We start from the raw sequence: 54,036 nt of genomic DNA on the forward strand, positions 1-54,036 counted from the left end.
CGAACTGGGCCCGCCGGAGCGCTTGATAGTGCGACAGTCCACACATCTATCTGGATAAAGGGTACGGCCCCTCCCCCCCAATCTATAGGTAGTCAAAACGGGCATCTGCCCTCGAAGACCTGGCCAGGGTAGCGCCGGATGCTTCTTCCGCTCATTTCCAACATATATTGTCCATAGTTGCTGCTCCAAACCTGTATCTAGCTAGTTTTAGGGAGTTCTATTTAGACAGCACGTCCAGATGCCCCCTGGGAGGCCGCAGATCACGTGGGCCCCGTGATCCGCCGAGTGACGTTAAATAATAAAATCAAATCAAATCAAATCAAATATGAATAAGGGGTTCAAGTTGAGAATATCAATAAGTAAATAAGAGGATATTTATATGGATGATTTTGTAGTACTGCAAGCGGAAGGTGAAGAGATGGATCTTCTGCCATAGGCAAGAAGGAATCGTTGAACAGATCAAGAGAGGCCGACAGATAATAGAGCGCCAATCTCACGTGACCACAAACCGTGTACGCTCTGCGGTGCGTATTAAGAACCTTGTATTAAGGGGCCATTTCCTAAAAATCCAGGTGAAAGTTATCGTACCTAGGAACATGAATATTCTAGACCATGAAGACCTATTAGAAAAAATTCTTCATATATTTACGGCCTAGATGTCGGCATTCAGAGCCTACGTACAAGTATCTGTTGACTTGTTACATTTTCTTAGAGTTTTATTAATACTTAGTAAAGATAGGTATACATCCACAATATACATAATAAAACACGGGTGGACGGCCTGGTTGAGAGTTACCTCAATGTTGGCGAGTTCGCATCTCTGTGACGGCCAGGATGGAATATCGTTAGTCCACATTTCCGATACGGGAGGTACGGTGCCGTAAAGCGGCACTGGCCGATAGCCTAACTCAGAATATTAGATTTTTGCTCCGCCGATCCCAAATTATCTGGACTGGTTAAGCCATATCAGTTTATCGCATTTTCAAGTTCACAATGTCTAATAATGATGATGGGTTCCATACTGCTAAGCGAAGGAAGATTGACACCTCGCAAGATGCTGCAGACTCCCCTGCCATAACGTCACATACGCAGCTACGATCGCTTCTAGTCTTCCAACAAAACGTTGTAGAATCAAAGCAAGGTGAATATACCTTCGAGTTTTTTATGGGATGGTAGACCAGACTGACCGTCTTAAATATAGGCATAAGGCGATTCAAAGAGTTTCTCACGTCAATAGGACAGACTAACCATGAAGGCGAGAAAGCCAAAAAGTTCCGCATACTTAAGGCGTACTGCGACACGCAAACCACCCGCAACACAGAAGAAGCAATCTGCTTTCCGGAGATCATCCAGACGTGGAACTTCGCAGACAGCAGTAATAATGAATCATTACTTACTTCTGTGCCCTCTGTTCTCGCAATCTTCCTGAAGACTGTTTCCAGCAATCTGGATTTTCGGGAATTTGGTATTGCTCTGTGCAAGTATTTGCTGCAGAAGGACCAGCTGCGGCTTTTCAACCGTGGCCTCACTGCGAACAAATCTAAAGAGCATCTGATCTCCCCTTGTCTCCGACTCTTGACGGAGATCGTCAGTTTCGACGGCGGTGCTGTCGCCCGGCAGCTCTATACCGCGCGTCACATTACTTTTAAGCGCATGGACGTGTTTCTGACACCGAACAAAGCGCAACTGGAAGAAAACGCTGATGATCCTAATGCGTCTACTCTGAGGCGGAACGCTCAGCGATATGTTCTTGCAAACTTGAAATTTCAGAACACTGCCAACAAGACCGATATCATTGAGCAGCAGAAGGTTGTAAGAGCTTTTCTTGAACATCTAAGAAAGGACCCGCGTGAAATTGTCATCGACATCGTCAAGGCGATTGAAAGAGATGTAATCCAAGATAGCTCCCTCTCCCGCAACACCAAGACCAAATTCTTCAGTCGATGGAACCTTGAGAGACTGGTCACCCTTTACGGTTATGACCGTGAATCCGAGCAGGAAAACACGACCGGCTTGTCTCTCGCCGATGAGGCGCATAAGATCTTGTTGACTGTTTGCACCAAGACTGAGCATGGCGTTTTGCTGCCTCAAACAGGATGGTACCCCGTCAACAGTGATCCAGAATCGCTCCCAATTGAAGACGATGCTTCAATTGATTTAGGGCTTGACTCCGCAGTCTACGTGGACAAGTACCGGGAATCAGTACCTGTCCGCAATGGCACGCTGTCTTACCTCATTCAGGTCCTCCGTCCGGAATCCGATAGTCTCCAGATTGCGCTTTTGCTAGCTGTCTTCAAAGCAGCGCCGGAGCTGATTGCTGATTACTATACCAAGAAAGCGCTCTTTATGGCGGATCCAAAACCAACACCTTCGTGGATGGCAGAGTCAACCGTTCTCTTCTCTACAGTCAGCTTACCGGTTCCTGCCAATTGTGGTTGGAAGGATAAGCTGCCCGCCATGCCTCCACCTGTTTCAGTGGTCATCGAGAATATTCTCCCCCGGCCACTTACACAGAAAGTGCTGACACGCTGCTTTAACTTGAATGCTGAGATTGTCACTCTCTTTGCGGTTAGAGTCCTGACGATGTCTTTCAATAAGTTGCGCGACACCCTGAAGATCTTCCGTGCCGATCATGGCGCCGGCCAGCATTTGTGGACCCAAGCCGCAGACAAGTTAATTGTCGAGTTTGGTCATAGGTGTCCTCAGATGAAGGACGTTGTAACTTTGTTTCGAAGAACAGCTAAAGATGACTTGCAGCAGCAGGAGGCGGTCTCCGAGCTACTTGCTTGCTTCTATGAGGTTCTGACAAATGCGGCTCTGGAAGAGGGTTTTGACGTTTCCCTAGTTCTCGTTGATATCCTAAAACGACTAGAAGAAGGAGATTTCGACGCGGATAGCACAGAGCTCTTGATAAGTCAATTACAAAACATTCTCAAAATTGCTCAGCAATCGGCATCCCTACGCTGGTGGAATCAGCCAGGTAATGTCCCTGGTGTCAAGTTATCATCATTTATCTCTAACATCATAACAGGATCCATGCAATTTTCTGCGTTTACGTCCATCTTGAAAGTCTTGATAAACACGTCCTCTGAAGGTTCTTTCAAAGAGATCCACTTGCTCCTCGCAAATGTGCTGATAGAATACTCGGTCATTCGCTCCTCCAGCTTCTCGGCTGTCCTGTCTAGCTTTGGGTCATCCGACTCCGAATCTCAACACCAGTTGGCCTTCTTCGATAATTGTGCGTGCCGAGTGACCAAGAAGCCTGTTCACTATCAAGATCTACTCGGATCTTTGGTCCAAACGCCCGAGCTACTGAGTCCTCTAGTGGCTGCTGTTATTGAGCAATGGCCTTTCGTACTCAAAGCTGGAAATGATAGCGCCAAGACAGACGTGAGCGAATTCATCGTTAAATTGCTCAGGAACCTTCATTCAACCGGGGAGAGTCTAGAAGGGCTGAAAGCGGCTCGGGACGAATTAGTCAACGCTACGGAGGATCGGAAGCTGAAATCACGCTTCAAAAAGGCCTTGAAAGGATGTGAAGAGGATGAAAAAGAGGAGCAGAACCCAGGCTCTGAACCAAGAAAACAACCCTCGTCAGCCCCGAAAAAAGAATGGCAAAACATGGATTTAGAAGAAATCTTTGGCTCTTTACCGGCCGAGGGGACTACTCATAATGAGCTGTACAGATGGGACCAACAAGAGGTAGCGGAGTCGCTGGAGGAGGGTCGAATAGCAGAGCTTTTACTATGCCTGTGTTCTGAGCATGAAGAGGTTCGGAGACAGGCGCTTCCGAACATTTCACGATTCATGATGAAGCTCAAGGTAATAACCCCGTTGTCTGTATGTCTCAGCGTTATTAGACTAATTAATGAATGCAGGAATCCAAGTATGCCGAATGGCGCGGCGCCTACATCCTAACTGGAGAATTCCTCGAGACTGTCAAACAAATCGGGGTTGAATCACCCGTGCCGTGGATTGTGGGAGAATGTGCTGCCAGCTGTCTTTCAGTTCTCGTGGACCCGATGCATAAACTCTATGGAAAGGTAAATAAGTTCCTTCAGAAAGCCCCTTCTTGGGAGGTGGAAAAAATACCGTCTTATTGGATTGACAAAATCCTGCTGCACGAGCCTGAGTTGGATGATGGCTACTTTGAAGAAACCGCATGGTTATTGGATCTGCTTGTCAAGGGTCTTCGAACGGAACAGGTATGCTCTATGGCCCTCCTTAGATTGTCCCGCTTGTCTAACATTTATCAGGATATGGAGATATATCGCCGGGCGAACGTTTTTGAGAGAGTCCTGTCGTTCTACGATTCACCAGGGGCTGGCTTCTCTGCGAAGAAGAAGATTTTGCACTTGGTGTACCGCTCAACACAGGTCCAGGGCAGTACAACTTTAATTACAAGAGCAGGCATTATTAGTTGGATACAGAGCCAAATCCCATCAGTCACTGGCAGGTATGCGTCCACCCTTACAGCTATGGCGCAGTCATTACTTCAATCGTCGGACCATGATCGGACCGCGAAGTGGAGTGGAGGCGCTGTACCACGAGCGGTTGAACAGATTACTGCGTAGAATTGGACGAGGTGGAGGATAACTTTGGACCATATACCCATATATAGCACTGGAATAGAGTTGTGTTTTATTACGTATTCGGCCTTCTGCCTGGTTTGCGTTGAAACCGTGAAATATGTTGGTGCGTCTGTGAAAGGAAGAGAAAACAGTGTGATAACCACATAGAGATAATCGATCAGGTACGCGGCGAGAAGTCAAGTAGCAGCAATCCCCAGCGTTGTGGGTGCAAATACGTGGACCAGCTGCAGAGTAGTGTGTTGTTCCAGCGAGCTGGCCGTTTCCTTTCCCTTTTGGGCGGCGCGAAACTTCAGACTCCGACCTTGGGCTCATCACCTCGACTCCCCTTAACCTTTTCTTCTTCCGCCTGATCACGCTCTGCGAAGCTCCAAAGTCATATATCTCTTTGGCCATCCAGTACCAATATCCCAACTATTAGTTACCCCAATTTCTCTCGGTCACGCTCGCTCCTGCTGATTCGGCAAATCTGCCCCTCCTCATCCGCACCTCAACCTCAACCTGACCGATACCGATTACCCGACCATCAACGCCCACATTCATATCTTCAATTGACCTGCACTTATAACCCGCGTTACGTCTGTGTCTTCTCCTATAGCCTTCCGACGCCAAATCTTGCTTTCCGTTCAATCGTCCTCTCCGCCTTTCGCCGCAAGTTCTAGCACACAGAAACTCGACGAGGACCTTTTCTTTACACCCCTGTCTTTTGATCGATCGGAACACATGAGAACTACGTAGGGATTGCGACGAACACAACATAACAAGCCGTCGCAATGGCGCGACGTTACCAAATCGATGAGTTGATATGGCTGCGCGAGTCACCGCTGGTCACGCGGCCAGCCAATCTACCTCCGGTGGAAGAATGGATGGGGTATGGAATTCTCCTCTTTTTATCCACTTCGATGTGTTATGTCTCTTTATTCTACTTGTACTGACTGATGGGATTTACGTAGGCCGCTGCCTGATCGTACGGCTCAACGAAACCCTAGCAACAACCATAACGAAACGTCAGGTCGCCGGCCAAGCATTTTCGAGACCCGTCACATATCTCGCAATTCAAATTCAGGTGAGACGAGATTCTATCGAGCGCTCTTATGCGTCCGAGACGGAAGCTACGAGCCTAGCCTAGATGATTATTCTGACCCTGTGTAGAGGAAATTGTCCTCGGACCCCCAAAAACCGCCTTTGCTTCTGCATCCCGTCTACCCGGTAAAGGCTCAATAGACGCCTCGGAACGTTCACCAGCCTCAGATGAAACAAAGAATGACCGGTTCAAGTTTTTCAGAGACCGAGAAGCCGGCGAAAGAGACTTCGCTGGGCGTGAGGGTAAGATGGGGACATTCAATAATCGGAGGGGAGAGAAGGAGGACTGGAATAATGGCCGCACGCGTCGTACTCTCGGTCAAGATGAACAAGACAAAAGGTCCAAGCGCAACGGAGATTTCGACAGGTGGGAATCCCGCGATTCCCAAGACCATAACGCAGCGAAAGACAAGGACGGACGCTTCTTCCCTCGCCGGGAAGCGCTAGCTGGGCGTGCTAGACATGAGGGCAGTTGGTTCCGTGACGATAAAGGACAAGAAGCTCCCGATGCGGAAGAAGAGAAAGCCTCACTTCGCAGCCGAGATTGGCGCCGTGACAGACATGGCGCTGACCGTGAGTGGACTCGTGGAGCAAAGCTGGAGCAAGAGCCTGAGTGGCTGGATGCGACAGACCGAGACGGACCTCGGAGAGTCCACACACAAGAGGATTTTGAGCGCTGGAAAGAGAAGATGAAGGCTGGTTCTTCCCAAGCTCCACCCGAAGAGAGGAAGGAATCTCCCAGTGAGCAGGTCCCGGAACCTGTACAGAGATCAGAGCCCAGGCCTACCGATGGCGAGGTCTTTAGCCCGAGCGGCGCTGCTCTTCACGACACTACAATGGAGCGCTTCTTCGGCCTGCTGGGTGACACGAAGCCTGCTCAGGACATGGGATCGCCTCTCCCTTCAGAATCGATTGTGAAGAAGGAATCGACTGTGGGAAAGCCTGTAAAGTCCTCTCGCTTTGCAGGTCTATTCAGCCCTCCTCTCGGCAGCCCTGCAAAGGAGCCCGAGTCGCCAATTAGCTCCAGATCTCCTGCACCAATGAATTCCGCGACCGATGCTGATCAAGAAGGCTTTCAGCGTATCTTACAAATGCTCGGTGGTGGGAAATCCCGTAACACCACGCCTCATAATGATCCTACACAAAACAATGCTCAACCAAACCGTCCTTCTTCTTTGGTCCATGCAGAGCAAGCTCGCAGCCCGATATCTCCTTCTCGCGAGCAGGGCCAACGCCTAGAGCAAATAGCCACACAAGGTACTCCTGCACGGGCGGTGGACGCCCCACTCAAGGAGAATGTGTTTGGCCAGGAATCTCAAGGACGAGACAGCCAATATCTGCTTCGGCTGATGCAACAAGTGAGAGTCAGTCCCGGTGCTGGCCCCAATCAAGGCCCTCAGAATCAGCCACAGAGTGCTGGTCCACCCCCTGGGCTAATGAATATTCCTGACGGCATGCCTCATCCCCATGGAGTTGAGCCTTCTATGAAAGGTCCCAGCTTTTTGAATGACCCGGCAATCGCGACGATGCAGAGATCGGATGTTGATCAGCTGCGACGACGGCCTACTAATGGGCCGCCAATGGGCTACTTTGACGACGTTCCCTTGGCGCAGGGTCCCATTACACCTGGTGGCAGCCGTGTTCCTCAGGGCCATGCGCCACCCATGGGCATCCAGCGCCCTCCAGGTTTTGAGCACATGCCACCTCCCGGTTGGGCTGGTCACCATATGCCCCCGCAACAAACTGGCCCTCCAGCTCCTTTGGCCCCTCCCCCCGGCATTCCAACCCCGAACAGGGGCGTCAATCCCAATTATATCTCCAACGTGATGCCAATGCCTGGAAACATGCCGCTTAATGAGCGTCAGCCTTTCCCACGTGGACCCATTCCGCCTGGAATGATGCCGCCCCCAGGTTACATGAACGGTCTGCCCCCCGGCGGCTTTCCGCCCGTTCCGCACAACGGAGAGAATGTGATGGGACCATTTGATGGAAATCCCGGTCTTCAGGGCCCACCGCCGTCTTCCAGACACTTGCTAGACATGTTCGGACAGGTGGGAGCTGATGCCAGAGGTGGTATGGTGGGTCCCAGACAGTTTAGATAATCAGGTACGCAGAGCAAGGTGATATGCGCAGTTGTTCGAGTGCGATGGAGTTTGCATGCTTTCTCGTCAGTAACAATCCTGCCCTGCGGAAGCGTATCCAAGTCTGTATATCTTTATCGCCACCCTCACTGAGGGCAGGATATCCGCATCTAAACAGTCACTACCTTGACTTGACTTGACTTCAGAAGCGAGCCTGTGAGAGTAATACCGATCGTTGATATTTCGGATCATGTACGCGATCTATGCGCTGCTCGTCTTTATCTAGGACAGGATAGTCTCAATCCAGCTATGCGGATTATTTTGTAGTTGTTTTTCGAGTATAGTGTAGCAGCTCTGGTTGAGCAGACTCCTGTGAAATCCCCTCAATTTTGCTTACCATTTCTTCCATCCTCCGCATCACATCAACCACCCTGCATCTATCCTTCTTCGACTTGAGACACCTTCTCGCTGCAATTCATGTTCTTCACTTGCCGCAGTGTGGCTACTTAATGAGCACCAGTTCCATGAAAGCAAGTGACTCCGCCTGAACTGCCAGGATCGATCAATTACGCTCCCTCTACCTGAAATCATTCATCCTCTTCTTCTTTACCCATATCATCCATGCACTACCCTACGATTCAGCCCTCACTTCCACATTAGCCCATCGCCTGTCAACAAGCACCTCCGTCCAGAAACACAGCAACAAGAACAGGACATCAACATGATGGATGAAATCGAACTCCAGCTTTGTCTAAGCATCGATCCGACCCCAATCTCGAATCCAACTGTGAGTCACCTACGCCGCGAATATTCGAGCTATCTCTCTATAATCAACTAACACGTGCAACCCAACCGGCAGAAAGAGACTGATCAACAGAAGGAAAAGCAGAAAAGGTCTTCACAGCAAGGTCAGACCCAGCAGCTTCAGATCCTAGGGGCGAAACGTCTGGCGGAGAACTTGGGGGATCACAGTGAAAGTGGCACTGAAGAAGCGGGAAGAGGGTCAACCCATCGGGACATCTCACCAAACTTCGGAGATGGAGATGGAGATGGAGATAATAACAGGATACCAAACGGACTATGGAGTGAAGAAAGCAATGACCACCTAGGCTACCTACAGCTCCCGCCGCGGAAGAAAGTCCGGACTTCATTCGACTGGGACCTGGAATCAACATGTCGAACCATGTCCGAAGGTAGTGCCAGCGCTGAATCTGATACGGACAAGGATAAGAACCAAAAACCAAACAATGCAGCACATAGCGTGGACAGATTTGACCCTATGCCTTTATGCCACCCTCTCAACGACCCTCAACCTCCATCAAGCGAGGAACCGGGGGAATACATGCAGGCCTTGATAGCCAGCCTTCAGCTATTTAGCCACCCGCATCCACATCCAGACCCACCGGATATCCCGCGGCGGCCTCGACGGTTCGAGATCTACGAAGATCCAGACGACATGGAGACTGATGGGGTGGGGTTTTTCAATGTCGATCTCAACACTGCATGGTATCTATCGCCGGATGAGAATAAAGAGAATGCCGAGGAAGATGCTAATGGCAATCGCCAGCACAATCACGGGAATCTCAGTCAGGTTCAAAGTCAGAGACATCGTCAGATTACATAAGTTCAAGAGTGCCGCAGGCCATGATCATTGTCGGGTGCAGTGTCTTAGTATCATGTTTGTAGTCCAAGGCGGTTCTTACTGTGTAGACATGAAAGAGTCAATGGTTAATGACCAGCTTGATTGATGGATGTAGGTTCTTAAAGCACAGTAAGGCTATAATACGCGTTGCTGAAATCCAAGAATGATATAATTACTTTCTCCTGTTATTGTGGCATGGCGCTTTCCATAGCATACCTACACCTTACCTCCTCCGCCCTAACTTCCTCTCTCTTCCTTTTCTTTTCTTTTCTTTGGTTTCTTTTCCTGCCTATGAAATTTCCAAACAAGTCTATTATGAGAGCGAACAATCCTACAATGACTGGATGGGGACGACAATTGAGATTATTGAGTCCTTGTCACCATTCATATCCACCTGCATACTGGACAAATAAACATGCCGCGAAAAAAGACCAGAAGATTGTAGCATCCACTCGCGCGGACCGTGATTGCCGCACGACGAAATGGATGCTGTAGCTTTTAAATTGCTATTAAGAAACTTGGTCAACGCCGAGGAAGTCCTCAATAGACCCTTCCCTATCTCATGACTGCGGCTGAAGAATCTCATCTTCATTGGTTATGTTATGGAACGGACGACGTTCAAGACAGAAGCCAGGCGGGTATATTCACTGTAACAATAGATGGATATGGAAGTTCGTTGAAAAACAGGTAGCTTGATCACAACCACGGAGGCCTTCTGAATCCTTGTCAATACGTCCGGTCAACCAGCGCTACGAGAGTACATTACGATGGTTTATGGTTAGCTGGGTTAGTGGCAACTGAACTTAGAAATAACAGACCGTTTCATTGCACTAACTGGATCTATCTTTCATGCAACTAATTAAGGATCGCCTAAGACGTTCGGCAGTCTTTTTACTCTCAGCCGACTTGACTCTATTTCACTTTAAGCCTCGCTGCTGAACATCGTCCTCGGTCTGCTACGTTACAAATGTTCAATACATATATTTCATATTCAATATATCTGACCCAGTACGCAACAGCCTACTCCAACGGCGTAAAATATCTCTTGAACCGATCCGTCCTCGTCAATCCCAATTCAACAATCACCCAATGACAACTCATCAGCAGACTCGGGAAACGCACGGTCCAGAAATTCAGATAACCCTCCGGCAGCCCACCAATATGAACTTTCAGATGCTCCGGCATATCATTGTAGTGGTTGCGCTTGTTCCGCAGCGCTCGCATCAGGTCCAGCATTTTGGAGCCGGTGTATTTGCGCTGCTTCCCGAGACTGTCTTTGAAGTCCTTTGGTAGGAGTTTAAGGAAGTCCATCTCAGGGCCAATGACATCGGGTGCTACAGACTCTAGACATAGAAGAGCGTCAGATGGAGGATCCCTCGGTTCGAACTCGAAGTGGTCCGAAACGTCACAGAGAAAGCTAAGGCGGTCGGACGGATTCCAGAAGAAGGGGTGGGTTAACACGGCGCTTGCGTCGGGGCTGTGGAGATTAGTACGCTACGCCACAAGGAAAGGGAAGATGTTGTTGAGACATACCGTTGACGAGGATCAAGTGCCAACATTGATCGGATAAGATCGTCTGCTTCAAACGCATACTCTCCAAGACGCTGTAGCTCATCGAGATTGAAATTTCCCTTAACGATGTTTGCTTCGCGCATGAACTTGCCATTCTTGTCAAAAGGGTGACATCCTCGAGTAAGGACGTAGTAGAAGACACATCCCAGAGAGAAGATATCGATGGCTCGGGTGGCTCGTCGATTCGTCTGGGGATCGACGACCGCCGGCTCAGATGACTCCGTATGTTGAGACTCTGAACCCTGGATTACCGGGCTCTTGTCGTCATCCACAAGCAGTTCGGGAGCCCTCCACCCGGACGTACCAGCAGCATGGGCCGTTGTTGCCCTGAATGAACTCTGGTTATCCTCAAGTTTCTTGCACAAGCCAAAGTCCGAAATCAGGAGCCGGATAGCCCGAGAACCGATACGGCCTCGAGGAGCGGCGACCAGGATATTTTGGGGCTTCAAATCGCGGTGCACGATTTTGAGAGAGTGTAGGTACCGGACACCGGCGACAATTTGACGCAAGACGTCCGGCATATCCAAGCCACCATTGACTAGTTGGGGGAACGCGTCTGGCCGTTCTACCACATCCTGCAACGAAGCCGGACACAGTTCAAGGGCGATGTAGAAGAAACCCTTGGCTTGCTCACGGCAATAATATCGGATAACGTTGTTATGATCATCGCTTTCCTGCAGCAATCCCACTTCGTGCGATGCAATATCATAGAACTCCACCAGCATACGTTTGACCGCGACGTCTCGGCCATCAAACGACCCGCGGTAAACAACTGTCCCGTGGCTTCCATGACCCAGAACGTCGGCCGTAAAGACCTTCAAACGGCCGATCTGGATGACACCGTCCGCTTCAAACACCTCATTAGACGCAGTGCGGGTCAGAGCTAAGCCAGCATCGGGCCCAGCCGGGGGTTGCAAGGTACCAGGAGCGTGATCAGATTCCTCTTTCTCACTCTCAATTTTCTTCTTCCCGCGTCTATGACTCTTGCCTCCGCGGCTGCCGCGTTTGCGCGTCTTCTTCTTCTTCTCCCCATCCTGCAATGAGAGCTCTTCAATGTCTTTGTGGTCATCTGGGCCGCGTGACGGTTCACGGATACGGACTCGCGGGGTGGCATCAGGCTCGAGGGAGTCTCGTGTCTTGTCTGGCTTCGGTGTCATCTCACCGTCAACTGGCGGCCCATCTACTTTGATGTCGACTGTCACATCGTTGACTGCACGGACAGTGCTAGACTCTCGTTTCATAGATCCGCTAACAATTGGCGTTGACGGAGTAGACAAGGGCGCTTGTTCGTAAGCTGATATAATGTTCTTTATATCGAGCTTTTGTTTTGCGAGTTCTTGGATGTTATGTGAGTTGAAATAGATGAATGTACCGAAGAAGAGTAAGATAAGCATAACGACAATATCAGCGGCATTATCCCAGCTTTTGCGGATAATGGTACTATGACGAAGAGCCGGTGGTAGAGCTAGCTCGGATGGGCTACGAATAATCTCCCTAGGGGTATCGTTTGAGAACTCTGCGGACGATGATCCAGATATGCTTGGAATCTGACGGCGAGGGATACGAGGGGAGTTTAGAGCGTGAACACCAGCAAGTGCGTCCCGCTGTTGATCTGGTGTCAGGCTCATGAGCGGCTGTCCATGGCGGAAGTAGTCTTTCTCATAGTACTGGGCCATCTTGGCGCGGCCAGTAACGAGTGGATAGGTCTCCTCGGACATGGCATACCAACCACCGCCTTCAGTGTAATCGATGAAGACAAGATCATTGCGGTCATCGAGAGAGCCGTAATCTGGATCAGGAGGCTGTAAAGGCTGAGAGAGAAGGATAAGCGGTTTCGGGGCTTCCGGGTTGTCAATGTTGACCGGGCGAGCAACATCAAACACCCGCACCACAGGAGAGGAAAACCGCTGCGTGTAGCGAGGCCGCTCGATGTGGGAATGATCGAATCCCAAAACGACCCCATCGTGCATACTATAGATATGACTCTGATCCATTGTACGAAAGTACTGACTCTGTAGATCAACGTCACGGTTATTGGTGGTCCACTCGGAGTATTTCAGAGTACAAATTGGATCACCGGTTTCAGTGTTTTGAATGGCCACAGCGTACTCAACACGACCCAGCACTAAAGTCCCAGACGGAGACTCGCATTCCTCATCCACATCCGCATCGAAGTCATCGACTTTGCGGCACTCCGGTGCGGAGGGCATCGGACCCCTAGAGCTAAACACCCGCAGTATCGAACCAGTCCTCGCATCGACAGTATAAAGAGTCGTCTCCTTTCGGGCGGTATATGTAACTGCCGGCTCGGTCCCAGAATACGGCGTCTCATCAACAAGCTCCTTCACAGTCAGCCCAAGCTGCTGCAACCCGGAATTCGGGTCCGGACTGAATATATAGAGACTGCCATCCTGGCTCGGTTCGACGATCCAGATGAAGTCATCCTCTGGCTTGGCCTCGTCGAAGCTCGAGCGATTCACTCGATGGTAATAACTCTCGACCATCGGGCTACTCGGGACCTCGAGGGCCCAGCGGGGAGCTCCGGTCTTGCGGTCTCGAGCGTGAATGGTACCATCGACGGTCGCCAGCAGAACAAAGTCCTCAACCTCCCAATCCTGCAAGGACCGCGCATGCAGCTGCGGAGCCAGACCAGCAGAGGCACTGCTGCTGCTGGCCTGGATGGGAGGGGCTCGAACGGCGCGGCCAGAGCCCGCCAGAGCCAGGGTTGCTAGGGCGCTCGCATCGTTGGATTTCACGTTCAACGCGGAAGGGGAAGGGTTAGCGTTTGCATTTGCGGGAACGTGAGCCGTCGGCCTTAGAGGGACGGATACGGCGGACGGAAGGGGGACATCGTGAAGAGGCTGTTCCTGCAGCTGCTGCGGAGCAACAAGAACTGGGAGGAGGAGGAGTGCGACGCTGGCGGGTAGGGTCGACCGGGCACCAGGCAGCCGCCACCGCATGCTGAACGGTTACAAGGTGGGATCAGGTCGAGCGACAGCGTTGGGGGGAATATCGTCTCATCGGTAGGCTGGTAAAGGGAGACAGAGCTGGGTATACTGTGTCGACAGGGGAAAACGGTTGCCTGTGGACGGGGAATAGACGGAGGAAATGTCCACAAAGCGTGAGAAATGTGGTGCTCGCAGCCGTGGGCGGAGAGACTCGGTGCCAGTGGAACCAAAGTGATTGTCCAATAGATATGGACCGGTCGAGAACAACGAGATGTGGAGCTATGATTTGGAACAGTTTTGCCGACTGAGGATGATAGTGACCTGAAAGACAAACAGAAATCGATAAAAAGGAAAGGAAAGGTGAGACGCTGCTGCAAAGTGTGAAATGGGATTGTGTGCCTCCTGGCCAAGGGGTCGATCAGGCTCCGTCTTTTGAATGGTCCAGAAGCACCGAGAAGCGCTGACCACAGCCTAGCCTATTTGGGACTAGTGGGCTGTCATAGATTAAAGCCCGGAGCCAGCCACTATACACTGCTTCGGGAGTACGTACTCCGTCTCTGCGTCGCACAATCACAGGAATTTATTGCTTTTAGACTATTTCTGTACCCATTTTTTATTGTCTGAGATAGGGCAAATCGCCTTCTCCAATCTCCATTATGTGCATTCAGTTTTATGAAAGATACCCCTCAAAGAACTCCGCAAGCTGCTCGTACCTACAAATGATCAGCATCAACTAACCCACATCATACCAGAGCCAAGCATACCCACGAACATAGTTCTTCAGACTCCCTTCCTTCCCAAAGTCCGCTCTAGCTCCCATCCATCCATGCCACATCTCGCCATACGTCTCGACAAAGCCCCCACGACCCTTGTCCTCGATAATCCGCTTATACGCCGCGACCTCATCCGCAGGCTCATCCTTCGACGCCAGAACAGCATGTGGGACCGTCAGCGTCTGCGCATCAGCCCTATCCATCCGACTACCAAGCAATAAATTATTAGCATATAAACAAAGGAACAAGTAATTGAGGATGGACTCACCCAGGATGAACCTGCACCGTCGCCGCAAAGGGTGTCCCGTCCCCCGACGATAGCGCCAGCACTTTACCCCCCCAACAAAGTCCATAAGCGCCCCATTTCTGCACGGACGGGAAAATGCCCTTGTAAGTGTCGACCAAGCTGGGGAGACTCTTCGCAGCCTCGGCGAAAGACGCCTTGGTGGTCACGAACTCCATAAGCGCGGCGGTTTTCTCATCAGTGTCGGGCGGAACCCACTCATGCTTCGCTCCATCGCCGCAGAAGAAGTCAGGAATCAGTACGAGGGCGTTGAGGCGTTTTGCGAGGATGTCGGCGCCTTGGGTGGTTTGGGGGGAGTTACCAAAGATGTCGTAGATTGCTAGAATAGCGAACTGGGATGTCGAGGGGCCGGTGACGTCTATTTATTAGGTAATCTGGTCAAACGCATTTTTCGAGATGAAAGAGGAAGGGTAGATACAAGTGCTGAATCCGAGATCCCCAATCACCGATGAGGTTCCTTTCGGAGTGTAGCCCTCGGAGATAACAGGTGGGATGGTGCGGCAGGCTTCGCAGGTCATTGCTGCTGCTGTGCAACATTGAAACGAGACGGTCAAAGCTGGGTGAAGAGGCTCTCAGACAGATATGATCCAGGTGTAACATTGTGCTTCATATAGGGTATACTGTCTGGAAATAACGGTGTTATCAGGAGATATTGGACATAACGGTGGGTCTGAAGATCCAATCGGTTCGAACTTGCGTATATGCAGAGGGTCGCATATCTGTCGCAAACGATTACCGTGCCGTTAGCCGGACGTGACTGGGATTCCTGCGTTCTGCTTATCATGGACAGCCTGAGTATAAACTAGATGCAGTTCAGGGCCACACCGACTGAGTTCAGATTCTTACAGACATCATAAGCATTTACACTGCAGTTCCCAGCACGAATACCATCACATTGACAAGACCAATCAACTAATCACAGACTAGCCCTACTACACCTTCTCGCGAATCTCAGTTGTCACACCCTTGTGCTCCGTCTCGTCAATCTGCTTATGCACGGCAGCAGCAACCTCGTCTGCTTTCTCTCTGCCCTCGAACACTACGCCATTGTTAGTATTGAATATCTAAAGAGCATCAACGGGAAGACTTACTGAAAGACAATTCCTCGAGCGTACGTCCTGATGTCTCTGGGAAGAAGAAGTATATAAAGACGACTTCAAACGCCAGCCAGCAGCAGTACACAATCAGCCATCTCCACTGAATGCGGTCAAGTCCAATCGGATTGACATAAGTCGCAAAGAAAGTGGCTCCACGGCCGTAGAACTGGAACCACGAGATGCCGCGGGATCGGTTGAAGTACGGGAAGATCTCGATGAGATATGCTGTTTAGAGTTAGCAAAGAGGCGCCCTTCCGAGAGAAGTGAGGGGCATACTGTAGGTTAAAGCGTTGTAACCCAGGTTATATGCGGGCGAGTAAAGGAAGATGAAAAGGATGGTTAGAACGGCAGCGGCTTTAGTCTCGGTAGTCATGGCCCTCTCCATCGAGATGGTCCAGGCAATGTACACGCTGAGCAGGGAACAGGCGGTGGTAAGGTACATTGTTCTTCGTTTGAAACGCGGAGCTGTCAAGGCCAGGGCTGTTCCGCATACAAGACCCCAGCAGGCAATACCGACGTTGATCTTCGATTTGACGACTGAGTCCTTGATGTCCACCATATCGAGCAAGTCGCTCAAATAATACCTGAGGAGATCAGCATCTCGCTGAAGACTAGTTTGGAGGAACTTACGAGATCAGAGTGTTTCCAGACCACTGTGTGAACAGGCCGAGGAAAGCAGTGATAAAGAGGCGACGGCGCATACCCGCGGTCCGGAACAGATCTCCCCAAGATTGTTTGGCTTCTTCTCGCTCGAGCAGGATCGTTCTCTCAATCTGGGCAATTTCTGCTTTCACAATAACGGAGTCACGGTCGCCCTCGGCGTGGTACTTGGTGAGGATCTCGACTGCTTCATCGGTGCGGTCCTTACTGACCAGGTAACGCGGGCTCTCGGGGAGGAACCTAACAGCATATCCATCAGCGTGACCATATCAAGCGATATGAAGAAACATACATAACCGTCACGATCTGCACCATAGCGGGTGCAATCTGGAGCAAAGAGGGTACTCTCCATGCCCAGTCTGACGGAATCGTAACCGTCCCCAACCCTACGGCAGCGGCGGTGATTTGGCCGATGAAGTAGGACGAATTGAACAGCGACGTGAGGATTGGACGTTCCTTTGGATAACCCAGCTCTCCGAGCATAGAGGAACCGGCAACAATGCAAAAAGGGATACCGAAACCGAGGACGATACGGGCGATGCAGTACATGGCAGCTAATCCAATTAGCTTTCACGGTAGCGATGTGATTCATGCCACCCTACCTCCATTGGAGAGACCTTGAAGAATGGCTCCCACCAGACTGATGCACGATCCGAACATGATGGTCCACCGCCGGCCAACTCTCTGATTGATCCATGGCACAACGGGGAGCGCCAGAACAGCCCCGAGAGAGTACGCTGCGGCGAGGAAGCCCTTCAATTCACTTACAATCTCATATTCCGGCAGACCATCGTCAGTTAGTTCCCCAGTCAACTCCCCAAAATCTGCCAATTTTAGCCTCGCCCAAGAAAATACAAGTCAGAGCGACAAACATTTGTTCCAGGGATACGCGATCTGAACGGTGTTGATGATTTGCGAATCGAATCCAGAGGTGATCTCAATACCCATACAGGCAGGGAAAAGAATCAGATACAGGTTCCTCAGGTTCGGCTTCTTGTACCACGGGGTACGGTCGTTTTGGATCAGAGTCTCCAAGATGGGCTCCGAGACATCCTCCTCACGCTGCTTCCCTATGGCAACCATACTGATGAGGGAACAGATAAAAGAAGCTTTTCAATATGCGGCTTCGATACCGGACTGAGATTTAAAGATCGCCACGCCCCAGCTGGGAGAGCCTGGCGGATCCCCGGGTTATATATTTGAGGAGCTGTAGGGACCGACATGGTTAATCTCCAAAAATGCCTAGGAATGCGCACTGCATTGGCGCAACAATGTTTAACCAGCATCGAATCGAATGCACAAACGGGTAAAATCCCCGTCCAGGACATGCCTGATCCCAGGATACCGGCATTCCTCCTTGATGGATACGGCAGCTTCAGCTTCCCCGTGGGGTTGGCTACCTGCTCAGAATCCATCAGCTGGCCAACCAAGCACCGCCAACGTTAGGGTCTGAGACCGCGAGGCCGCCACAGCGGCATAAAGGGGTTGCATTTGGCTTAGATGCCGAGCTTTTCGCTCGTGTGAGGACTGGATAAAGTCCGTTTTAGCCTCGGTCGGGGAGACACCCCGAGGTTGGATGGGGGCTGAAAAGCCATTTGTTGCTCGCTTAATGTCTGCACGGGCTTTGGTCTGAGTTTATGACAACGTCGACTTTGGAAGCATGGTTATTGTATAGGATGATAGAATCCTCTGACACTTAATGATGATGGGAAGCTGAGAGGATCTGGGATGGAAAGTTGGCGCAACGGAAGGCTCCGATGGAGACAGTTCCTGTCAGTGTCAATGGAAGCTGGAGCGGGGCAGAAGCTAAGGGCCGGACAACAAACCCCTCACTGCCAGTGACCACACCACACTTCTCAACCAAGCACCGCCCTAGGATAAAGAAAAAAAAAAGAGATCATGGCACACTCCCACTCGCACTCTCATGACAATATAGCCGACCATGGCCACTCCCACGAGATCCTTGATGGCCCAGGCTCCTACCTCAACCGCGAACAACCGCTGATTGAGGACCGCGACTGGAGTGACCGGGCCTTTACCATTGGCATTGGAGGGTAAACACCAGTGCCCTTTATTCCTCAAGGCTGAATTTGTACCTGATTAACTTGGACAGACCCGTCGGATCAGGCAAAACGGCTCTCATGCTCGCACTCTGCCGAGCCCTTCGAGATGAGTACAACATTGCAGCCGTCACTAACGACATCTTCACTCGGTCCGTCACGTTCCCCAGCACCAGTCCCGCCTCCTTCACAAGTCCGTTCTGACATAGAGAATTCTGTAAAAACAGCGAGGACGCCGAATTCCTCACGCGCAATAAAGCTCTCTCACCGGACCGGATCCGCGCCATCGAAACAGGCGGATGCCCGCACGCCGCCGTTCGTGAAGACATCAGTGCCAACCTCCTTGCCCTCCAGAACTTGCACCGCCAGTTCCAGACAGATCTTCTCCTCATTGAGTCCGGCGGCGACAACCTGGCCGCCAACTACTCGCGCGAACTCGCCGACTTCATCATCTATGTGATTGACGTTGCGGGCGGCGACAAGGTGCCGCGCAAAGGCGGACCGGGAATTACAGGGTCAGATTTGCTGGTGGTTAACAAGATTGATCTTGCGGAGGCGGTCGGCGCCGATATCTCGGTAATGGAGCGGGATGCAGCAAAGATGCGGGAGGGGGGTCCGACGGTGTTTGCAGTTGTCAAGAAGGACCAGGGGGTGGATCATATTGTGAATTTGATTCTGAGTGCCTGGAAGGCGAGTGGAGCATACAAACTTAGTTTGCAGAGGTGGAAGAACGGGGCGCCGAGGGGGTCTGGGAGTGTTGAGCCTTAGATTGGAACAGCCTGATGCGTTGATTATTAGACATTACTATCAGTATTCACGACATGTCATCTGTATACACATTCCATCTGTCCCGCCGGCGTAAGAGGAACAGACTACTCATACCGGTAACAATACTCGCCTCCCCGAACATCCATGACCTCACCTATCTTCTTCGGACTCCCCAAGACCCCAAACTCCATCACGGTATCTAGCGTCGCCTCCTCTGACCCGGGAGGATTCGAATACATCGTTGTACCATTCAATGCCCTCATTCTATCAGCTCCTTCCCCAGCATCAGACCCAGATCTCTGCCACGCATCCCAAAGCAGGTCAATAAACCCATGATGCAACATGAAGACCGGATCCTGCGGCGAGGCAAAAACATCAGCCAACGTCGGTCCCACAGAGATGTGCCCACCCCCATGCGCGCCAATCGTCTGTTGCCAAGTCCCAGGAATCGTGCGATCCAGAATATCCTGGAAAACGGCGATACTGGGCGCAGAGAGCAAGGACTCCACGACAGAGGGGTTGTTGTAGTACTGTATCCGCTCGACATCGAGGTTGCGCTGCAGACACCGCGGGTTATGCGCGAAGGCGTTTTCAGGAACTGGTGCGTACGCGTATGCCTGCGCAATTGAGAATGGACCCATGCGTACCGGCCAGTCCTTGAAGGGACCGTTGAGGACGCACCCGCCGCCGCGGCCGGGCGCGAAGTCGAGGCCTGGGTCTGGATCTGGGTCTGTAGGGCTGGGGGCGACGTAGGCACCGTCGCCAGAGAGGGAGAGAGAAGTTTCTGGGGACTGCGTGGTGTCGAAGACGGGGTTTGTGTAGAGATCGGAGTTCTTGGACCAGTTCCAGTAGCTGGCCATCATCGTTAGTATCTGATTATGGGATGATTGACGGGGTGGGGGAAGTAGGACGTATAGGACGTACGGGACAGTTCCGTTATAGCCGCATTCCTCACGAAGAGCTGTTTCCCAGAGGTGGATGTACTGGCGGTGCCAGGGGAGAAAGGGAGCATTGCGATGGATGACCATAGTGAGGTTGATGTGCGTTCTGGATGGGTTAGCTGTGGTTCCAGTGAAGAAGAAGGGCGGATCTCACGCAACAAAGTCATCCACGCGGTCCTGGATACCGGGATACTGCTCGGTAGGGAGGCGAGAAGGAAGGCTGCGCAGACACCAGACGGCATCAATATAGCCCAGCTGTTCGTCGGGGGTGAGAGAGCCCCTGTAGCTGTCAGAAACATTCCGACTCAGAGAGAATCGGTAGAGTAGGAACAGACCATTCTTTGCGAACAGAGGCATTTTCTGCATCACACTGCTGAACATCCGCAAAGGCCACTGTGATAGCAGCCGCCAGGGCGGCGAGCGAAGAGAGGAGATGCATTTCTGGGACGTCCTCGATCTACTCGACAAGAGTGTTGATCCTGGGCAAGACAGAAACAAAGGCAGAGTCCAGCTCTGGCTTATATAGACCAGACAAGCGCCCGCATGATTCTGGAATCATGACCGCTAAGAGAGAGTACAGGCAAATATCGGACGGATACTAAAACGGCAAATACGGGGTCGATCGATCAATGGAGTCCAACGCCTTGCTTACGCTGAGGAGGTACCCCAGACCGCAGCGCGCTGATAGCACAGATGGCGGCTGAGGGGCTATACCGTGGGCTCACATCTAGACCCCTGAAGCTCAGGTTACGAGTCGATCTTCGTCTTGCATGACTAACTAACCCTGCTCGGCTGCGAGATACTAAAAGGGACTGGGCAGGCTAAGGTTTGGGACCAGGATGGAATGCGCAGTGCCGATCAGTCGATAGGCCGGAGAATAAAAGGATCAATACTCCTAACATACTTCTAACCAGCAATATTGACTCTCATATGAATCCCTTACAGCATATACAACACACATCCATGCAAATACCCGTTCGACCTGTCTGCGTAGCAGGGATGATACTGCATGACACGAACTGACACTTAGGGCAAGTGCCATCAATTGCTCAAAAATCGGGTAGGCACCGAGAACAACCCTTCCAGCAGTTGTGACTAGAATCCCCTTAGAGCAGACTTGCGGGTAAGAGCTAGACGGAATCACAGCTCGGTTGGAAACACCTCTGGCTCTTCGCAGAGAATGCTTCCTACCATGACAGGTTGCGGGGATGAATGTTCACCAGGCTCGAGGAGGGTCGTTCGTCCAGTGCACATTGGGCCTCTGTATGTTCGATATCTCATTAGCACGTGGTTGACTATGAATGAAGGTAAAACAGAGGCAGGACTGGTAAACTGACGTGAAAACGCGACATTTTTTCGTGATTGCTAAAGTTGTGACATCCCTGGATGAATACGTTAGCTTGCTGGTCGCTCTACTCGTCTCGACTGGCGGACGCAGGGCAGGAAGACATGTAATATGTGACTTACTCGACATCGATATCGAAGCAGTCATCCATCGGGACCGAAACACCGCGGCTCTCTGTCTCCGTCTCCAGACCGACCTGTCACCATATGACTGGCATTAGCAGGAGTCGATGAAAAGATCGCAGGATGTGATGGATCATGCCGGTAGTCGTACCGTTGTCGTTTTGGCGATTGTGGAGGAAATCAACAAGACGAGGTTGAGGCCGAAGAGGGAGAAACCGGCGGTGCGCATGGTAGTTGGATATCAGATCGAGTATTGACAGGACTTATAGATTATTAGACTTGGAATCCGACGAAAAGCGCTCTGGGGCAAAGGAGAAGAAGAAAGAAGAACGACCTGAAAAAGGCTGCGAAGTGTTGTTGCGGCCATCCCTTGCATTCCAATCCTTCTTGAAGATCACCAACATTCGCATCCAGAACCCAGAAGTTGACTGCAAGGGAGAGCCCTAGCGACGGCTATCACTGGCTCTCTTGGAATAAGCTTGAGCTTCAAGCTGCACTCCGTTCATAGACAACTGTATCCCTGATGGGCATCATGTACCAATTCCTGACATTGGGGGGCGTCATGCACTGTAACCGACTCAACCACAACCCTCTAGTTTTCACGAACAACACCAACACCAGAACATAGAGTCCGAGATATTAATTTTATGCAGGTGAGAGACCCAGCAGTGAAGCATACGCCATCTTCGTACCTTGCTCATATCACAGCAATCTCCTCCATAATATCTAGGACCACTTTCCTTGTTGCAGAAGTAACCTGCTCGTCATATCTGAACTGGCCGTCTGCTGTTGGGCGCACGTAAGCGTAATACACCTTGTCGTTGGAACCTCTCTCATGCGTGATAACACCGACAAGGCGATAGAGACTCGGCTCCAACCTGTCCGCTCGGGAGGGTTGAAAGGGCTCTAAAATCAATCTCTTCGGGGAACTCTAGGGTATCCGTCGCTTTTGCCATCCTGTGTAGTCTTACGTTATAGCAGTCCTGCTTCAGGCAAAGCTGCAGAACTGGAGGGAGGCTGTCAATGGGATGGGCTAGAGCAATCTCCTCCCCTTGCTGTCAAACAAATTGAATCCGGAGTCTCGATCCAGGTTGGGCTCGTTATAGTCCCAGAAGCTTCCCACTAATATCAATACCCAACAATATCCGCTGATATTCCAGAATGACTCGCTTCCCAAGTATCTTGGTCTGGGTGAAGGACTCAAGGTATGTGCTTGTCTGGCCCGCGAACAGAGCATTCAGGCTACCTTTCGCTAGATCCCCTTCCGATTGCTGGTCAAGAATTCAAAAGAATCCCGTTGCTAAATCATGTACGTCACGCGGTTGGCCTGTGGGCCAACCAACTGCAGATATGGGTTCATGCGGCGATACAGAGACGGTGGAGGCGTGAAGGCGATAGAAAGACGTTTAAAAACCCATGCAATATCTGTGGCAGGACCTTGGCGCGTTGAAATGTCGTACGGAGCTAAAACAGTGAACAAAAGAAAAATCACGGTGTCCATGTAGGCGAGAAACTTACCTTGCGAACGATTTGGATATGGTAGATTACCTACAATAACACATCCAGCCATCCTGTTCTGGCTCGGTTGTTGAGGTCGACAGGGAGCCTTCCCGGCCCGAGGTCGTAACTACTAGCAAATATACATCTCAATCTAATAGATAAAATTGGTAATATGCTTAGGTGACGTTATGAGACTCATCTGTGTGGTTATGGAGAGGTTGAATTAAGGATTGATCCACCGGCACTTCAAATGCTCACAAAAACCAAGGACCTGATCCAAACTGGTAGAACAGCCAGCCGAACCCCCAACTGATTTTCCAGGAAATTAAAGTAGTGTACAAAAGTCTGGTGATAGGTGTTTAGCCTTCAGTGTCGGCGTACTTGTTCGTTGGAGTACCATGACCTGCTGTGAGTGATATATCTGGAGCATCGCCATGTTTTGAAACGACTATGACATACTAGTCCATGCCGGTTGCTTCTGTGTCATTACATTTGGCACGTCTTACATAGAGACATGCTCCGCCTCTGCCCAGGCATAGCTATAACAGTGCTTCCCTGCATAGAAACATCAAGTCAATGTCATTGTCAATATAGGAGATCGTAATGTCCGAACATTTACTAGAGAACCTGTTCATTTCCTTGTGTGCTGTCCATAGAAAATGGGGACTGACTTGCTACTTTAACATGTCAATTGCCAAATATAACAAGCTCGGCCTGACTCTTTCAGGTAGGACTCAGGAGGAGCCAGGGCAGATAAGACAGCTTCGTCTAGAATAAGTAATAGCCGTTAGCACAAAGAATAAGGGTCACCATTGAACGCCTGTGTGGTATGGGCTCACGAAATCTCAGAAGTTTTCTCCATTTGCGTTTTAGCCTGGTGCTTCGAATAAGTACGTCTGTCGACAATCGGTGACTCCAACATGTGGCAGGTCTGCATTCCCAACCGCCTCAGTTTCGAATTTGGAAAGCAGTAACCGCTCAATCGCACCATTGCCTACTTGATGGGCAACACGAAGAGCATAAATGGATCATATGAATCCCTCAGGGCGCCGGCAGCGAGCAGGGTTCTTACAACCCCCCTCATATTCTCCGAAGCAGGCTGCGCCCAACGCATCGCCATAGCCGCCATCCTTGGGTGTTAACACCTCCGCCTCCTTAAAAAGTACCCGCACAACCTCGGCTTGCCTTTCTATAGAAGAGCGTGAAGCGCGTTTCCGTTCACTCGATATTTCTCGATGATCTGGCTCCATTTCCAGGAGCAGCTCCATAGTGCACGCGAGTCTGGCAATACCGCATGGTACAGTTTTCTTCCCCTACGCCGAGCCGGTGCGGGTCCGGCTGCCAGGGCTCGTCAGGATCGAATAAATAGCCCCATACTTCGTATGCTTGCACCTGTATCAGGAAATATATTTATCATTTGGAGGCTACCCGGCTCGCATTCGCCGTGCTTTTGCATGTCTCATTTAACGTGTTGCAGCGTAGTGGTCAGCGGGGAGGATTTGCGGATTGCTTCAGTTGCTTTCGAGGATTAAGATGGCTATATTGCGCTGGGAGGTTTAGAGGAGTTCTCAACACAGAACGCACCTGTCACATGACCTTTGTTGCAATGAGGGTTGGTAGACAAAAGTGCCAAGAGGATATATTTCCCTATCATCTGTGAATAATGGAAGCCAACCACTCTTGTCCTAATTAATGATACTATAAACTGCCAAGTATAGCTAATGCTGAGTGGCTATGCCAAAGATATAAATCGAAGAATGCCAAATTACTGCCAAGTGAATAAGGGTGCATCTTCGCTATCTTCGCATTGTTCAGAACCTGTTCCAATAGATCATCAGGCCGCGCCGATCTTTAAGGTTGTAGCTTTGATGTTGGTTTCCACTTCGATGCTCATTACTTCCTGAAGCCCAGGCCGCAAGCTAAAACATCAATAGAGGTGCAGGCAGCTCAGACCAGTAACACTTGATACAACCTCGTCATGAGATCCCGCTCAGGCGAATATGAGCGGCTAAATTTCCCAACCATTTCGCGGTGGATGTTTCGTTCATAGCCTATCCAGATGGGACTACGTGCCTTTCTCTCTTTTGCCGTGATTTCTCGGCGCCCCCCGCTCTGAGGGATAGCGACTAATCCTGGACAATACTCCTAATGAGATGAAGGAGATGAATAGCCTTGGCGTTCAAGGCAACTTGGGAGCTCTCTACTGCACAGCTCTCTGAAGGCAACCGAGGGTAATCAGGTGTTCAGCAGCGCCACAATGTGGCTGTGTGTGGGTCAACTTGGAACTGGGAAATGGCAGCCGAGCATCTTGGCAACTGCAAGTTTAGGATTCGCGCCCGTATCGGTAAAATTGTGGTCCGATCCAGGGAGGTGGCTCATGTCTTTGTTGTCCGCGACGTCCTGGTGTAACATATACTGCATACTGGCTCAATAGGGCCCAATGGGATGAGATGCATTGCGTTAAAGACATAAGTGAATCTCCGGCCACTCCACTGATAGTGTGGTCCAGGAATCATGGTTGGGGTGATCGTGATCAGCGCGATAAAGTATGAAAAATAATCCAGCGTTCAGTCAATCCGAACCAAGAAAAAAACCCCAGCAGAACCGTGTGGACTTGGCGATCAGGATCATAAACGCATTCGTCGTCTTCTGGATTCTGAGCCGTACTTTGTACTTTGCAACAGTAAGCTTGATTTCAACCTTGCTGATAATCGAGTGTCTTATATCATGTACCGCCGATCATGACGACTGAGACTCGCATCATCAAATCAATCTCAATGCTGAGCATTGAGCAGCCACGACCATTTTGATCTTCGACGGCGTTTGACTGGAGCCATCTATTTTAGCCTCGACTCTGCATCCAGGGGTCTTGACGAGTCAAGAACTACGTAATTCTTTGCACCTTGGGCGTATCGCCGGGCAAAGCCCGGTCGAGTCATGTGACTCGAACCCGGTTCCCCCTTGAAACGTCGTATCCAGGTCCACTCGATCAAATAATGGCCCCAGAATCAAATGGTGCAACGCTATGCTGTAATATTTGCTTGAGCAGTGGAATCATCAGAAAAATGGTCGAGAGCAGACCATGGAAAGTTGACGCAAAGAGCTGCGCAGTGATTCGAGCCATTGGTGATATCAGCTGCCCTACGAGACTCGCCACATGGATGCCGAATAACAGCTGAACTAGAGCACTAGCCTGGCGCTAAACCGATCTATTGGCAACTCTGATTCCGATCTCAAAATCTCGTTTTTGCGCAGAGTTTGATGAGAAAATCCTGGTACCATGGCGATAATTATGACGCTTGAGATGAGACTGCAGCAGAGTGTGCTTTTAATTTCCTCTGGCCAGGTTCAGGAACAGCCAGGAACATCCTCAGAGTCGGGGGCCACTTACAATAGATAGTAGTAACTGAGGAATGAAAGGAAGGATGGAGTCGTGGAGTCGTGATGAAATGACATCGACACGGCCGATCACTGGAACGAACCGATTAAGCGCAGCTAGCAATTCCAACCACCAGCTAGCTAGCTCCCTCTTGTGCTCTTTTCAACCGCGTTTCATTGCTCTCCCTTGGCTGGTTCGTCCAGCTTTCCACTCCTTATACATAACTGCCCACTGCACATCCTTTCTGTCGCAGCTTAAAGTTTTGCTTTTTCAGGTGGATTTGTTTTTCGGCCACCATCGTCTGTGCTGCTGCTGCTCCAGCACGTTGCGCAGCCCCTCCCCAGTTCTCGCTTCTTTTTCCTTTCCTCCGTCTTGTCATTTCAGACTTCAATCTTTCGTTCTATCTTTTCCTTCTCGCTCTCTCAATCTCTGTTTGATAAACTATCGCCGGGCCGAATTCAGTCTGCGGCTCGGTCTTCTGAGCTCGCAATCGTCCATTGACTCAGTTGTGTTGCCTCGGAATACTGTCACTGACAGTCAACCGTCACCATGGCTGTAAGTATTAACCGATGTACCGGTCGCAGCCAGCATCTCTGACTTATCTCGTTGTGACAGGACTCCGAAAACCCCCAGGCGGCTTCCAATTCCGCCTCCAGTCTTGTCACTGTCCTGGTCCCGTCCTTGGTCGTCGCGGGCGCGATGGTCCTGATCTTTGTGATTCTGCGACGGAGCGAGCGCCGCATGTATATGCCTCGAACCTACCTTGGCGTTTTGCGAGACTCGCAAAAGACGCCTCCTTCGTCAACTGGGCCATTGGGATGGATTAAAGATATGTACAAACTGCCCGATGAATACGTCCTGCAGCACCATTCTATGGATGCATACCTCCTGCTTCGATTCCTCAAAATTATCACCATGATCTGCTTCGTTGGCTCGTGTATAACCTTTCCGATCCTGTTCCCGATCAATGCAACTGGTGGAGCAGGCAAGGAGCAGCTCGACATTCTGAGTTTCTCCAATGTCAGCGAAACAAAGTACGCTCGTTTCTTTGCACACGCACTCGTCGCCTGGGTTTTTGTCGGTTTTGTGTTCTTCACCGTCACCCGGGAGAGTCTCTTTTACATCAACCTACGCCAGGCGTACTCGCTATCCCGCTCCTACGCAAGCCGCTTGTCCTCTCGCACTGTTCTGTTCACTACTGTCCCTGAAGAGTACCAGAGCGTTGAGAAGATTCGGTTTATGTTTGGCGCAAACAAGGTCAAGAATGTGTGGCTCACCACAGACACTGCCGAACTGGCGGAAAAGGTCAACGACCGGCATGCCGCCGCGATCAAACTTGAAGCCGCCGAGACAAAGCTAATCCGGATGGCCAATGCTGCGCGTCTTAAGGCTTTGAAGAAAAACGGAGGCACCGGTGAACAGTCTACTAACCCAGAAGCCACCGAAGACGATGGCGAGTCCGGCTCTGTTGCGGCCCGGTGGGTGCGACCCAAGGACCGACCTACTCATCGGCTCAAGCCCATTATCGGTAAGAAAGTCGACACGATCAACTGGGCCAGGTCAGAAATCGAGCGCCTCACCCCGGAAATCGAGGCGCTGCAGGCGCAACACAGGGCCGGCGAAGCGAAACTGGTGTCCTCGGTTTTCGTCGAATTCCATACCCAGGCGGACGCGCAAGCGGCCTTCCAATCCGTGGCCCACAACCTCCCTCTGCACATGGCACCGCGATACATCGGGCTGGAACCGACTCAAATTATATGGTCTAACTTGCGCATCAAGTGGTGGGAGCGCATCATTCGGTACGGAGCGTCGGTTGCATTTGTGTCGGCAATGGTTATCTTCTGGGCGATTCCTACGGCTTTCGTTGGTTCTCTATCCAACATCAACAATTTGACTGATAAGGTTCATTTCCTTCGTTTCATCAACGACGTGCCAGACTGGATTCTGGGTGCGATTACCGGTCTTCTCCCTACGATCTTGATGGCTGTTCTTATGGCTTTGGTCCCTATTGTTCTGCGGTGTAAGTTGTTCTGTTGATTTGTTTTCGATCATGGACTTACAGACGTTCATAGTGATGGCGAAGATCGGCGGTGCCCCGAATTTGGCAGCTGTGGAATTGTCCACCCAGAACTTCTACTTCTTTTTCCAGGTGGTGCAAGTATTCTTGGTCGTAACACTCAGTTCTGCGGCCACGAGTGTCGTGACCAAGATTGTCAGTAACCCTACTTCTGCTACCTCGTTGCTGGCCAACAACCTTCCGCTCTCCGCCAACTTCTACATTTCTTACATCGTCTTGCAAGGATTGTCCTTCAGCTCTGGTGCTCTTTTGCAGATCTCCGGGTTGATTCTTGGGAAAATTCTTGGCCGCCTTTTGGATAACACTCCCCGGAAAATGTACAGCCGCTGGTCGAATCTTGCGGGTCTGGGCTGGGGAACCGTGTATCCCGTTTTCACTCTCCTGGCTGTCATTGGTGCGTATCCTTGCTCATTCAGTAATCAGCTCAACTGACCGAACTAGCAATCACCTATTCGTGCATCGCACCGCTGGTTCTCGGCTTTGCCACCATCGGCTTGTATCTCTTCTACTTTGCCTACCGGTACAACTTACTGTACGTGTCCAATGCTGAAATTGACACTCAAGGCAAGACCTTTGCGCGGGCGTTGCAACAGATTCTGGTCGGATGCTACCTACTGGTGGTCTGCCTTATCGGTCTTTTCGCCATTGGAACCGGTACTGACCCAATCTCTCTTGGACCTATGATTCTCACAATCATTCTTCTCGTGACCATGATCGTCTATCACGTTTCGCTTAATGCAGCCCTGGACCCGCTCATCAACTACCTCCCAAGGAATCTCGAAGCGGAAGAGGAAGCTTTGCTTTCACAGGAAACCAACGGGGCGAAGGGTGAATACGACGGCACCGCCAGCACTTCCGCGGCTGACGGCCAAGCCGCGGACAACGTTGACTCAGCTGAGAAAGGTCTCACCCAAGCCAACCCGGCTGAACCCAAGGCCAGCTTCCTGGCCAAGTATCTCCGACCTGACAAGTACTCGGGTTACCGTCAGCTGCGCACACTCGTACCCAACGGCACCGACACTGTCTCCTACCCTCCTGAGGTCGAGCGGAACGCGTATTACCACCCTGCCATTAGTGCTCAGGCACCACTTCTCTGGATACCCCGTGACGAAATGGGCATCAGTGCTCAGGAAGTGGCTCACACGAGCCGCGTTATCCCCATCACAGACGAGGACGCCTGGTTGGATGAGAAGAACCATATCGTTTGGAATGTTGAAAAGGGTGTTCCTCCGATTTTCGAAGAGAAGATCTACTACTAAACGGCCTGTATACCCTTGCAATTGCTCTCACTCTAAAGTGTTGTCTTTCTCTTATCTTTCGATATGCTTGATACCCAGCGTCTTTATGGACCACGGTTGATGTACGCAGCAATATCTGGCAGTTTTGGATGTGTTGTCCATACCTATATGCGGATGTCTAATCATAATAATATGACTGTTTTATCAAGATTCAACGCCGGACGGTGTAGTGCTAGATTGACTCGCCTATCCTAAGTGAGAGTGCTGTATTGGCGGCCATACACATTACCCAGCACAACACAATTATCGTACACCTCTCACTCCAGAATGCCCGGACTCTTTATCCACAACCTCTTAATCCTGCCCGCTATATACACCCACAAATTCCTAAGAAAACCAGACTCATATATTCGGCTGTTTCACCCTCCATTCCCTGTCACCCCCTACGGACAACATCTTCCACAATTATGCTCCCTACGGCCCGCCCTGACCGTCCCCCACCAACCAAAAGCCTAGTTTAGTGCTCGTCTTCCAGGACGGCAAGATAATGAGGCGAATTTCTTTCCGGATTTGATTCATCGAAAACTTGAGCGTGCTTCTAGCGGGGAGCTGGTGATAGAGCGTAAGTCGATATAGGGAGCTGAAGGATGTCAAGAGTTGGAGAGATGGGGAAAGAATGGGGTTTAAGGACTGATAGCGGGTTGAGAGGAGGCGCCGTAGGGTTTAGCACAGGTGGAAGACTTAAGAGGGATTTTAGGAACTAGAGATGTGTAAGGGAGGTTTACTTTGGAACTATAGGCGCAGTTAACCCTTCCTTGCTCTGGATGTGAGGATATGATGGGATAGTACGAGACGGTATTGGCGGTGCTTGTGGCCTCGGATTCAAGATTCGCAGCACGGGCTGGCTTGGATATTGCAGGGGAAGAGTCCTTTTGGGAAGGGTAATTATTTATGCTATCTGTTCTTAACACAACTGCCGATGTAACATAACACACCTGCACACGGCTGCAGGCCCTTGGATGTTTACTGCTGCAGCTGCATGACATTCTGAGACTGATATTTCGAGATGCGAGAATAGCTAGGCGGGGACCGGACAGGAAATGTATTGAGCTCGAGCTCCTCATGAAGAATGCGGAAGATTATGTTTCTCCTTTGGAAAGAAAAATACCAGACCCAAAAATCGTCAAAAATCTATGATAAAGCAGACTACTTGTATGAAAATAGGTATCATCACTCATTACCACCAAACATGCTCCTCGACTCCATGCGTGCAACCTCAAACCATCCAGATGCCAGAAGCCGTGCCAATTCATCATACGACGATTATTCCTCATCAATCGCACAATTAGGATGCAGCACATAGATCGTCCTGTCAGTCTGCACCTCAGAAGCCTCGTTAACAAGGCCCTCCCCACGAATCGGCATGAGAATGTTATCTTTAACCATGCGCTTGAGGACTTTAACAGCAAGGCTGCGCTCCCGCTGCAGATCCTCTTCGTTGTTCAGCTCGCCCTCGATCTGCTCGAGGTACCAGACAAGCAAGTCTTCCTGCTCGACACCTTCGCCCGCCTGGGCCTCGTCTTCGCGAATCCGGCGCACAACCAGGTTCAGAATCTTCATGTATTTGTCATAGGTAATCTTTGTCTTGGCGCGTGGCTCAACGGGCTCAGCTGCGGCGGCGGACTGGGGCTCCTCGCGCATCGGGCTGTCGCCGTCTCGGTCGCGGTCGGGCATGTCCTCATCTGCGTTGGCGGCGTCTTCGTCGTCCTCCACTTCGACATCGTCCTTCTCGACCGTCACGATACTCTGGCGGAGGAGATCGTAGGCTTCACGCACGAACTTGGGGACAATCTCCTCAACGCAGTTGACCTTTGCGATGGCCTCAGAGAGACGTATCAAAGACTCCAATTGACGGACTGTGATACGGTATGATGACCGTCCCATCCCCCCTTGTGCATCGTTCGCGCGAAGCTCTTTGTACTTCTCAACAAGCAGAGCCTTGGCTTCCTCCCGGAAGACGGGGCGGAATGTCCGCGCAAACCGGATATACCGCTGCAGCTGCTCGGTGCTGAACTCCGGCTCGACTGCCGCGTCGCGGTTCATGTGCACGTTGACAATATGATCCGCCAGATTGCGGTCGACGTCCTCATTAGGCTCGTCGCGTATGACGAAGAACAAATCGAATCGGGACATGATAGGCGCGCTGAAGTTCAGGTTGCCCCGGAGGGTGGTCTTAGGGTTGTAGCGGCCGCCGATGGGGTTCGCGGCGGCGAGAATAGAGGCGCGGGCATTGAGGGTTGTGTGGATACCTGCTTTAGCGATGGAGATCGTTTGCTGTTCCATTGCTTCGTGGATGGCCACTTGGTCGCTGATGTCCATTTTGTCGAATTCGTCAATGGCGCAAATGCCACCACCGTTCGCCAGCATGAGGGCTCCGGCCTCGATGGTGAACTCGCCCGTCTCCGCGTCTTTGACAACCGATGCGGTTAAACCGGCAGCGGATGAAGCTTTGCCGCTTGTGTAGACGGCGCGGGGGTGAAGAGAGCAAATGTATCTGACTGGTCAGCAAGGAGCAGTTTAATAAGCAAGTAACTTACTTGAGGAATTGACTCTTGCTCGTTGATGGATCACCAACGATGCAAATATTGATGTCACCACGGAGCTGCAGGCTTTCTTGTTCTGTCGACTTAGCCACTCCTCCTACAAGCTGCAGAAGCAAACCCTTCTTAATCTGCCGGTGACCGTAAATCATCGGCGCCATAGAGTCTACTAGACGAGAATAAATGTATTCCGAATGAACCATGGTCTTTAGGTCCTCGACTTCTGCCGGACTCAGACTCTGAAGAAATGCCTCCTGTGCCTTATCGTCGTCGGGCTCAGGATCGGGGTTCTGGTTTAGCGAGCCAAGGATTCGATTGGACTGGCCGCTCAATTGCTGGTTGGATTGCTGGCCGGGGGTCGTTGTATCAGGAGTAACCATACAAGTCAGGAAAGCCAGGCGATAGGTGAGATCCCGCACACCGAGCGCCTTGAGACCACTGACTCCTCCACCTCCAACATCATTGCTGCGGAAACCACTATTGTCACGCACGGCCTCGGGGCGAACACCTGGCAGTCCTAGCTGGCTGACGTCGGGAATAACAATGAGCGTACCGGTGAAGATGCACCGCTCACCAGCCTTGACACGGTCGACCATCTCACCGCGCAATATCACATCCATAGTCCGGGGCATGCTGCCGGTTGGGATTTCATGTGAGGACTCCTGCAGTTTCACCTTCTGCCAATCCACAAACGTACTTTTCCCAATGTCCAGACGCCACCCGACTCTGTTTCCACAGAGATTATTCGGGCATCTCGTAGGCTCGGTGTAACGGAAAGTCTGCTCTACGTTCGAGATGACTGTTCTGCAAGCCTCACAAACGAAAGTTCCAAGGGAGAGCTCAGGTCGAATTTCGGACGTGCGGGTAACAGTACCAGACACAGACAGCAGTTTTCCAATCTGCGATGTTCGAAGCTGTCGAAGTCTGGAGACCAGAGGCAGGTTGTAAAATGCCAGGGCAAACAGCTTATCTGTCTGCTGGTGCCGTGTCTTCTCACGGATCGTCCGATCTAGCTTAGGGTCGTCAGCGACGCTAGAGTTGCCCGCCATCAAAGACGTGCCAGCCTGTGACGAAACGCTGCTAGTGGCTTGGCGGTGGGAGACAAAGTATTCGGGCTCGTACTTCGCGATCAGATTGTGGAGAGCCTTCACGAGGAATGGCTGGAATCGATAGTACTGGTTCGCGATCGCATCCGCCAGAATAGGGTTGTCTAGCGAGGTGAGGTGTGTAAAGTCCACATACAATGTCGACAGTTCCCATTTCGCCATGCCGTGGATTTGGGCGATGTAGTATTTGTTGGTCATTGGCGCTGATGACTGCGGGGTGTGTGATGACTTTGGTGCAGCTTCTTCCTGATAGTTTTCCAGCAGTTCTTCGAAAGCCTGCTGTACCTTTTCACCGGCCAAGTCGACCACCGGCGGTGCTCCAGCAACATAAGGATTTCGCAGCCGGGTGGACGTCGATCTGTTTGTCTCGGGAACCTGATCGTCAGGAAAGGCATTGGCATCACTCATTGGAGCATTGCTCTCGGACATTGGTTGAGGTCGCGAGCTGGGCAGGGCATCTGAATGGAGTCCTCGGTCGTCTCGAGAGCCGGCGGTTGAGCCCAACTCGGACTGGAGAACGGCGTCAAAAAGGGAGGACATGGTGAAAGGCGTGCGGCCAGTGAGGCCAACCGTAAACTATCGTAATCGTCGGATGTCTTTATCAAACTGGAGGTGGTGTCGAGTCAAATGTGTGGTCGCAGCAATAGTACCGAACTGCAGGGGGTGACTGCCCGCCTGAATCAATATTTCTTTCACGCGTTCACACGAAACGCGTCTAATCCGGAAATACTTTACACCGACGCGTTAAGTGGTTTCTGACTCAGCAGCTGGTCAGGTGCACGGCCCTTCTCACCAACGCCGCTAGACTGCAACTGGCAGCCCCGACAAGGTCTGAGCGGATGGAGACTCGACTAAAGGGCCAATTAACCATGCGGGAATTGTTTGCGATTCAAGGCTCTGAGCTGTCGAATCCGCCCCCCACTTGTCAAGCCATCGTCCCTGGGCGGAATGGATGGAAGGGGCGCACTGCTGGAATGCAGAGACAGATAAGCGAACTGCCTGCGCCTGCGTCCTTGGGCGCTACTCCGTCAATGCTATCCTTCTTTACCCCGTAACGTCCCCCGCTATGAGGTCCTGACGGCCCTTCGCCTTCAGTTTCTATCGTTTCCCCGCATTATGGCCGCCGACAGGTGTCTTTCTGCCGACCCCATTCACACCGAGACCGTCGCTGCACCACGTGCCAGCTTCTCTGAGTCTCCTCTACGGCGTTGGTCACCGAGCATTTACACTTTTGTTCTCCATTCATGATCCTAACATGTCATCTCGGCAGGGAGCGCTAGCGAAGACCTCCAGAATCTCAGGCTTAAGCGGCAGAAGCGAATCTCAGCCGACGAAGGTCCCAGAAGCCAGTCCAAATGCCAGACATTCTACTTTGTCGATTCGAACTCGTCGTCCCGGGAAAAGCGCGCACATGTAATGCGACACCATGTTCAGGAGAAGCGCAGGCAGCAACGGTATTCGCATTCTCGCAATGGCAGCGAGGTAAGGGCGAGTGGGGGGCTATATCCATGTCTCCCTTGGGACCGGAGGGCAGAGGTACCAGAAGGCGCAGATGACGGATCGGTCGATATATCTCCTCCCCGGGTTAGCACACCTATTCTGAACTCAGTAGGTCACCCAGATATGAAACTCTGCCTGGTTGTATGCGCTAACTTGACTAGCCGGGTACTAAAGAAACCAAACTCTCCCGACTAAAGCCCGCCGCATCAGCAAGCCCACCCCTGCCATCGCCCACCACTATGCTCGGCGCCTCAAGAAAAGACCCTTTCGACGTCCTTCCAATAACGTCGTCTGATATGGAACTTGCGGATTACTGGACCAACAAACTGACCTATTGGTCCGGCCAGAATAAACACATCAAGGACTGTGCTTTCAAAACCGCCATGGCGCACCCGTTATCATTTCGAGCGGTCATACTTGCATATTGCGCTCGATGGAAGGCTCAATTATACGACCATAGCAACGCTAGAGAAATTGATTACCATCTCACCAATGCCAGGAAAGGAGTCGAGGATGCTGTCAACGGCCGCATCCAAATTGATGGCGACAGCTTAGCAATGGCATTCGCAGGCCTCGCCCTTCAAGAAGACCGGTTCGGAAGCAAAGAGAAAGCCGGGGAGTACGAAGAGCGGGCAGTTCAGATCTTCCGCGCCGGTGCTCGTTCCAGCGGGCTCGCGGAAGTCTTCCTCCATTACGTTCGATATGTAATGATACCTTCTCCTCAAACTTTGACCCGCTCAGAGAACAGTCAAGGTTGGCTCGTAACCTTTCTTCGCGCAGCAGAAGGCCTTATGGTCTCGCACAACAACGACGAATACCTGACAATTTGCCCCCAACGCCGCATAGCTTTCCAGATGGAAAGCCCCCTTTTCTCTCTTCTCTCGAGTGGGCCCCGCCCTTCCCGCGTTCCCCACGACTCTCGCATATACGTTGTTCGCAACGTGCCCACCCAAGAAATCACTCGCACTGCAGCGCTCATCTACATCACTGCCGCGCTCTGGGACTTTCAAGATTCACCCGGCAAAACACAGCGCTTTCTCATCTACTTAAATAACCTTGTTAAGAAGCACGAGTTAGACAGGTATCCAGCATGTGAGAGCTTCATATGGCATCTTCTCGAAGAAAACTGCGATATAGATTTGAAAGATTCGGAACGTGCGTGGTCAACTGGGGAGCTGTTGACAATCCATAAACGATTACCCCCAGATCTGCAGTTCCAGTACAACGAGACACTCTTTAGTTTTCTGATGTTAGCCAAGCCGATTCGCGGTGTAGAGGCCTTTGAGAAGGAGTTGGTTGCATTCTCCGAGGCAAAAGGTTGATACTGATGCCTAAACATTTATGTTAGCGAAGGAGGATGATACCCACGGCCGCAATGGATACAAAGTCTTTGACATACTGTGCATTACATTGAACAAAACTAGCCACCCGTTGCATTTATGCTGCAACCCTGGATGCATCCCTCAACCTTGGTCCAAGTTCACCCAGAAAGTTGGCGCGCCTCGTAATCACTCTCATACTCCTTCCCAAACATCCTCCTCAGCTCCGGCAGCAGAACTCCACACGATCTACAATGTCTTCCAGCGGCAATCGCTTAGAACAGATACGCCTTATCAGTTCCATGCTTTACTCATCTCCCAGAAATTCCGCGAAGTACTAGTAAAAAAAAAGCCTTGGCATGTGGTCTCCTGGCCCATCTTCCCGCATCGCCCTTTTGATTACTAGAACACTTTCCTTCCAATCAGTTCGGTGCTAGAATGACATTCCTTAGAAACATGCATTACCCGAGTTAAGACATATGGCTATCACTTTGGTTGTCCATATGTTTATGGCCTAGGTTGTCATCTGTCTGACACGACTCAGTGTACTGCCGTGAAAACATATGCACACAAATGTTAAAAAGCACGACGCAAAGGTTGAACAAAATATGCACTCTCAATTATGCCAGCTAAACTCGAATCAGTGATTAAAGTAGAATTTGCAAGTAGTTAAACCACGCGTACAGACTTGCTAGAGCAGATATCGCAGGATGAGCCGATCTAATAAAAGAGGGGGGAAATAAGCTAAAACGCAACCGTCAACGCGAATGCTGGATATCGTAATAAATACAACCTCGAAAATACGCCGAAAATACGCCTCGCTATGCCACGCCAGTTAATGAATCGAAAACTCCACGAACGTGAGGTCCTGGCCCGTCTTCGACTTCTCTCCACATAAGTTTCGAAGAGAAAGCTCACTCGTCATCACTCATCGAGTCATCACCTTGCTCAAACGCATCCGAATCAACCTCCTCCTGGTCACTTCCGCTCCCCCCAAACATATCGTCCACATCACTCTCGGCCCAGAAGTCCGAGTCATCGTCCTTCGCCTGCTTCGGTGCACTCCTGATCGTGCTCTCGTGTGTCGGCATTTCAAATCCCTCAGGTATGTCAGTCTTAGAATCCTCCACGCACTTTCGTACTCGTTCTTTGTAGGCTTCCAAATCCTTGCGGAGGAGAACCGAAGCGTCTACGTTGGCCGGCGAGGAGACTTCCGCGTCGTCGAGAAGGGAAAGTATAGAAATCAGTACGGACTCAACGCGTTGGGCGGGCGACCAGCGCTCGGACGCGAGTTCACCGGACATTTCATCTTCGCCAGGCGAGTGGAGGATAGAGATGCAGAGCTTGCCGTCGGTGTAGATGTTAGGGTGGTAGAGGGGTCGGTGAAAGCGGAACTCTACGAGGCACTGTTAGTAAATGGCAGATCTGAGCAAAAAAAGCGTACCTGGTGGCGAATAGGGGTAGTTTGTTGGAAACTTCATGGATGCCTTGAAGTAACCTCCGTAAAATAACGAATCTGGATTCAACACGATAAGCCCGATCGTCCATCTGAAGATATCGTCATTTTGAAGCTCAACGTTGACCCAAGGCTCTTGGGAGAGAGCCTTGAACTCGTTCATCAAAATCCGTTCGGCCATGATGGAGATGGTGATTGACAATGAACAGTGACGGAATGAGATTTTGCCGCTGAACGAGTAACTCAAGGCGACCTTGAATCGAGGACAATAGCCCAAGTCGTCGAGAAAAGGATGTGTTTAAGAAAAAAAAGGAGTTGATAGGAAGATGCAGGAGAAAAAGAGAACAGGAGAGGCAACAACGGGAGCAGCGGCGGCTGCGCTTTCAGCGCCTGTGCCTGTCGAAGACTCTGTCTGGCCTGACGCCATTCATTCTTTACCTACAGGTTCTGCACGATCGTGGCGGAGATCCGATAACGGACCCGGCTGGGGTGGTGGCGGCAACCAGCCTACCTTTGGTTTCTTAAGCCTTTTAAGACCCGTCTTCAAGTGGGGATTCCTGCATAAGATCCCTTGTCAACCATCTAGAACCGAGTATATTGGTCTATCAAACTTGTCTACAGATAATGCAAGGCTGGCGATCCCGTTACCAAGAGCTCAGAGCGGGCAGACGCCGGGATATATAACCGAGCGAAGCGTGCGTTGGTATCACGCGTAGATGAAGCGGTGCAGGATGCACGGACTTTGGCTAAATAATCTGACCGTCTTTCGGCTCTAAAGCGTTATCAGTCGGGTGCATCGGACGATATTGCAGAATAGAGTGCGTCGTATGAAGTAATGGCCAGGATGCCCGTGGGGGATCCAGTCAGGCCCAAGCTCAACAATCCTTTCTTGTTGCGACATCTCGTATTGGACGCTCCTCATTATGGGAGTCATGCATACCCCCGTCCCGAACGCCTTTGACTCACAAATGACTGTCCCTTGCGCGATAACTCCGCAGATAGACGCAAGCTGGAGCACTTCGGTATTAACGGGGACTGAATCTGGCTAGAAGAGGACTGGAGCGAGAATGAACGGTGGGCGGTGGAGTCCAGAGCGTTCCCACTTCTTACTAACTCAAACTGCCGTCTCAGGCTCAATCTCCTTCGAAGTTCCTTCGTCATCTCTCCAGTTCTTCTCTTAACTTCCCGCTTTCTTCCTTTCACGCCTACTTTGTCAATTGTTTGGCTGCTATTCTTTGTCTGCCATTGTTGCTGGCTGTCAAAGCTTGATACTCGTATATTATATTGTTTCTCTATTTTGTATATTCGCCTTGTCATGGTTCCGCCTTTCGTTCCAAGCTATACCACGATCTAGAACGTGAGCTGGTGCCCGGAAAAGTCTGTTCTCGCCTCGTGTCGTCCTGGCTGCACTTGCTGCCTGGTATACAATAGAGGCGGGCTCTGCTCAAGGCTATTGCTTTTGCGACATTCGCCATCATCTGCGCTGTCGGATATGATTCCGCAATGCGCCGGCCCTATCTGGGCTGTCGATGACCTTTCCCGCTGCTTCCAACGCAGGTATGCTAGTTGGCGGCCGGTTCTTGGAGTGTCTGCTAAAAATCTTCCCAAGGTATTTGCAGGAAATTCTACCGCTTGCCGCATGCGCTCTCTCGCTTATACTCATTACCACCCGCGTTGCGTATCATTACATATTTTCACGGAAGAGCTTCGCATACAAGCTGTTGCCGAGCGACGATGTTGGAAGCGTACAGGATATAAGAGGGGTCGAGGAGGATCTAACGGAAGAATCGGATCCGATGCTTTCCAAAGCCGCGCGGATTGAGCTGCCCCATTTTGAGCTGGATCGACCCCGCGGGGAGATTGCTTTTGTCGTCTTGGAAGCAGCAGCGCTAATTGGACAAGTCGTTGTTTTCGTATTGGTGCTGAAGTCGGACGCGTGGGGCCGCGATGGACGTCTCCCGGCGGCTGCTCGACTAGTTTCTTGGAGTTACTTGCTCTTCCTGGTCTTGCTCCGGCTGCTTCTCTCTGTCCGTCAGCTGCATTCATCCGTCAGGCTTTGGAACCATACAGCTACCCTTTATGGACTTCAATGGCTGTTCACTGTCCTCGTATTCCGGTCTGCGGTTATTTACCCGATCTCGAAGCGTGCTATGACCTTCTCCGCAACTGAGTTCTCATTGTCCAGCTTCCTCGTGCTCCTTTCCGTGACTACCCGGAGAGGAAACAAGCCCGTTCTTGTCCCTCATGAGGAGGGCTTGGAGCCGGCGCGGCACCCTGTTGCAAGCTTGCTTTCTCTGGCGACCTTTTCATGGTTGGACCCGCTCATCTTTAAGGGTTATAGGCAATCACTGGAACTGGAGGATGTCTGGAATCTGACCGCATCGCAAAAAGCCTCTACAGTCCTGGAAGATTTCCGTTGCAGACAATACAAAGGGCCCTTGGTAGTGAAGCTATTACGTTACTTTGCCGGCACCATTCTGCTACAAGGTGCATGGACCATATTCTCGAACCTATTCACGTACTTGCCCACTCTCCTTCTTAAAGCCATATTGGAGTACGTTGAAGATCCCAGATCTACCACGCCAAATGCCGCATGGCTGTACGCCGTGCTTCTGTTCGTCTCGGCCGCTACACAGGGTGTGGCAGACGGACAGGCTCTCTGGATTGGTCGTCGAATGGGTGTGAAACTCCGTGCCATTATAATCGGTGAGATCTATGCCAAGGCGCTGAGACGAAAGGCGGGGCCTTCAGTCGAAGCAGCGAAGAAGGACGAGGAGAAGGTCCCTGATAAGAAGAAACGAATCCTGTCATTTGGCCGTAAAAAGAAAAAGCCCACAACCGACGCAGAGAACGACACCTCTAAGAAGGATGTCAAAGAGGATGCCGAATCATTGGCGAACATCGGAACTATCATCAACCTTATGGCTATCGATTCGTTCAAGGTTAGCGAAGTCGGCGCATACCTGCATTTCTTATGGGCCAGTGTGCCAGTGCAGATTGTCATTGCTGTTACGCTCCTGTACAGACTCCTAGGCTTTAGTTCCTTTGCGGGTATCATCATCATGATCCTTATGCTCCCTATCAACCTGATCATTGCCAAGAAATTCTCGAAGCTGCAGAATCAGATTTTAAAAGGAACTGACGCTCGCATCCACTCAACGAACGAAATCTTGCAGAACATTCGCATCATCAAGTACTTTGCTTGGGAGGAACGCTTCCAGGACATCGTAAATGAAAAACGCCGCGCAGAACTTCGGGCGTTGCGCTTCCGCTACATTCTCTGGTCTACTGCTGCGACAGTTTGGTACGGAACGCCTATTCTAATTACCTTTGCTTCGTTTTTCCTTTACACTGTTGTCGAGAAGAAGCGATTGACCCCGTCCATTGCTTTCCCGGCTCTTTCGATGTTCTCATTGCTGCGTATTCCTCTAGACCAGCTGGCGGACATGGTGGCTCACGTCCAAGAGTCGAAAGTCTCATTGGACCGTGTTGACAAATACCTCAACGAGGATGAGACCGAAAAATACATTCAGCTTGCGGACGAGGACACGTCGGAGCCTAGAATCGCGCTGGAACACGCTACTTTGTCCTGGGGAACAAGACCGACGAACGAGAACGGTGACAAGGACGAAACCTTCCGTTTAATCGACGTCGACGTAGAGTTTCTCATTGGCAAACTGAACATTATCGCTGGGCAGACTGGCTCTGGAAAGACATCCCTCTTGATGGCGTTACTTGGTGAAATGAAGCTCCTAGAAGGACGTGTCCATCTACCTGGCGGTACTGCTAACCGTGCCGAGCTCCCTGTTGATACACGCACTGGTCTCATCGAGAGCGTCGCTTACTGCGCTCAGGAGGCATGGCTCGTCAACGACACCATTAAGGAAAACATTATTTTCGCTTCTCCCTTCGATGAACGCCGCTACAACGCCGTGATCAAGGCCTGCGCCTTGGAGCGTGATTTGGAAATTCTCGACGCTGGTGATGAAACGCTTGTTGGTGAGAAAGGAATTGGTTTGTCTGGTGGCCAAAAGCAAAGGATATCTCTTGCTCGCGCCATCTACAGCAGAGCCCGCCATCTCCTCTTGGATGACTGTCTCAGCGCTGTTGACTCACATACCGCAAAGCACATCTTCCGAGAAGCGCTGAGCGGTCCTTTGATGCTCAACCGGACGTGTATCCTTGTTACGCACAATATCGCCCTGACAGCGCCTTACGCCGACTTCATCGTTGCTCTGGATAATGGTAAGGTCAGTTTCCAAGGTAGACCGGACGAAGCAGGGGCTTCCAAAGCTCTAGGCGAGGAACTTGCCAAATCACGACCAGGCTCTCGGTCAAGCTCTAGTCCCCCTCGATCCCGTCGCCCTTCGAATTCGGCCAACGATGATAACGAGTCGCACTCTAACGGTATCCCTAACGGAACCGCTAATGGTACAGTTAATGGAACTCCGGGTAAACCACTCCAGAAGACAGCTACCTCAAAGAAACACACAGAGACGAAGGCAGTCGGTAGCATAAAATGGCCCATCATTAAGATGTATCTTTTCTCAATGGGCCCCTGGTACTATTGGATCGTTGCTGTCCTCGTCTTCACTCTCCAGCAACTGGGTTCTGTGTCGACCAACATCTGGATCCGACAGTGGGCAAACTCGTATAGCGCCGACAATGTCGACATCAATAGTGAAGGTACTTATGCTGCGATGGCTCATTTCAAGTTCCCGTCTTTCAACGTCCTCAGTGTCCCACGAGCATCTGGCTTGGCGCCCCAGATTGGAACGCAGACTGTGGATTCAGACAACAACGTAAATGTTACATACTACCTCGGTATCTACGCACTGCTGGGTGTTCTTTACATTGCTATCTCGGCTACCAGAGAAGGTGTTCTGTTCTGGGGTTCATTGCACGCATCGAACAGCATCCACAAGCGCCTACTTAAGACGGTTATGCACGCCAAATTCAAGTTCTTCGATTCCACGCCCCTTGGCCAGCTTATGAACCGGTTTTCCAAGGATGTCGAAGCGATCGACCAGGAAGTTGCCCCTGTCGCGATTGGTATGCTTCATAGTTTGGCTTCCGTCGTCATGATTGTGATCCTGATCTCGATCATCACTCCTGGATTCTTGATTGCCGCTGTGTTCATCACCATGGTCTACTTTGCCCTAGGAGCTGTCTACCTGAATGCGTCTCGAGACATGAAGCGGTTGGAATCCGTCCAGCGGAGCCCTCTATACCAGCAATTTGGGGAGACACTCAATGGCATTGTAACCATTCGCGCATACGGAGATGGACCCAGATTCCTGGTGGACAACCACCGCCGTATCAACAACTACAACCGACCTCACATCTACCTTTGGGCTGCCAACAGATGGCTCGCGTTCCGTGTTGATATCACAGGGGCTTTGGTGTCTTTCTTGACGGCGACATTTATTCTGTCGAACATTGGGAAAATTGATGCGGGTGCTGCGGGTCTCTCACTGACCTACGCCGTGACCTTCACTGAAAACGTTCTGTGGCTGGTGCGTCTCTACTCGGAGGTGCAGCAGAGCATGAACTCGGTAGAGCGTGTAAAGGAGTATCTCGAAGTCGAACAGGAGGCTCCTCCTGTCATTGCTGACTCGCGGCCGCCTCCCAACTGGCCCAGTAAAGGGTCGGTCCAGTTCAGCAACTATTCCACCCGATACCGGCTTGACCTTGATCCAGTACTGCGCGATGTTTCATTCACTGTGCAGTCTGGAGAGAAGGTTGGCATTGTTGGTCGTACTGGTGCCGGAAAGAGCTCTCTTGCTCTCGCCCTTTTCCGCGGTCTGGAAGCAGAGACTGGGCGAATCACTATCGATGGCGTGGACATTGGAACTATCGGTTTGAAGGATTTGCGAGAAGCAATCACCATTGTTCCTCAGGATCCGACACTCTTTACCGGAACTATCCGGAGCAACCTGGACCCCTTTGGTCACTTTACTGACGAGCAGATCTTCACCGCAATCCGCCGGGTGCATCTGATCGGGTCCGGAACGTCTGGCACAGCGACACCAGTTACTGCCAGTACTCTGACGGTCACCGAGCAAGGATCAGCTTCTCCGTCCGAAGGCAACGCCATTTCCAGCACTATTCTCGACAACAAGAACATCTTCCACAATCTCGAGAGCCCGGTATCTGAGTCAGGTTCCAACTTATCCCAGGGCCAACGACAACTACTGTGCCTCGCGCGAGCCCTGCTCAAGAACCCTAAGGTCCTCATGATGGACGAAGCCACCGCCTCCATTGACTACACAACCGATGCCAAGATTCAAGAGACTCTCCGCGAGCTTCGCGACAACACGATCATCACCATCGCGCATCGCCTGCAAACAATCATTGACTACGACAAGGTCCTAGTCTTGGACCACGGCCGGGTTGTTGAATTCGACCACCCCTGGACGCTAGTCAACAAGGAAGGCGGGATCTTCCGAAGCATGTGCGAGAACAGCGGCAACCTGGAGACTCTCCTGGAGCTGGCGAAGAAAGCGTGGGAGCAGAAGCGTCTAGTTGACGACTCTTAGACTTTCCGAACTATACATATGTGTTTACTACCATCGCGCGGTATAATTATGCTATTCTTGTTCTTCGTTCCCTTTGCCTTACACTGGCTTCTCTGTACCTACCGTGGATTTGTGATCAAAAGTTTGGTACATACATACACTTTGGGGATCCGCTACATTCTCGGCGTTGGGCTGTACCTGCTGCTTGAAGATAGTGATTAATTCTTAGACCATTGCTAAAATCATAAACAAAGTAACGAAATGACCCTAGATAACCTGACTGGTACTTCTGTTGAAAAGCAAATATAAACTAAAACAGTTCAGCCGCAGTGCTTATCTTCCCCGCAATCATGTGGTGCGCTCTCTGGTTGCCTGCAACATCTGCTGCCGCCTTCTCCACTCTAATCTCCAACTTTCCCTTCTCACTTCAGACTTCCCATCTTCAATTGTCCGCTGATTCTGATAATGGAGAAAACTGCTGATCTTCCACAACATAATCTCGCCTCTCCACCCGTCAATGGGCGATCCTCCTGGAAAAAACGGTGCGCTCTTGGCGTCATCGCCGGCGGACTGATCATCTGGGACGTCCTCGCCCGTTATGCCCACCGTCACACCTACCACGACCCCGTTGAGGAGGTACTGCATCTGCAGCCATTGACAGGTAATTACACAATTATTGCTTCCGAGAATAAATTTGATACATGTATGACTAGATGGTCACAATGATTTCCCCGAATTCATCCGTTATTTCTACCACAACCACATCTACCAGAGCAATTTCTCTGACCAAATCGCGCTCCCCGGTCACGTCGACTTTCCACGTTTAGCCAAGGGTGGCATTCGCGGTCAGTTCTGGAGTGTCTATGTAGCATGGTATGTTGCGCCAGCTTCCCAATTACCCATGCTGGATGCAGAACGTGGAATGCTGATAGTGTAGCCATGATTCTCCCCCCGAACCAGACTACGAGTACGTTCACGATACCCTCCAACAAATCGACCTCGTGCACCGCCTCGCATCCTTCTACCCTGAACACTTAGAAATTGTGCCCGACACCACCGCTTTCCGACACACTTTCGAATCATCCCCGACGAAAATTGCCTCTTTCCTCGGCGTCGAGGGCCTGCACCAGATCGGCTCCAGCGCATCTACCCTCCGCCTCTACCACTCCCTCGGAGCGCGCTATGTGACTTTAACTCACATGTGCCACAACGAATATGCGGATAGCGCGACCCCGTCTAAGCCTCGACACAACGGACTCTCGGCAAAAGGCCGCGATATGGTCCTTGAAATGAACCGGCTCGGCATGGCCGTGGACATCTCACATGTCAGCGCGAAGACAATGCATGATGCGCTGGATACATCCAAAGCACCGGTGATCTTCTCCCATTCTTCAGTATATGCACTCTGTCCCCACGAACGAAATGTTCCCGACGATGTCCTCCTTCGTCTTGCGGAGAATGGAGGCGTGGTAATGATCACCTTTCTTGATGAATACACCCGCTGCGACGATCCTTCGGCTGCTACATTGTCTGATGTGGCGGATCATATCCAGTACGTTGGAGAGTTGATCGGGTATGAATATGTTGGGTTAGGGTCGGACTTTGATGGTATGGCCACGACGATACAAGGCCTGGAGGATGTGAGCAAGTACCCGGATTTGATCAAGGAGCTGTTGGATCGCGGTGTTAGTGTGGAGGATGCTGCGGGAATTATTGGTGGAAATATCCTGAGGGTTATGGGTGAGATTGAACGCGTGGCGAGGGAGATGAACGAGGAGGGTATCACGCCCTTAGAGGATGATGTGCCGTCTTCCACTGAAATGCTCTAAACTGCACAACATAACTACTAAGCCTTGGTCAGGCTAACAATGCGATTAAAATGGTTCTAGTATAGACAATCATACCTCCAATCAGCTTCGCTGACCAACAACCGGTCTTCCCAAAACAATGGATATGTCAGAGCTACCCATATGGTAACCTCCAGCAAGACAGCATAAACCCCCAATCTCGCTGCACTCTTTGCAGGAGCTATGGGACCAACGATATTGGTTATGTGGATTGCCCTTAGGGCGGAGATATACAATGTGAAGCCGAGCTGAAGAATCTCCAGCTTGCAGAGTCTAGGGCTCTATCCCTGGACTAGCGCCCAGTGGAAGTTGAGTAGGCGGACCCCAAACCTCGTCAGTGTGTAGTGTAGGGTATCTGCTGGCCCACTATTGACAGCCCACAGCTATGTCGACTTTCTTGTTCTCGCAAAAAAGGCCGTTAATCAATGAAAGCGCTACGGGGGGATTCTACCATTTATCTACCAGGACGACTATGATAAGGGGTCCACATCAGACCAAACCCACCAAGTGTACTGTAATCCCAGCATAAGGGTCTCGAGATCCCTGCCTTCCCTACCAACAGAGGTATATAATCTTCTTCCAATATTTACTTTGGAAACGACGCACCCGAGTGGAGCATAAGCACACAAGGACTGCGCTAGGTACAACGAGTAAGATGCGGTTGGGATGGTTTAATGTTGTGGGACCGCATTCATTCGACGCTATGCAGATAACGATATCTAAGACAGCTTTTACAAAATCATTTAAAAGATATTGCAACGGCGTTCAGTATACGGGCATTCAGAATTTTATGCAGAGGTAATTGCGTGGTCGTTGCTTTGTATCTGCTATTGGCAAGTTGTCTCACCCTTGCAACTTCTGCGAGTCCATGGACAGTTAGAGACAGTGCAGACTGCTATAGCTACTGGGACCATCTCAACCAACATGAAGATCTGCAAACCCGGGACAAGGTCTACGAGCACAAGAGCAGACGACGGCCGGATCGCCGCCATCCGCCCCCCGGGGCAGTTAGACCAAGACCGTCGATTTTGTGAATGGCACTTGAACTGGGCGGTGCCTCTGGGCGCAATACATGGCCAGGAGCGCTGGGCAAGGTGGAGGGAAAGAGGAGACAGGCTGGATGATTTGATTGGGACTTGGGAGGTGTCTGGTGCTGGTGGCGGCCGCCTTTGAGCTAATGGACATATATACAAGTCTTCGGATAGAAATGGGATGTTGAGTGCTTGTCAAGACAAGGTGTGTGAGAGCAGAGAGAAAGGAACTCTTCGATAGTTAGACAGACCTCTACCCCAACATGCTTCCTGAGGGTGACATGACCAGCCCCGAACGCAGATATCTATAAAACGAGTGCCCTCGAGGTCCCAGTGAGCAAAGTAATCTTTGGTAGGCGATTTTTTGTGAATATTCGGAAAACCTTTGTAAAGTGATACTAGGAATGATTCTCAATAGTAAAGGGTATCAGTAACCGATGTCTAGATTATGATGCCTGCCATTTTTTGCCTTCTTACAATACACTACCTATGGACGTAAGTGGCTGACGCGCGTACCTCGTCATCACATTCAGGTCAATCTGCTCGATAAGTGTAGGTAACAAGGTGCATACTTCTACAAGAGTATTCAATTGGTGTTCAAAAGCCACCTTCCTATAATGCACCGACTGTTTCCAACCATTGGCGATGTTACAAGCTCAGACCTAACACAAAACAATGCCATGCTTCCATGTGTGCCGCTTTATCTTCTTCAGAGTCATCTTTGCTGTGTGGACACAAAGGAGCTGAGGGCGCGTTTTAGGTAATGAGTGACCGAGATATATGCAGCTGCCTGTGTGCCGAGTGCTCCTCGAAGGGTACTAAGATCCTGTCACAGCAAATCTCCAGGTGGCACACACATACAGGGACTGTACGATAGATGAAGTCAAAGGTAGTGGTGGAGATGGAACTCAAATGAGACTTGAGTAATTTTGTCGGCCAATGAAGACGTCACGTGAACCCAGAAGCCCTGGTAAGCCTGATTGGTTGAGCAGGAACGACGTTGGTCTACATCGAGTGCATCTCGGTCGCAGGCGATGCAGAACTAGGTAAAATAGTCCTTACAAGGATGCCAGGATGGGATGATTGCATGGAGATTGAGATTCAGCGGTTGTCCAGCTCGGTGCAGGGCATTCTTCAGTCATGGGCGTTGAAAGAACCGGTCGAGGCCGCATCCACAGCAACAGAGTACAAAATAGACTATAGAACGGCATGCCTTTGCAGCAGACAGACAGCTGTTCGGATGACCATCGATAGATCTTCCACTGCATGACCGGGGCAAGCGGGGAAGGAAGTTGCTGCCTATGGGCGTTTATCACCAGAGCGCTTTGACTTTCACCAGATATCTCTGTCGAGGATTTCACTGGCTCGGTGTTTCAGGCAATGGCCTGGTATATAAAGTACGTCTTGGAGTGGCGGACTTTGACCGGCTGGATGAGCCATGATTCATCCGTTGCCCCTGCTGAGATTCCGGCTCGCACAGCTTATTGATCCTGGCGATTGCGAGCTTCCGTCGAACGATCGGACCAGGCGAAAGATCTTACTGGAAGAGACGGATGAGGACTTTGTTACACGTGCGAGTAAGTGTAATAGTATTCGGGTCACGCCAGCTGGCCAGTACTCGAAAGCATGGACTTTTCCTGAGACTGTCCGTCGAGTCCCTCTATTATGGCGAGAAAACAACATCGACTATGGATTCGTTAGTTGATCCCGAGTACTGCTCACCGAAACACCCGCATTTGATTCGTGGTCAATAATTCATGCACCTGGGGCAGAGGGCGGCCGAGTCGTCAACTGGACCACAGCGGACAATGTATACTCCAGAATGGGGCTACTCCAAGCATGCGCAGCACATAAATAGACCACTTTCAATAGACTCGATGCAAAGCGGAAGACTGCTCACGTTACCTATTTTAAACCAAGACTTTCCGTAGTCCTGATGCTCAACAATATCCCAACGAGCAGTTGTTGACAGACAATACCCGCCCCAACCAGTCTGATCCGGGTGCTTCGAGGCAAAGGCCCCAACTGGGTTATCTCCCTAACTCGGCCATGCGCTGGGTGCTAGTAGAGTCGGCAGGCAGTTGCACAGAAGGAAGATGGTCCAGCCCAGCTTGCCACTGCGAAGGGACAGGAGCGGCTGTAATATCTCTGGTCTTTGGATCGTGCTGGCAGAGCGGTAATCTCCGAGTCCATGTCAATGATGCTTTAACCTGAAAGTAGGCCTAACTCGAAGTGATCTTTACCCGTGACTCCCAGAGCCGAGAGCAGCGTAATAGGCGTCTGTCTCGCCTGGGTTGCACGACAGAGGGCGCAATGCAAAATCAAGGAATGTTTAGACTAGAGTGAAGTCTGTGCGTGCGCGTCTCTATCAATCCTCAACAAGATGGCTCCAATAATGTCAGGTATAGCCTATCATGTCATCTCGCTGTCTTAATTTATCGAGATCCCAGGGAGGGGGAAGCCTGAATATGGGCCATCGAGGGGGAGGAGTGGGTCAAGTCTGAAACGGAGCTTCTGGTAGGAGGATTCCGCTCCTGATTGATGAGAAGATGGCTTATTATTTGTCCGGAAGGGAAAGGGTGGCTTGAGTGGGCATCGTCCATGTCCTATCGTTGACATTCTGACTTGCTGGGATCTGCTGAGTTGCTAGAGCACTGCATCATAGAACGTCTCCCAAGACACTGGACATCAAGATGACAGCTCGAGCCCTCGTTGTGGTGGACAACTGCATGGAAGACGACATGCCGGTCGAGCAAGAAAAGCCAAGTCGTCGCTGTCCACCCCGAGAAGCCCCGAGCACGGATCTCGTCTGCTTTCAACTGAAGTCGGACGTGATACGAGATCTGACCTTTGAAGTGATTGCCATTTGCACATGCTGGCTCATTCCATCCCTAGTGATAGTAGAGCAAGCGGGACCAGACACGCCAGAGCTAACCGTGGAGTTATGCACTGCCCGTCGAGGGTTCAGTTGCCTGCACAGCGAGGGCTCAGACTGGCTTGGTCCTTTTCGAAATGTGTCTGGCTAATCTGATGCGTGTATAAGTGGGCGCGTGCGTCAAGGGCTGATCGGCTTCGTGCTGACCGAATATACCTGGCTCGTTGTATCGACCACCCAGCCCTCACTTCTCTACGCGTGGCCGGGTGTAAGCACATTCTGGAATCTATATACCTGCGCAAGTGATGCCTCTGGGCGTTTGAAGCGTTTCGGTTTCTTTCTCCCAACCGGCTGTTTCTGACGACATGGAATCTCCCTCGTAAGTACCCCTCCTCTCCGCTGAGTAGCAAGCTGAGACTTGAAGATATACAAACTCTAAACGACCACCCAAGTTGCGATCGGCTTGCAATGAATGTCATGCGGCGAAGGTACGCCCTTTCTATACCGTTCGCCAGGCGTATCTGACCGAGTCCAGGTTCGCTGCTCTGGCGAAAAGACTGGCTGCCAGCGCTGCTCAAATCTCCGTCTGAAATGCGCCTTTTCCATTTCGCGCATTGGCAAGGTCCCAGGAAAACGAAGCAAAGCCAACCGGGCCACTGTGACGGCATCGACCTCGTCGTCTGCGTCCATCTCGATTTCTTCTTCCTCTCTATCGACACCGATCATGTCGCCCCCCCTTCCGATGACGACTAACTCATATGACAGCCCGCGGGCCTTTGAAGCAAGAAACGCTATACCCATTCCTGCGTCCTATCCATTCACCCAGGAGTACGCGGCCGGACTTTCACTGGCGAACGAGACGAGTTATGCCCAGTCTTCTCGGAGCTATCTTACCCAGGCACGCCGGGAAGACTCGTCGAGCCTAAACAACCTCTGTTGGACGCCGGAGTTGGATCAGTTGGGTGGGCCAGGTCTTTTGAGCCCTGACTGGGAGATTGACGCAGAGGAACCTTTTCTTCAAGTGCCCTCTCAGCCGCCGGCCTCTGTACCTACTTACGTGGATGTCACTTCCGACGGTAGGAATGCCTCAGAGGCTTATGCATCCCCAACTGAGAGCATTCCACCCAGCCATTATCCGCTGTACCTCCATCTCCTTCAAAGCATTGACCATAGCATTCGTCTCGCGAATCAGTGCAGATCTCCAGAGCAGCACACATCCACACAGGATATGATTCTGGCGGCGACGCAGAGATACCTTACAACCCTCCTTCAGACTACCGAGAGCCTTAGCTTTACACATACCTACAACGAGGAACACCTTCTCTTCTCTGTGGCGCTGGATAAGATAATATATCTACTCAAAGTGGGCTATACAGATCTTCGGCGTCAGATGGAGGTTTATGAGAGTATGGGAATAGGCGTCGCCGAGCCAGCCAAAAGCTGGGTGCGATACGGTGCATTTGAGATGGACGTTGTCGAGCAGGTGTCTTACTGTCGCAAGCTATTCGTGGAGGAGGTGAAGCGGGCAGGACTCTGCTTGGACAGGCTGATGGAGGCGATGGGATATCTGGCGATGCCTGGCTCTGGCTCATCGTCGCCTGGGAGGCACGAAAGGCTCTGCGAAGAGATGAAGAGAAGACTCGATGGATTGTTGGACAGCCTAGAGGGGGATAAGGGTGCACAGGGGGTTCATTTGGTTGGTTGACTACCATCGTTCTTGATTTTATATCAGACTGGCGTACAAATGCTTACAGCTTCCACATATTTACCCATCCCCATGTTCATTGCGTATCGTGTCGACTAGAGTACGATGATATCTTTCACCTGTCACTATCAAGATCTGTAAGGAACGTGGACGTCGAACCCTAGCAATGGGCAGTCCCGGTACTATCCGCCGTATTCCCTGTTTCTGCGAAACCTAAACTGAATTGTCTATTTCCCCAAAAGTCTCGTTGCCATCCTATCTTGTCAGTACGACATGCCTCACGCTAACAGCCGGTAAAGTCCTTACAGCGACGTACAGTGTTCCTGCCTTCGAAGTCGACGCACCTTGAATAATACGGACGGCCCATTTATGAGCAAAGGACCTATCTTAAGCGGCTGCAATAGCCCAAGGGGGCTCAGAGCCTACAAATTCTATTCAAGTTTTGATGGTAGTGCTTTGATTCGCAGGGTATGTGAAGAGCTGTCAGGTACCGTTGCATAACACTTCACCATTTACCAAAACCAACGCATATTTCACCTAGTTTAAATGACTGGGGGCCATACAGACGGCCATTAGAGAGGTGAGTCAGTCTGGTCCCAAATTGGACAATAGAGTATCAGTAGATGCGCGCGGACTGTAGGTATAAAGTCTCCTTGGTACTGGATAAGTAGGTAGTCATGCGCTTAGAAAGAAAAGGGTTCATCCTTTCTACTAGCAAGAAAAATATCCTCCAGGGCTGGCAAATGGATAATTTCGGCATCCTGAGCAGTTTATTATACGACTAATGTGAGTTAAAATCTAGCCCTAGGAACATTTATAATTGCATGGCGATATAACGGCGGGCAATTACATCTGCATTTGGAAATTGCTTGACTCAAGTAAGAATTATACTATGCGTTTTCGTGATCTTCGTCGTTTGTATATTCTATTCCCTCCGAATCATTGCGTTGACTTGGACTCGTAGGGCATCCCGTACCTAATAATCTTCTGAAAAATCCCCATCTCCCGTATTAAACCAAATTAAATCAATCAGAAAGAAGATGGAAAGTCAGAAGGAAGATGGAGCAATGCTGTTGACATATTGATCTGTCTCAAGGTTGTGGAAGGGCAAATACGTGAGTACGTGGTCTGACCGAGAACGGCATTCACAGTCAAACCGGACAAAACTGTGTAAGTCTAGAAGCAGGCAGTACAACTTGCAGGCTAGTATAGAAAGAAACATAAAGATTTGTATGACCCCAATGTTTGGACTGATTTAAGATAGCAGCCAGCATCCATTGGACTGGTATAGGAGGAGGGGTATATGGGCATGGGCATGGGCATAATCGAAAGATTGGGATATGTGCTATACTCTCGTCAATTTTTCTAGCTGATGAGAGTGTGAAGCTTTGGTTTACAATACTCTGTTTCAGTGCTACATGCTGATAACTACCAGTCTTCAATGCTAAAGGCCTCCGTCCCCGATCACTTAGACCTCCTTGCTCTTGTATACATATGCGTGCAGAGGGTCATTGAACTGTATTTCTCACAATTTCTATTATATTAACGTGTCTATGAACTTCTATCGCGAGGGAGCTGCGAGAGGTCGTAAAATCCACGTGTAAAATCCACGAGTTGGCACAGGCTGTAATCAAGGAATATGCCACCATATCGACGGTGGAAAGGGAGTATTCAGACTCAATATATCTTGCGCCGTCAAACAGCTTATAAAGACGAGGTCTGAGGCGGGTAATACTACTTATCCTCTGCCTAGGTACGGTAACTGGCCACACCGAGCCCACCAGTACGAGATTACCGATGAAACGGTATCTGTAACTTCCAGCTCCACCCACACCGCTTCCCGCTGTGGGTGAGCCACACCGTAATTTCCAACCACACCGTAATTGCCATTTTTCTATAT

At 50.9% G+C, this 54,036-nt stretch overlaps 16 protein-coding genes across 16 annotated transcripts; 8 read left to right on the forward strand and 8 right to left on the reverse strand.

The window, feature by feature from the left end:
• Nucleotides 1-993: 993 nt before the first annotated feature.
• On the forward strand, nucleotides 994-4,647 carry BDW70DRAFT_165885 (NPA1/URB1 family protein; the record flags this gene model as incomplete). Its single annotated transcript, XM_073741852.1, has 5 exons — nucleotides 994-1,141; nucleotides 1,202-2,980; nucleotides 3,032-3,822; nucleotides 3,879-4,205; nucleotides 4,257-4,647. The coding sequence occupies 5 exons, from the start codon at nucleotides 994-996 to the stop codon at nucleotides 4,572-4,574; spliced, it is 3,363 nt and encodes a 1,120-aa protein (XP_073591387.1). The 3' UTR covers nucleotides 4,575-4,647.
• A 259-nt stretch (nucleotides 4,648-4,906) lies between these two features.
• Nucleotides 4,907-8,077, forward strand: BDW70DRAFT_144628 (uncharacterized protein). Its single transcript, XM_073738294.1, has 3 exons — nucleotides 4,907-5,460; nucleotides 5,543-5,655; nucleotides 5,742-8,077. Exons 1-3 carry the CDS (start codon nucleotides 5,363-5,365, stop codon nucleotides 7,772-7,774), a joined length of 2,244 nt encoding a protein of 747 aa, XP_073591388.1. The 5' UTR covers nucleotides 4,907-5,362; the 3' UTR covers nucleotides 7,775-8,077.
• A 2,159-nt stretch (nucleotides 8,078-10,236) lies between these two features.
• ireA (bifunctional endoribonuclease/protein kinase IRE1) lies at nucleotides 10,237-14,295 on the reverse strand. The gene is made up of 2 exons (XM_073738295.1): nucleotides 10,929-14,295; nucleotides 10,237-10,872 (listed from the first exon to the last, which is right to left on the reverse strand). The coding sequence occupies exons 1-2, from the start codon at nucleotides 13,925-13,927 to the stop codon at nucleotides 10,416-10,418; spliced, it is 3,456 nt and encodes a 1,151-aa protein (XP_073591389.1). The 5' UTR covers nucleotides 13,928-14,295; the 3' UTR covers nucleotides 10,237-10,415.
• A 290-nt stretch (nucleotides 14,296-14,585) lies between these two features.
• Nucleotides 14,586-15,510, reverse strand: BDW70DRAFT_154071 (uncharacterized protein; the record flags this gene model as incomplete). The annotated part of the gene is made up of 4 exons (XM_073739767.1): nucleotides 14,586-14,628; nucleotides 14,680-14,895; nucleotides 14,957-15,350; nucleotides 15,411-15,510. The coding sequence occupies 4 exons, from the start codon at nucleotides 15,508-15,510 to the stop codon at nucleotides 14,586-14,588; spliced, it is 753 nt and encodes a 250-aa protein (XP_073591390.1).
• A 119-nt stretch (nucleotides 15,511-15,629) lies between these two features.
• Nucleotides 15,630-18,298, reverse strand: BDW70DRAFT_10134 (putative MFS sugar transporter). The gene is made up of 7 exons (XM_073734290.1): nucleotides 17,622-18,298; nucleotides 17,352-17,573; nucleotides 17,042-17,303; nucleotides 16,720-16,989; nucleotides 16,366-16,673; nucleotides 16,084-16,314; nucleotides 15,630-16,031 (listed from the first exon to the last, which is right to left on the reverse strand). Exons 1-7 carry the CDS (start codon nucleotides 17,830-17,832, stop codon nucleotides 15,925-15,927), a joined length of 1,611 nt encoding a protein of 536 aa, XP_073591391.1. The 5' UTR covers nucleotides 17,833-18,298; the 3' UTR covers nucleotides 15,630-15,924.
• Nucleotides 18,299-18,406: 108 nt separating this feature from the next.
• BDW70DRAFT_10080 (urease accessory protein UreG) lies at nucleotides 18,407-19,629 on the forward strand. Its single transcript, XM_073734280.1, has 3 exons — nucleotides 18,407-18,803; nucleotides 18,863-18,961; nucleotides 19,037-19,629. The coding sequence occupies exons 1-3, from the start codon at nucleotides 18,649-18,651 to the stop codon at nucleotides 19,575-19,577; spliced, it is 795 nt and encodes a 264-aa protein (XP_073591392.1). The 5' UTR covers nucleotides 18,407-18,648; the 3' UTR covers nucleotides 19,578-19,629.
• Nucleotides 19,630-19,681: 52 nt separating this feature from the next.
• On the reverse strand, nucleotides 19,682-20,957 carry BDW70DRAFT_164350 (tyrosinase family protein; the record flags this gene model as incomplete). Its single annotated transcript, XM_073741459.1, has 4 exons — nucleotides 19,682-20,429; nucleotides 20,502-20,624; nucleotides 20,673-20,798; nucleotides 20,854-20,957. The coding sequence occupies 4 exons, from the start codon at nucleotides 20,955-20,957 to the stop codon at nucleotides 19,682-19,684; spliced, it is 1,101 nt and encodes a 366-aa protein (XP_073591393.1).
• Nucleotides 20,958-21,658: 701 nt separating this feature from the next.
• On the reverse strand, nucleotides 21,659-22,214 carry BDW70DRAFT_164351 (uncharacterized protein; the record flags this gene model as incomplete). Its single annotated transcript, XM_073741460.1, has 4 exons — nucleotides 21,659-21,779; nucleotides 21,856-21,900; nucleotides 21,986-22,059; nucleotides 22,137-22,214. 4 exons carry the CDS (start codon nucleotides 22,212-22,214, stop codon nucleotides 21,659-21,661), a joined length of 318 nt encoding a protein of 105 aa, XP_073591394.1.
• Nucleotides 22,215-22,783: 569 nt separating this feature from the next.
• BDW70DRAFT_144676 (uncharacterized protein) lies at nucleotides 22,784-23,337 on the reverse strand. The gene has a single exon (XM_073738296.1). The coding sequence runs from the start codon at nucleotides 23,220-23,222 to the stop codon at nucleotides 23,019-23,021; it is 204 nt and encodes a 67-aa protein (XP_073591395.1). The 5' UTR covers nucleotides 23,223-23,337; the 3' UTR covers nucleotides 22,784-23,018.
• Nucleotides 23,338-27,413: 4,076 nt separating this feature from the next.
• BDW70DRAFT_164352 (putative DUF221 domain protein) lies at nucleotides 27,414-30,200 on the forward strand (the record flags this gene model as incomplete). Its single annotated transcript, XM_073741461.1, has 4 exons — nucleotides 27,414-27,419; nucleotides 27,480-28,884; nucleotides 28,937-29,335; nucleotides 29,383-30,200. The coding sequence occupies 4 exons, from the start codon at nucleotides 27,414-27,416 to the stop codon at nucleotides 30,198-30,200; spliced, it is 2,628 nt and encodes an 875-aa protein (XP_073591396.1).
• A 1,145-nt stretch (nucleotides 30,201-31,345) lies between these two features.
• On the reverse strand, nucleotides 31,346-34,530 carry BDW70DRAFT_144680 (MCM DNA helicase complex subunit MCM6). The gene is made up of 2 exons (XM_073738297.1): nucleotides 32,777-34,530; nucleotides 31,346-32,733 (listed from the first exon to the last, which is right to left on the reverse strand). Exons 1-2 carry the CDS (start codon nucleotides 34,423-34,425, stop codon nucleotides 31,503-31,505), a joined length of 2,880 nt encoding a protein of 959 aa, XP_073591397.1. The 5' UTR covers nucleotides 34,426-34,530; the 3' UTR covers nucleotides 31,346-31,502.
• A 195-nt stretch (nucleotides 34,531-34,725) lies between these two features.
• Nucleotides 34,726-36,763, forward strand: BDW70DRAFT_144682 (uncharacterized protein). Its single transcript, XM_073738298.1, has 3 exons — nucleotides 34,726-35,092; nucleotides 35,156-35,493; nucleotides 35,547-36,763. Exons 1-3 carry the CDS (start codon nucleotides 35,002-35,004, stop codon nucleotides 36,705-36,707), a joined length of 1,590 nt encoding a protein of 529 aa, XP_073591398.1. The 5' UTR covers nucleotides 34,726-35,001; the 3' UTR covers nucleotides 36,708-36,763.
• Nucleotides 36,764-37,477: 714 nt separating this feature from the next.
• BDW70DRAFT_10206 (putative ubiquitin conjugating enzyme (UbcC)) lies at nucleotides 37,478-38,688 on the reverse strand. The gene is made up of 2 exons (XM_073734306.1): nucleotides 38,149-38,688; nucleotides 37,478-38,100 (listed from the first exon to the last, which is right to left on the reverse strand). Exons 1-2 carry the CDS (start codon nucleotides 38,339-38,341, stop codon nucleotides 37,619-37,621), a joined length of 675 nt encoding a protein of 224 aa, XP_073591399.1. The 5' UTR covers nucleotides 38,342-38,688; the 3' UTR covers nucleotides 37,478-37,618.
• Nucleotides 38,689-39,337: 649 nt separating this feature from the next.
• Nucleotides 39,338-44,903, forward strand: BDW70DRAFT_144686 (putative ABC bile acid transporter). The gene is made up of 2 exons (XM_073738299.1): nucleotides 39,338-39,717; nucleotides 39,770-44,903. The coding sequence occupies exons 1-2, from the start codon at nucleotides 39,653-39,655 to the stop codon at nucleotides 44,697-44,699; spliced, it is 4,995 nt and encodes a 1,664-aa protein (XP_073591400.1). The 5' UTR covers nucleotides 39,338-39,652; the 3' UTR covers nucleotides 44,700-44,903.
• Nucleotides 44,904-45,118: 215 nt separating this feature from the next.
• Nucleotides 45,119-46,562, forward strand: BDW70DRAFT_10220 (dipeptidase). Its single transcript, XM_073734312.1, has 3 exons — nucleotides 45,119-45,339; nucleotides 45,392-45,551; nucleotides 45,616-46,562. The coding sequence occupies exons 1-3, from the start codon at nucleotides 45,144-45,146 to the stop codon at nucleotides 46,505-46,507; spliced, it is 1,248 nt and encodes a 415-aa protein (XP_073591401.1). The 5' UTR covers nucleotides 45,119-45,143; the 3' UTR covers nucleotides 46,508-46,562.
• A 4,234-nt stretch (nucleotides 46,563-50,796) lies between these two features.
• Nucleotides 50,797-52,136, forward strand: BDW70DRAFT_164358 (Zn(II)2Cys6 transcription factor domain-containing protein; the record flags this gene model as incomplete). Its single annotated transcript, XM_073741462.1, has 3 exons — nucleotides 50,797-50,810; nucleotides 50,856-50,919; nucleotides 50,967-52,136. The coding sequence occupies 3 exons, from the start codon at nucleotides 50,797-50,799 to the stop codon at nucleotides 52,134-52,136; spliced, it is 1,248 nt and encodes a 415-aa protein (XP_073591402.1).
• Between the last annotated feature and the right edge of the window lie 1,900 nt (nucleotides 52,137-54,036).

This window comes from Aspergillus foveolatus (genome assembly GCF_047715535.1).
Source record: "Aspergillus foveolatus strain CBS 279.81 unplaced genomic scaffold BDW70scaffold_104, whole genome shotgun sequence".
NCBI lineage: Eukaryota > Fungi > Ascomycota > Eurotiomycetes > Eurotiales > Aspergillaceae > Aspergillus > Aspergillus foveolatus.

Bases quoted from the DNA above. Each gene is read 5' to 3' on its own strand.
- BDW70DRAFT_10080 (XM_073734280.1), top strand. From the start codon at position 18,649: ATGGCACACTCCCACTCGCACTCTCATGACAATATAGCCGACCATGGC. The intron at 18,804-18,862 runs GTAAACACCAGT...TAACTTGGACAG, and splicing joins TTTACCATTGGCATTGGAGG to ACCCGTCGGATCAGGCAAAA. The intron at 18,962-19,036 runs GTCCGTCACGTT...CTGTAAAAACAG, and splicing joins ACTAACGACATCTTCACTCG to CGAGGACGCCGAATTCCTCA.
- BDW70DRAFT_144676 (XM_073738296.1), bottom strand. From the start codon at position 23,222: ATGCTCTGTTCGCGGGCCAGACAAGCACATACCTTGAGTCCTTCACCC.
- BDW70DRAFT_144682 (XM_073738298.1), top strand. From the start codon at position 35,002: ATGGCCGCCGACAGGTGTCTTTCTGCCGACCCCATTCACACCGAGACC. The intron at 35,093-35,155 runs GTTGGTCACCGA...TCATCTCGGCAG, and splicing joins CTCTGAGTCTCCTCTACGGC to GGAGCGCTAGCGAAGACCTC. The intron at 35,494-35,546 runs GTAGGTCACCCA...TAACTTGACTAG, and splicing joins GCACACCTATTCTGAACTCA to CCGGGTACTAAAGAAACCAA.
- ireA (XM_073738295.1), bottom strand. From the start codon at position 13,927: ATGCGGTGGCGGCTGCCTGGTGCCCGGTCGACCCTACCCGCCAGCGTC. The intron at 10,873-10,928 runs GTATGTCTCAAC...TAATCTCCACAG, and splicing joins GCACTTGATCCTCGTCAACG to CCCCGACGCAAGCGCCGTGT.
- BDW70DRAFT_10134 (XM_073734290.1), bottom strand. From the start codon at position 17,832: ATGGTTGCCATAGGGAAGCAGCGTGAGGAGGATGTCTCGGAGCCCATC. The intron at 17,574-17,621 runs GTTTGTCGCTCT...TAAAATTGGCAG, and splicing joins CGCGTATCCCTGGAACAAAT to ATTTTGGGGAGTTGACTGGG. The intron at 16,674-16,719 runs GTAAGTTCCTCC...TGATCTCCTCAG, and splicing joins TCTGGAAACACTCTGATCTC to GTATTATTTGAGCGACTTGC.
- BDW70DRAFT_144686 (XM_073738299.1), top strand. From the start codon at position 39,653: ATGATTCCGCAATGCGCCGGCCCTATCTGGGCTGTCGATGACCTTTCC. The intron at 39,718-39,769 runs GTATGCTAGTTG...AATCTTCCCAAG, and splicing joins TCCCGCTGCTTCCAACGCAG to GTATTTGCAGGAAATTCTAC.
- BDW70DRAFT_144628 (XM_073738294.1), top strand. From the start codon at position 5,363: ATGGCGCGACGTTACCAAATCGATGAGTTGATATGGCTGCGCGAGTCA. The intron at 5,461-5,542 runs GTATGGAATTCT...GGATTTACGTAG, and splicing joins CCGGTGGAAGAATGGATGGG to GCCGCTGCCTGATCGTACGG. The intron at 5,656-5,741 runs GTGAGACGAGAT...GACCCTGTGTAG, and splicing joins ATCTCGCAATTCAAATTCAG to AGGAAATTGTCCTCGGACCC.
- BDW70DRAFT_10206 (XM_073734306.1), bottom strand. From the start codon at position 38,341: ATGGCCGAACGGATTTTGATGAACGAGTTCAAGGCTCTCTCCCAAGAG. The intron at 38,101-38,148 runs GTACGCTTTTTT...AGTGCCTCGTAG, and splicing joins CTACCCCTATTCGCCACCAG to AGTTCCGCTTTCACCGACCC.
- BDW70DRAFT_10220 (XM_073734312.1), top strand. From the start codon at position 45,144: ATGGAGAAAACTGCTGATCTTCCACAACATAATCTCGCCTCTCCACCC. The intron at 45,340-45,391 runs GTAATTACACAA...ATGTATGACTAG, and splicing joins GCATCTGCAGCCATTGACAG to ATGGTCACAATGATTTCCCC. The intron at 45,552-45,615 runs GTATGTTGCGCC...CTGATAGTGTAG, and splicing joins TGGAGTGTCTATGTAGCATG to CCATGATTCTCCCCCCGAAC.
- BDW70DRAFT_144680 (XM_073738297.1), bottom strand. From the start codon at position 34,425: ATGTCCTCCCTTTTTGACGCCGTTCTCCAGTCCGAGTTGGGCTCAACC. The intron at 32,734-32,776 runs GTAAGTTACTTG...CTGACCAGTCAG, and splicing joins AGCAAGAGTCAATTCCTCAA to ATACATTTGCTCTCTTCACC.